Source organism: Tachyglossus aculeatus, chromosome 4, assembly GCF_015852505.1.
Source record: "Tachyglossus aculeatus isolate mTacAcu1 chromosome 4, mTacAcu1.pri, whole genome shotgun sequence".
NCBI classification, from domain to species: domain Eukaryota; kingdom Metazoa; phylum Chordata; class Mammalia; order Monotremata; family Tachyglossidae; genus Tachyglossus; species Tachyglossus aculeatus.
This window is the reverse complement of record NC_052069.1, coordinates 131,523,633-131,595,721: the sequence shown is the minus strand read 5'-3', so window position 1 is coordinate 131,595,721 and position 72,089 is coordinate 131,523,633. Positions and strand designations below refer to the sequence as shown.

Genomic DNA, 72,089 nt, shown 5'->3' with positions numbered 1-72,089 from the left:
AAACCTCAATGGGAATGTCCAGGTCCCCCTCCCTGCTGCGACTCAGCCTGGGAAAAGAAAATACCAAGAGTTGCCGAACAATTATCAGGGGCCGATTGACACTGTCGTTCCCATGTGTCGCTACTGGAGAGATAGAATGGGCCTCGGTGGTGTTGCTCTTTATTTTATGGTATCTGTTAGGTGCTTATTATATGCCGCTCACTGTACTAAGTGCTGGGGTGCATACGAACAAATCGGGTTGGTCGCAGTCCATGGCCCACACAGGACTCACAGTCTGAATCCCCATTCTACAGATGAGGCAACTGAGGCCCAGAGAGGTGAATCGACTTGCCTAAGGTCACACAGCAGATAAGTGGCAGAATCAGTTAGTCAGTCATTCCTATTTATTGAGCTATTAGGGTGTGCAGAGCACTGAATTAAACGCTTGGGAGAGTACGATATAACAGACACATACCCTTCCCACATGATCTTACACTTTAGAGCAGAGCCCATGCCACGAGGCCCAAGCCGCTTCCCTTGGGGTTCAGGACTTCCAAGATCCAGCTTCGTCTCCCTCACGCAACTCTGACTCCCCCACAGGCTAAGCCGGGTTCTCCGAGTAATCCTTTGCTACCTCCTTTGTGCTCTTTCTAAGAGGGGAAACTGAGGTACCAGGGGAGAGGAGTTAGGAGAGATCATCCAAACTCGGATCTGAGGGGCAGAAAACTCCACCCCGATCATCGCTACTTCCCCAATGACACAGGAGCCACAGATGTGAGGAGTGAGGGAGGTGGGTTGTTGAGCCACGCTGTCTGGAGTGAGTAACCAGAGGGACCATCCAGAATAATAGATGGTATAGTTGAGAAGCAGCATGGGCTAATGGAAAGAGCCCTGGACTGGGAGTCAGACAACCTGGGTTCTAATACCGGCTCTACCAGTCATCGTCTCTGGAATTTGATCAAGTCTCTTCCCTTCCCTGTGCTTGAGTTACCTCACCAGCAAAATGGGGATACAATACCTGTTTTCCCTCCTATTTTATTGTATTATGGTATTATATCATATTCTCCCAAGTACTTAGTACGGTGCTCCGCACACAGTGACTGCTCAATAACTATGATTGATTGATACCCAATGTGAGCCTCATGTGAATCCTGATTATCTTACCTCTACCCCAGTGTTTATTACATTGTTCTGCACACAGTAAGTGCTCAATAAATATGATTGAAGAAATACGATTGAATGAATATTACAGTGTTTGACACCTAGAAAGCACTTCACAAAAAACCCAATTATTATTATTATTTCAGCCCACTTGGATGGAGGCCAAGGAAAACAAGGATTGCACTTTTCTCCTAAGGAACTTGCTCCTAGGAGCAGCTTCAGACGTGATGCTCACCTCCGCAATGAACAGAGACTCCTCACCATCAGCTTTAAAGCCCCTCAATTCCCTTGTCCCCTCCTACTTCACCTCGTTACTCTCCTACTCCAACCCAGCCTGCACACTTCACTCCTCAAATGCCAACCTTCTCGCTGTACCTCGATTACATCTTTCTCACTGCCGACCACTCACCCACATCCTGCCTCTGGCTTTGAACGCCTTCCCTCTTCGTATCTTATAGATAATGACTCTCCCCACTTCATGGCCTTCTCTGACTAAGCCTGCATTCCCTGAGTAGGAGCGTGGCTTAGTGGAAAGAGCATGGGCTTGGGATTCAGAGGATGTGGGTTCTAATCCAGGCTCCACAACTTCTTTGCTGTGTGACCTTGGGCAAGCTATTTCTCTTCTCTGTGCCTCAGTTACCTCAACTGTAAAATGGGTAGCATGTAGTGGCCCCGTGGTGGAATGGTTAGCACTCTGGAATCTGAATCCAGCGATCTGAGTTCAAATCTCGGTGGGACCTACATTTTCCCTTCTGGACTGTGGGCCCGTTGTTGGATAAGGATTGTTTCTATCTTTTGCCGAATTGTACTTTCCAAGTACTTATTATAGTGCTCTGCATACAGTAAGCACTCGATAAATGCAGCCTACATGGGACCAGTCTGCAACCAGGACGTGGGTGAGTGCTCTCTGGGTGCCAACCCTTGTGAGCATGATGGCAAATGTATCAACACCCAGGGCTCGTTCCAGTGTCAGTGTCTGCAAGGTAACTCTGGCCCCCGCTGCGAGATCGACGTCAATGAGTGCCTCTCCAATCCCTGCCAGAATGACGCGACCTGCCTAGACCACATCGGAGAGTTTCAGTGCATATGCATGCCAGCCCAGCCCGCACCCTCCACTCCTCTGCCGCCGCTAATCTCCTCACCGTGCCTCGTTCTCACCTGTCCCGCCGTCGATCCCTGGCCCACGTCATCCCCCTGGCCTGGAATGCCCTCCCTCCCCACATCCGCCAAGCTAGCTCTCTTCCTCCATTCAAGGCCCTGCTGAGAGCTCACCTCCCCCAGGAGGCCTTCCCAGACTGAGCCCCCTCCTTCCTCTCCCCCTCCTCCCCCTCTCCACCCCCCCGCCTTACCTCCTTCCCTTCCCCACAGCACCTGTATATATATATATATATATATATATGTATATATATATATATATATATATACATATATATATATATGTTTGTACATATTTATTACTCTATTTTAATTGTACATATCTATTCTATTTATTTTATTTTGTTAATATGTTTGGTTTTGTTCCCTGTTTCCCCCTTCTAGACTGTGAGCCCACTGTTGAGTAGCGACCATCTCTATATGTTTCCAACTTGTACTTCCCAAGCGCTTAGTACAGTGCTCTGCACACAGTAACTGCTCAATAAATATGATTGATTGATAAATACTATTGAACGAATAAATACGATTGAACGAATTGATTGAATGAATGAATGGTGACGAAGCCATTGGAGAGCAAACCGTTGAAGGTGGCTGTAGGGAGGGAAGAAGTGAGGGGGCAAGTGTTTTGATAAGGTGCGAAGGAATGGGGTTGGATACACAGGTTAAGGGGGTAGATTTTGAAAGAAGAGAGGAGATCTCCTCCTGAGACACTACTAGGAAAGATGGGAGAGTTGAAGAAGTGGCAGCAGGGGGCATAATTGAAGGGAATTGGAAGGCTGCCCAGGAGCTTCAGAGAAAAGCCCAAGTGTTCCAACTTCATCTTAGTGGATGCTCCATAATGCTGCCCCTTCCATCACCATGCCATGGTTTCCTTCGACAATGCTCCAAATTGAGTAGCCGATCTGGGCAGGTTGAAGGAGGTGGGGCAAAGGAAGCAGAATGGCTTAGTGGATAGAGTATGAGCCTGGGTGGCAGGAGTAGCTGGGTTCTAATCCCAGCTCTGCCAATTTTCTTCTGCATGACCTTGGGAAATGAATTACTTTATCTTTGCCCCAGTTATCTCATCTGTAAAATGGGGATTAAAATTGTGAGCATCATGTGGGTTATGGACTTTGTCCATCCTGATTAGCTGGTATCTACCCTAGCAGTTAGTATAGTGCCTGGCACATCGTAAGCACTAGACCACAAAAAAAGTGTGCAGAAATGAGGTGAAGAACGGTGGAGATTTGCAGAGGTATTCCGAGCCCAGGGAAGCCTAGGGGCCTCCCTGCCCCAAAGAGACTGAGTGGGAGGGGGTGGCAGAATTTCTTGCCAACCAGGGAGGCCTTCTCTGTCCCAGGCCATGCCAGCCTCTTCCTGAAAACCCTACAGGATATTAGAGAAGCAGCATATCTTAGTGGGTATAATATGGTCCTGAGAGTAGAAGGTTCTGGGTTCTAATCCCAATCCTGCCACTTTTCTACTATGTGACCACGGGCAAGTCACTTCATTCCTCTGTGCCTCAACTTTCTCATCTGCAAAATGGGGATTGAGACTGGGAACCCTATGTGGGACATGGACTGTGTCTCACCCGATTATCTTGTATCTACTCCAGTGCTTAGTGCAGTGCCTGGCGCATAGTAAGCTCTTAACAAATACCACAATATTTATTATTATTATTATTAGCTACTTTAATTCGGGACCTGGCTTTATCAGAAATGTGCCCAACATTCATTCATTCAATCATATTTATTGAGCACTCACTGTATTAAGCGCTTGGAAAGTGCAATTCAGCAACAGAGTCTGAGAATGAGGTAAATATCAAGATCTAAAAGTATCCAAATCAAGACGTGTTTGAGAACACTTCCTCCACAGAAAATACAGCAATTAATCAACCAATGGTATTTATTGAGGACTTATGATGTGCAGAATACACATTAAGTACTTAGGAGCATATGTTACAACAGAATATACGAAGAGCCAGAGGTTTTTATTGATTTTTTCCTTTTATTCGGACTGAAACCGCGGAAAAGTTTTGGTCTTACCCCTTAGTATCAACCACTGGGAGATTTCACATATGTGATTTCTTACATCAAGAGATGTTGAGAAAGATTTATAAAACAGTTCCCAGCAGTTCTAGATGATGAGTCTGGAGCTTCCAATTTAAGTGAATATTGTTGGGAGAGTCCCTCACACTTCAGCTTTTGGTAAGTGGACTAGAGGCAACCTTCTTAAATCCTATCTCTGCCCCCACTGACATTTGGAGGTCACTACTTTTCAAATTTGCCCAGGATGGTTTAATTCTAACTGCACATTGCTCTTGATTTTCCATCCTGCCACCCTATCATCACTCTCACCCTATGTCTGGAACTCCTTCTCCATGAAATGATAATAGTAATAATAATTGTGGAATTTGTTTAGTAGCACTGTACTAAATGCTGGGGTAGATACAAGCTTCAGTATGCTGGACCACAGCTCTCTTTATTTTCCAAGCCCTCCTAAAACCCCACCTCTTCCAGGACACCTACCCAGATCAATTCTTCATTCGACAAGTCATTGCATCAGCCCAACTGCTACCCTTAGCACTTAGGTGTGTATAGCCAACATTAATATCTACATATTAATGTTATTATCTGTTATAGCTTTTTCTTCTTTTTTGATTGTAGAAAATATGTGCCTGATTGTCATGGGGTCACAAACTCCTTGAATGGAAGAACTCTATGTTTTGTTTCTGGCATATTCTTCCAAGCACTTAGTAAAGTGCTCTGCACTCAGTAGACACTCACTAAATGCCGTTAGCTGATTTTGCAGTAAAACGAACTAAAAATGTAGGATCCAAGAATGTCTCTGTTGGTCCTCTATGGGTCCGTTGGGATGTCACATGCCCGTTTTGAAATGATGCAGTCAGGACAGGACAGGTTTGGGTTTGGCTGAAAAGAAGGGTGATATTTATGCCGTGAGGTAACTTTGATATTCTGGTTTTACGTGGTTTCACCGTAGTCATTAATTAATTAATTCATCATTCATTCATTTATTCCTGTCTTGCTCAATTAATAAATGAGGGTGCTCAATGTATTCAGCTGCCTCAAGCATTTGGGAGAGTTTTCATTCATTCATTCACTCATATTTATTGAGCGCTTACTGTGTGCGCAGCACTGTAATAAGCGCTTGGAAATAAAGCAATAAAGAGAGACAATCCTTGCCAACACCGGGCTCACAGTCTAGGCAGGAGGAGACAGACATCAAAACAAGTAAAGAGGCATCAATATAAATAGAATTATGGATAGACACACATCAAAACTATAAACAGAATTTTAGATATGCACACATCAAATCAAATAAACAGGCATCAATATAAGTAATTAGAATTATAGATACGTACATTTATGCACAATACCGTGGGATAGCGGGGGGGGGGGGAATAGAGCAAAGGAAGCAAGTCAGGGTGACGTGGGGGGGAGGTGGAGCTGAGGAAAAGGGGGACTTAGACTGGGAAGACCTCTTGGAGGAAGTGAGCCTTCAGTAGGGCTTTGAAGGGGGGAAGTGTGATTGGCGGATTTGAGAGTGCGTTCCAGGCCAGTGGTAGGACGAGGGCAAGGAGTCGACAGTGGGACAGGTGATAACGAGGCATGTGAGACGATTAACACCAGAGGAGTGGAGTATGTGGTCTGGGATGTAGAAGGAGAAAAGGGAGGTGAGGTAAGAGAGAGCAAGGTGATGGAGATCTTTGAAGCCAATGATAAGGAGTTCACCTTACTACATCAGGGTTTATTTACAAACACTGCACTCTCCAAGTCACTACCCATCTTGGGAATCAACTCACATCTCCTGGAGATGGGAACAACATCAGAACTGATCTGGGATGGGCACACTACTGTATCGCTGCCCGGGGAGTCCCACTAAGTGACCCTGGCATCTTGGGCATTGCTCCGGATCAGTCCATGGACTGTCTGATGGGCTGGATCATGATGAACCCTCCCCAGAGAGCAGCGGTCTTATAACTGGTAATAAGCAATGATGGCTGCCAATTGGTCGCTGTCCTCCAATCCAATCCCATTCAACTATGGCCAGGTTGCAGCAGGTGTTGGTTCTGCACATCCCCTCCTCTGGTTAAGCACGCTATTCTAACCTGTGAACTAGCTGGCTAACAGACGAAGGACTGTGGACATGGCATATACAGACACTCGAGCGTTTCCCCGACTTTGCCGTACATCGAGCTTCTTCCACATTTTCCCGGACTTGACCTGAAATAGTGGTGCAGCTAAACTGGAATCACTTGAGCTCCGTGTGCTCGTGTGACAATGACTGTTTCTAGACATTCAGGCTGAAAAATCCACTGGTCTACAGGTTACCTAAAATAGGCCTAGAACCTCTTGCTAGCACACTAGAAAGATGCTTGTACCTGGTCGGAAACAAATTTGGGTATCACTTTACCTTGGGGAAGAAAACAGAGTTGAAATTGCTCATCATCTGAGAAAAGGTCTTTACGGTTCATTGATTACATGAGAAACAATTAATAAACCAAGGGATTTATTGAGCAGTTACTGTGTGCAGAACCCTGCACTATGTCCTTGTGAAAGTATGATGCAATTGTGTTGGTAGATGCAATCCCTTCCCACAAGACGTTTACAGTCTAAGTACACCAATATGGGGCTAAAACCATTTGAAAGCAATAATAATGATTGCGACATTTGTTAAGTGCTTATTTTGTGCCTAAGCACTGGGGCTGATACAACATAATCCCCTCAGACATAGTCCCTTTTCCTAGATGGAACTCACAATTTAAGTAAAAGAGAGAACAGATATTTAATTCCCATTTTACAGATGAGGAAACTGAGGCACAATCAATCAATCAATCAATGCGAAGCAGCATGGCCTAGTGGATACAGCACATGCCTGGTAGGCAGAAGGACCTGGGCTAGAATCCTGGCTCTGCTACGTGTCTGCTGTGTGACTTTAAGTGACATCACTTTACTGCTATGTGCTTCAGTTACCTCATCTATAAAATGGGGATTAAGTTTGTCACCACCATGTGAGACAGAGACTGTGTCCAACCAGATTACCTGGTATCCACTCTAATACCATTATTAGAGTAATGGTAAGCACATAGTAAGTGCTTACCAAATTCCATTAAAATGTGTGTATTTTAAATCAATCACATTTATTGAGCACTTACTATGTACAAAACATGTACTAAGCACTCGGGAAAGTACGACATAACAAGTTCGTAGACACATTCTCTGTCCACAGGGAGCTAAGAGTTGCAGAGCCATGAAGTGACTTACTTGCCCAAGGTCATACTGCAAGCCACTGGAAGATCTGGGATTAGAACTCAAGTCCTTTTACTCCTAGGCTCATGCTCTTTTCACAGTTTAAAAGATGGGGACCCAAGAAATTTTGGTATTTTAAATAAACAGGTTCAAGTTGTACGTTTTAAGTAGGGCATGACAGGACTGGTCCAGAGAAATACAACTTAGATGATTGGGAGACTGGTAAACTTTTAAAATGAGGAAAGTCTGAAAAGATTAAAACTCTTTAGTCTGGAAATGTGAAGGTTGAGAGAGGATATGATTGGAATTTACATATTTGTCAAGTGTGGAGTCAGTGTGGCTCTAGATTTTTTCCCCACAACACCACAATGCCACAACACTCTTTGAAGCTTGAATGTGGAGGGTTCAAAACAAATAAGAAGAAAGAGGCCCATGATAGGTAATAAGGAGGTAATTAATTAATACCACTAGAGAAAAAGTTAGAGATATTGAGCAAGAACAAGAAGCTCAGGGAGAAGCCAGAGCAGTTGGATGATAATGGAGGTCCAGGTCTGGGCCATCCGTAAAATGGGGATTAAATCCTCCTCTGATTTAGGCAGTGAGCTTCATGTGGGACAGGAACTATGCTCAAAGAGATTATTTCGTGTCTATCCAAACACAAAGAAAAGTACTGGACATATAGAAAGCAGTTAACAAATATAATAATAATAATAGTAATAATAATTCCATCACAGTTCCTCCAAGCATCCTGTTGCTATTTTGCAGGTATAATTTGGGGTTGGATAAGACATAGTTTAGGATTTTTTTAAGTAAAAAAATAGGAGTTTAGCTGTTTTCACAGTGACATGAGAAAACATGGCGGGGGGGGGAGGAATCAAGCTTTCTACTCAGACGAAATAGATTATATGCCAAAATGTCAGCGAATATAAGGCATATACAATCTATTACCTTAGATTTCCTCACATAGATCGTGTCTTTTGCAATTGAAGATAATGATGCTGAAAGTGTTCCATCAAGGGTGCCATAGAGGCTTATGGGTTATAGGTGGATAGGCAGATCACTGGCAAGTAGAGATGCTGTTATCATTTGACAGCAACATAGAGAAAGCGTTGAAAAATCGTTGTAGCCACGTGAGACAAAACCGATAGCTAGGTCAGTTGGAGATCTGCTTCCAGCACTCTTCAGCCTCTGGAACCTTTCTTCGGGTTCAAATCCAGACCTGTTGAAGAGGGGTTGGGAGGAAAGACGTCCTGGGAATTTTGCTTCCGCCAGTAAGCCTTGGACAGTACCATTTTTCAGAGAATTGGGAATGAGCCACTAACCACGTCTGACTCACCATGGATGGACGGGAGGGAGGGAATGGCCCACGCTTGATAAGAATTCCATTTTCTATGGCTATCACGATAAAGGACCAGAAGTAGGAATGTATCTCTCTTTTTGATGCATCCTATTCTCTTATAAGGAAAATTCAACTCTTTCATCTCTGGTTAAATGTATCATAAACTCAATCCAACTTTAAAATGTCCAGCTGAGCATTGGCTACTAATTAAGTAACCATATTGTAAACTGGCTTCAAATAAAGCAACAAGTAAAATATGCGTACCTAATAAGGACTTGATAGGTAGTTTTAGATACCATTTAAGTCATTTACATTGTACTGCCTCAAATGCGTTCTTAGGCTACAGCCTAGTTTCCAAAGTTCCAGGAAGCTATTAATATGGATTAAAAAAAACATTTCAGGTGCTCAGAACTCAGAGCTACAAGATAGCTTATTTAAGTGGATGATAATTCTCCTTAATGAAGCACTGGACCCACTGAAGCTTAAAAGTGGTATGTTCCAAACCATTTTCTAGCAGGTCTGTTGTCAGAAGGTCTGGCATAGCAAATCCTGATGAATTTCAAAGAGGACAGCCAACTCGCAGTCCCTTCATTTGCTTAGAAGTGTTGTCAGTGGCCAGTACCCTGTAGTTAGACTGCCACTTCTATGGGAATTTTTATAAGTCTCTATAATGAAAAAACTCAGGGATTTCAGACAAGCAGCAATCAGCGCACAGCCAGGTTTTAAATGAATCTACTGGGGTGATTTTTATGTTTTTCTAGCTACACCTCAGCTAGCATAACATAAGGCTTATGAAGAAATCTGCTGGCGACCCACGAAGAATTCGGCCCCTTAGATTAATGAGTCTATAAAGGTTAGAAAGAAACTGCCTTCCCCCCTCCCAGTTCCTGGAGGCAAAGCACCCATCCTCTTAGATCTAAAAAGGAAAAATGTGCTCTTTTTACCTCCCCTTATATTCTCCACTTGGCTCAGAAACACAATGGGAGTAAACATATGTGCACCCAATAACTGTGTGCATAACCATCTGGTACAACGAGTCGTATGTAGCAAGAACAAAGACTGTAAGATAATAATAATGTCACTTTTGTTCCTTATTAAGCATGTACTATGTGCCAAATACTGTTCTAAGCACTGGAGTAGATATGAGATAATTTGATAGGACAAAGTACCTGTCCCACAGGGGCTTGCAGTCTTAGTCCCTATTTTACAGATGAGGGAACTGAGGCCCTGAGAAGCTAAGTGACTTCCCCAAGGTTACACAACTGGGGATTGTAGATCAAAAAAACACTTGAAATATCAGATAATATTTAATTCTTATTGTCCAGACTTTTGTACCTTTCAGACCAAACTCAGTGCATATTTCTTATAATTTTCTAAAAGGTAAAAGGCATAAATGTGTTTTCAAGCCAGATTATTCTTTGGAGCATTAGGTTTTTCATAAATGAAGAATCCTCGACACGTAAATCAATTTAAGGCTTTTTTAAATCTCTTTAAAACCCCAGGACTGATGCTAAGTTTGAAAATGTTTTGACTAATTGTTTCCATCAGTCATTTATGCTATCTAGCTCCTTTCTGATCTAGTTTTCTGGTAAAAACTCTTCTCTATTTTCCCAATGTACTTTTTTCAAAGGAAAATAAACAACATATTGATGTAATGACTGCAATAATCTTTTTCTTGATAAAAAATGGTATGTGAAATATTATATGCTTTTAATTTGAGAAAATTAATTTAAAAACTTGTCAAAAATATTTATATTCAAAGTATTCCAGAAATGGACCCATTATGAAACTTTTTATGCATTTTCATAATATTGGAGGATGCAGAATTCATGTGAATCAATGGTAAAATATGGAAAGACGGCCCTATCTAGGTAAATTAAAATGGAAATGAACAGTGTAGCATGTAAAACAGATTTCTGTTATATTTCATAGCAGGATCAAAAGCACTGCAGCAAATATTTCTCTAATTTAACTGGTCTAGTGAAGTATATTTGAAAGAAAAGTGTTTCATATAGATTATAAACAGGATATTTTCATGAGAATATGCTGGAATTTCATTCTACTAACCCAATCAATGTTAACAATAGCTCTCTGGCAAAACTCCTGCCCATTATACTAAACATGTTCATTACCAATAAAAGCATAGTGAAGCATGTTCCCATCTCCTTAACAGTGTAGAATATTCATGGAGAAAGGGACTTGTCTAATGCCATCGAGTCGTCTTTGACCCATAGCGACACCACAGACATATTTCTCCCAGAACGCTCCACCCTCACCTGCAGTCGTTCTGGTAGTGTATCCATAGAGTTTTCTTCGTAAAAATACAGAAGTGGTTTACCATTCCCTCCTTCCGCACAGGAGACAGGGTAGTTTAGAAATAAAACAAACCAATTTGGAGGGAAATCCATACTCCCTAAGAAATGAGGAAATTTTATTGTATAGGCTGCAAAGAAGTGAACTCATTCCGGGACCTTGAAAATTCTAAACCGAAGGAGCATCTAATCCTGCCCCAAGTTGTGGACGAGAGAGATGCTTGCTTAACCTTGGTAAAATGCAGAGATGAGATACATAGAGGGAGAACTGGAGGGAAAGAGGAGTAAGGAGTTTAGGGAAAAAATCCCTCCTAGTCCCTCTGCATTGCCACACATTCCCCACCCCTCGCACCCTTCCCCCTCCCTTCCCTCCCTCCACAGCTGCTGCCAAGTGTGGCCTTTGGAGCCCCCGCTTCATTATAGGTATGGTCTCTTTCATCCTGGACCTATTCCTTTCCAGCTCTCTACTCCTCCTCGCCCTAACTGAAACATGGCTGTCTCCGGACGACACGGTCTCTTCTGCAGCTCTCTCCAGTGGAGGCCTCTTCTTCTCCCACCCCCCATACTCACCGGAAAAGGAGGAGGTGTCGGTTTCCTTTTCGCTCTCCAATGTCGCTTTCGCACTATCCTTCCTCCCCCTTCCCTTTCCTTCCCCTCCTTTGAAGCCCACATTATTCGCCTCTACCACCGCCTCCAGATTCTTCTAGCCATCATCCTACGCCCCCCAGGCCCCAACTCCAACTTCTGTAACGATTTTGACCCCTTTCTCAACTTCCTTCTCTCCTTTTCCATGCCCACTCTGATCCTCGGAGACTTCAACATCCCTGGTGACTCCTCTGCTGACCGCCTTCTATATCTTCTTGACGCTGCCAGCCTCCTGTACCACCCCACCTCGCCCACTCACCAACCTGGTCATACCCTCGACCTCATCATCTCCTACCGCTGCACTATCTCCACCCTCACCAACTCTGAAATCCCTCTCTCTGATCATAATCTTCTCACCTGTCTCCTCACTCACGCTCGTTTCCCCTTTAAATCTATATTATTACCTCACAGAGACCTCCGCTCTCTCGGTCCCATCCATCTTTCTGAGCGTCTCACACCACACCTTACCTCCCTTTCCTCTCTACCCAATATTGATGATCAGATTACTGCTCTCAGCTCTACCCTCTCTTCTCAACTCACCTCTCTCGCTCCCCTTTCCCTTCGCCGCTCTCGTACCACTAACTCACAGCCCTAGATCAGTGAGACTGTCCGCCCCTTTAGCTCGTATGCTCGAGCTGCTGAGCGCTGCTAGTGAAAGTCTAAACACCAGGCCAAACTCGTTCACTTCAAGTTTATCCTTTCCTGCCTTAAATCCGCCCTCTCCTCTTCCAGACAAAACTATTTCTCCTACCTTATTGAAACCCATGCCCATCATCCCCGTCAGCTCTTCCATACATTTAACTCAATCCTCAGGACCCGTGTTCCTCCCCCTCCTCCATCCCTCACCCCCCAACGATCTGGCCTCCTACTTCATTAGTAAAATTAACTCCATCAGGTCTGAGCTCCCCCTTCTCAAAGCCCCTGCACTCAACCCTCTCCACTACTCTCCCATCCTTCCCAGCAGTATCATCAGATTAGGTCTCCTCCCTCCTCTCAAGTGCTCCTCCAGCCACCTGTGCTTCTGATTCCCTCTCATCTTATCGAATCTCTCGCCCCTTCCCTCCTCTCCTCCTTAGTTTCCATCTTCAACTGCTCACTCTCCACTGGTTCCTTCCCCTCTGCCTTCAAACATGCCCACGTCTCCCCCATCCTAAAAAAACCCTCACTTGACACCATCTCCCCTTCTAGTTATCGCCCTATCTCCCTCCTACCATTTCTTTCCAAACTCCTTGAATGAGGCTTCTACACCCGCTGCCTCGAATTCTTCAAGGGCAACTTTCTCCTAGATCCCCTCCAATCTGGCTTCCATCCCCTACATTCCACCGAAACTGCCCTCTCAAAGGTCACCAATGACCTCCTACTTGCCAAATCCAACGGCTCCTACTCTATCCCAATCCTCCTCGACCTCTCAGCTGCCTTCTACACTGTGGACCACCCCCTTCTCCTCAACACGGTATCCAACCTTGGCTTCACAGACTCTGTCCTCTCCTGGTTCTCCTTTATCTTTCCGGCCATCCATTCTCAGTCTTCTTTGCGGGCTCCTCCTCCCCCTCCCATCCCCTTACTGTAGGGGTTCCTCAACGATCAGGTCTTGGTCCCCTTCTGTTCTCTATCTACACTCACTCCCTTTGTGAACTCATTCACTCCCACGGCTTCAAATATCATCTCTACGCTGATGACAACCAAATCTACATCTCTGCCCCTGCTCTCTCTCCCTCCCTTCAGGCTCGAGTCTCCTCCTGCCTTCAGTACATCTCCATCTGGGTGTCTGCCCGCTATTTAAAACTCAATATGTCCAAGACTGAATCCTTATCTTCCCTCCCAAATCCTGCCCTCTCCCTGAAGTTCCCGTCACTGTAGATGCCACGACCATTCTTCCCGTTTGACATCCCCCAACCTTGTTGTCCTCCTCGACTTTGCTCTCTAGTTCACCCCTCACATCCAATCCGTCACCAAAACCAGCCGGTCTCACCTCCGCTACATCGCCAAGATCTGCCCTTTCCTTTCCATCCAAACCGCTTCCTTGTTGGTACAGTCTCTTATCCTAGCCTGACTGGTTTACTGCATCAGCCTCCTTTTGGATCTCCCATTCTCCTGTCTCTCCCTGCTTCAGTCTATACTTCTCTCTGCTGCCCAGATTATCTTTGTGCAGAAACGCTCTGGGCATGTTACTCCCCGCCTCAAAAATCTCCAGGGGTTGCCTGTCGACTTATACATAAATAAAAAACTCCTCACTCTCGGCTTCAAGGCTCTCCATCACCTCGCCCCCTCCTATCTCACCTCCCTTATCTCCTTTTACAGCCCAGCCCGCACCTTCTGCTCCTCTGCCACTATCTTCCTCACTGTACCTCTTTCTCGCGTGTCCCGCCGTCAAACCCCGGCCCACGTCCTCCCCCTGACCTAGAATGCCCTCCCTCCGCACATCCACCAAGCTACCTCTCTTCCTGCCTTCAAAGCCCTACTGAGAGCTCACCTCCTCCAGGAGGCCTTCGCAGACAGAGCCCCCTTTTTTCTCTCCCTCCACATATCCCCCCCGCCCTACCTCCTTCTCCTCTCCACAGCACCTGCATATATGTTGGTACAGATTTATTACTCTATTTATTTAACTTGTACATATTTACTATTATATTTATTAGGTTAATGATGTGCATCTAGCTTTATGTCTGTTTATTCTGATGACTTGACACCTGTCCACATGTTTTGTTTTGTTGTCTGTCTCCCCTTTCTAGACTGTGAGCCCGTTGTTGGGTAGGGACCATCTCTATATGTTGCCAACTTGTACACCCCAAGCGCTTAGTACAGTGCTCTGCACACAGTAAGCACTCAATAAATGCGATTGAATGAATGAATGAATGAATGAATTCAGCTATGTCATCTTACTGAAAAGCTGGTAAGACAATGTTATGGTGTCTAGGTAAAATGGCACATAGGCAAAATATTCACCACTTTAGAGAACCCAGTGAGGCAGTAAAGAAGTGAATGAGGGATGGATTCATAACATAACTTGGATTTTTGTTTCTCGGAAGCAGTAGTAGTAGTACTCATTATTCCGCTAGACAGTATGTCCACTGTAGGCAGAGAAATGACTACAAACTCTATTATGTTGTACTCTCCCGAGTGCTTAGTATGGTACTCTGCACACAGTAAGCATTCCAAAAACATGGTTGATTTATCAAGCGGTAGTAGTACAAGTAGTAGTAGTAGTAATAGTAGTGGAGGTCATTCATTGGGTGGTGGGCTCCTCTCCCTTTGTCACTCGAACCTTCCTGGAGTCCCATCACCCATGGGAAGATCCTGAGTGTGACCCATGAGCGCAGCTCCTGCCCCTCTCCCACCCCCATGACCTCATTTCCAGGCCGTGACTTCACAGAACCCTGACAATCGCACAAACCCTCCAACAAACAACCCCCAGAGGTACTACTCATTTCTCTGGGAGAAATCAGAGAAAGCATTTAACAGGAACAGCTCTCTGTTCAGGTTCACACTGAAGGAATCCTCCTGTTCTAAGCACATCCATCTGGCAGGTAAGGTCTCTCTAGAGGGTGGTGGGATTCGTATATCTAAATAGCTGTTCCACACCTGGCTAGTTATATTTTCCTGTCAGAAGGATGTGTTCCTGTGAGTTCCATACCACCTGGCGAAGCAGGAAATGTCCCTGTCGCTGAGGAGTCCAAGGGCCGGCCACGGAGAGGTAATCTGGCACACACTTCCACCCAGTCCTGGTCCCTCACTCGCTGCTCAGCTCAAGTCCACCCACGGTGTTTTGGAGCTGCAAATACACACTTATACACACTCATAACTCCCTCGGTCTTATGCAGCTGGTCAATGAGCTAGGACTCCTTAGGGCAACTTCTGCTTGGGGTGGATCTAGGGCATTCAGTGGGCTCAGTGTCCAGCTGACTTGGGGTGGGTGTGCCTGCTTCTGTTTTCAACGCAGGGCCTCAAGCTCTCCACCGCGGGCAATAGCAGTTATGGCCCCAGCAAGGACGGGAGCCAGGATTACACTGGCACAGGGAGACATCTTAATTGGGGCTTATCGTTACTTCAGAAATCCTCTACTGGCCCAGGCTTCCCAGGTTGGGGCACTGCTAACAGCCCATCCCGCAACTAGGAAGCTTCCCCATGGCAGGGTGAAGGTAGAGAAAGGGGAGGAGGATGGACCTCCTAAAAAAAGGTTTGAGGCCCACAAATTGGTGGTTCGAGCTGGAGAGAGTGACCATACTTAGACACAGGGCCTCCTTTGTGACCCGGGTCATCAGAGACTACCAATGTGACAGGCCCTTCGCAGGTGGTCCGGTGTCCCCAAGCCATAGCATTGCCAGTGCTAGTGTCGGTACCAACTGCCCCTACCCAGCTCAGGAAGCAGCTACACAACATGGTGACCAACAGGGAGAGGGAGGAAAATGGGCCGACACACAGAAAGATCTAGGGCCCCAAAAAGTTGCAGCTGCTCGAGCTGGCAAAGATGACCACAGTAAGTCACAGGACCTCCTTTGTGACTTGAGTCCTCAGGAGCTACCACTGTTATAGGGCCTCAGAGGTGGTCCAACACACCCAGGTCGTGGCAAACCCTGCGTCGGTGCCAGTGCCTGTGCTACCGGCCTAGGAAGTGGTCCCATAATGTGGTGGCTCCTAAGAAGTGGGAGGAGGATGGGCCGCATCATGGAGGGTCCTGCCCATTATCACATCAAGACAGCAGGAGTGGCAGCCCATGGCGGGGGTGGATCCCTCGTCACCAGCAGCCAGAGCCCCGCTGTCCCACAGAGATATGGCCATCCTTTCTCTGAACCATCTTACCAGACCAATCCGAGACAAGAAGGAAAGCCTGTCCCTGGATCTGGCGACTATCCCGCTCACTGATCCCCATGGAGGAATGTCGGGAAGAGACAGCGCTGGTCAGCCCAACACCATCACCAGCCCGCCGGCACCATCATTGTGCCGTTCTCCCTGATGCCTCCCCTGGGCAGCCGGCACCATCACCGTGCCACCCTTCCTTGAGTCTTCCTCTGGGCTCCTGGCATTGTCACCCTGCCACTCTCCATGACTAATCCTCCTAACAAATGTCACAGTCACTGTGTAACCCTCTCCAACCCCTCCTCTAGTCCACCCTGAGAGTCACTGAACCAGCCTCCTCGACACTTCCACTGGGATATGGGCTCCACCTCAACACCGCCACAGGGCCACCACCACCAACCACACCAACACCTCTGCTGGGCCACTGGCACCACCCGTCCCTACACCTCCACTTAACCACCAACACTAGACAACCTGGGCCACCGGTCCATCTGTCCAGACAACTCAGTGGCGCTACCACCACCGCCTGTCCCGACACCTCTGCTACAACACTTATGCCACCTACCCAGACACTTCTGTTGGGCAACCGGACCAGCTGCCCAGACACCTCAGATGGCTCACTGCCGCCACTCACCCTGAAACCAGTTAGGCCGGAGGTGCCACCTGCCACCACACCTCAGCCAAGCCACCACACCAGCCGCCCCAACACCTCCATTGGACTACTCCTAACCCATACGGACACCTCAGCTGGGCCACCGTTTCCACCCACTCCGAAAGCTGTACCAGGCCACCAACAACACCAACTGCCCCGACACTTCTGCAGGGCCACCATCCAGCTGCCCCGATACCTCAGCCGGGTCACCACCTCCACCAACCTCGACATCTCCACTGGGCCATCAGAGCCACGAACCCTGATACCTCTGCTAGGCCACGACACCAGCTGCCCACACAGTCAGTCATGCTACCCTGCTACACCAGCTACCCTGACACCTCCTCCAGGCCAGCAACACCAGCTGCCTCAACACCTCCATTAGGTCATCACACCAGCTGCCCCAGTTACTCAGCTGATCCACTGCCACCACCCGACCTGATACCTCAGCTGTGCCACAGCACCAGCTGCCATGACACCTCTGTAGGGCCACTGCACCACCCGCCTTAATAACTGAGCTAGACCGCCACACCTGCTTCCCGGACACCTTAGCCAGGCCACCACTGCTACCTGCCATGAAAACTCAGCTAGGCCACCACACCAGCTGGGCCGCTTTGCCTGTCGCCAAGACACCTCAACTGCACCACCTCACCAGCTGCTGTGACACCTCCACAGGGCCACTGTACCACCCTCCATGACATCTCCACTGGGCGTCCAACACCAGTCCAACACCAGCTGCCCCAGAGTCTCCGCTGGACCACCACACTAGCTGCCCTGATGTCATTGCCCCTGGGCCATTGCGCCACCCGTCCCAACTCCTCAACACTACACCAGCCACCCCAAATTCTCCACTGGGCCACAGACCCAACCGCCCCGACACCGTCACTGGGCTACAACACCAGCCACCCCGGGACCTTAATCAGGTCACCGCCTCTGTCACTCTGACACCTCTGCTGACTGTTTCCAACCTGTGTGCAACCTCAACAATTCTAAAAGAAAACTACTATCTTCCCACCCAAACCCTGTCCTCCCCCTCACCTTCCCAACCCGGTAGAGTTAACCACTATCCTTCCTGTCCCATATATCAGTAACTCTGGTGTTATCATTGACTCCTCTCTCTCATTTAACCCACATATTCAACCCATCCCTAAATCCTGTCGTTCCACCTTCACAACATCCCTAATATCTGCCCTTTCCTCTCCATCCAAACTCCTACCACGTTAATACAATCACTCATGACCTTATCTCGCCTGGATGGCCTTCCAGCCTCCTCTCTCTCCCTACTCCAGTCCATACTTGACTCTGCTGCGTGGATCACTTTTTTCTACAAAAACATTTGGATCATGTTTCGTTTCTCCTCAAGAACCTCCAGGGGTTGCCCATCAACCTCCACATCAAACTGAAACTCCTCACTATTGGCGTTAAAGCACTCAATCCCCTTGGCCCTCCTGCCTCACATCGCTACCCTTCCTAATACGACCCTTTCATTCATTCAATCGAATTTATTGAGCACGTACTCTGTGCAAAGCACTATACTAAGAGCTTGGGAAATATAAATCGGCAACATATAGAGACGGTCCCTGCCCAACAACGGGCCCACAGTCTAGAAGGGGAGACCGACAACAAAAACAAGTAGACAGTTGTCAACACCATCAGAATAAATAGAATTATAGCTATAGACATTTGAATAAAATAGAGTAATCCATACGTACAAATGTACAAAGGTGCTGTGCGGAGGGGAAGGGGGTAGAACAGAAGGAGGGAGGGGGACAATGGGGAGGGGAGGAGGAGGAGAGGAAAAGGGTGGGGCTCAGTCTGGGAAGGCGTCCGGGAGGAGAGGAGCGCTCAGTAGGGCCTTGAAGGGAGGAAGAGAGCTAGTATGGTGGATGTATGGAAGGAGGGCATTCCAGGCCTTAGGTAGAACGTGGGCCAGGGATCGACGGCGGGAAAGGCAAGAATGGAGCACAGTGAGGAGATTAGCAACAGAGGAGCGGAGTGTGCGATCTGCACTGTAGAAGGAGGGAAGGGAGGTGACGTGGGAGGGGGTGAGGTGATGGAGAGCTTTGAAGCCGAGTGTGAGGAAAACACTGGAGATTTTTGAGGAGGGGAGCGACATGCACAGAGCGTTTCTGTAGAAAGATAATCCGGGCAGCAGAGTGAGGTATAGTTTGAGGCGGGGAAAGACAAGAGGATGGGATATCAGAAAGGAGACTGATGCAGTAATCCAGTCGGGATAGGATGAGAGATTGAACCAGAAAGGTAGTGGTTTGGATGGAGAGAAAAGGGCAGATCTCGGCGATGCTGTGGAGGTGACACCGGTAGTTTCTAGTGATGGATTAGATGTGTGGGGCGAATGAGAGAGCGGAGTCAAGGATGACACCAAGATTGAGGGCTGTGAGATGGAAAGGCTGGTAGTGCTGTCTACAGTGACAGGAAAGTAAGGGAGAGGCCAGGGTTTGGTAGGGAAGATAAGGAGCTCAGTCTTGGACATACTGAGTTTTAGATGGCGGGCAGACATCCAGATGGAGATACCCTGAAGGCAGGAGGAGTTACAAGCCTGGGATATTTCTGAATGCTATCAATGGATGGCGACGTAGCCAGGTTCCTCTCCTGTGGAATGGCAGGCCCGGACAATACTGCAGCTCTTGGTAAGGGTCTGTGTAATTAGAGCCGTGCCTGCAGCACAGCTGGCCCTCTGTAAAGTCGATTTTGCATTCTGGGAGCCGTGCTGACTTCCTGTGCTCTGTAAGGGGATGGAGTCGACACCGACGGAAGATGGGGCTGTGCTCGTGGGATAGGTACCTGTGAGTACTGGTTGCAGAGTGTCTTTCTGGCTCTGCCTGAGACTCCTCATAGGGGGCTTCTGATAGACTCTGTCTACTTCACTCCTCTAATGCCAACGTTCTCACTGTACTTCTGTCTCATCCATCTCACTGCCAAACTCTCAGCCATGTCCTGTCTCTGGCCTAGAACCCCCTCCCTGCTCATATCTGACAGACAATGACACTTCCCACCTTCGAAACCTGATTGAAGGCATTTCTCTTTGAAGAGGCCTTCCCTGACTAAGCCCTTCTTTCCTCTTCTCCCACTCCTTTGTATAGCACCCTGACTCAATCCCTTCATTCATCTTTCTTCCTACCCCCAAGGCACTTATGTCCATACCTGTAATTTATTTATTGTTTATATTAATGCCTGTCTGCCCCTCTGAACTGTAAGCTTGCTTTTGTCAGGAGATCATCATCATCATCATCAATCGTATTTATTGAGCGCTTACTATGTGCAGAGCACTGTACCAAGCGCTTGGGAAGTACAAATTGGCAACATATAGAGACAGTCCCTACAAAACAGTGGGCTCACAGTCTAAAAGGGGGAGACAGAGAACAAAACCAAACATACTAACAAAATAAAATAAATAGAATAGATATGTACAAATAAAATGAATAAATAAATAAATAGAGTAAAAAATATGTACAAACATTTATACATATATACAGGTGCTGTGGGGAAGGGAAGGAGGTAAGATGGGGGGATGGAGAGGGGGACGAGGGGGAGAGGAAGGAAGGGGCTCAGTCTGGGAAGGCCTCCTGGAGGAGGTGAGCTCTCAGCAGGGCCTTGAAGGGAGGAAGAGAGCTAGCTTGGCGGATGGGCAGAAGGAGGGCATTCCAGGCCCGGGGGATGACGTGGGCCGGGGGTCGATGGCGGGACAGGCGAGCGCGAGGTACGGTGAGGAGATCAGCGGTGGAGGAGCGGACGGTGTGGACTGGACTGTAGAAGGAGAGAAGGGAGGTGAGGTAGGAGGGGGCGAGGTGATGGAGAGCCTTGAAGCCCAGGGTGAGGAGTTTCTGCCTGATGCGCAGATTGATTGGTAGCCACTGGAGATTTTTGAGGAGGGGAGTGATATGCCCAGAGCGTTTCTGGACAAAGATAATCCGGGCAGCAGCATGAAGTATGGATTGAAGTGGAGAGAGACACGAGGATGGGAGATCAGAGAGAAGGCTGATGCAGTAGTCCAGACGGGATAGGATGAGAGCTTGAATGAGCAGGGTAGCGGTTGGGATGGAGAGGAAAGGGCGGATCTTGACAATGTTGTGGAGCTGAGACCGGCAGGTTTTGGTGACGGCTTGGATGTGAGGGGTGAATGAGAGAGCGGAGTCGAGGATGACACCAAGGTTGCGGTCTTGTGAGACGGGAAGGATGGTAGTGCCGTCAACAGAGATGGGAAAGTCAGGGAGAGGGCAAGGCTCGGGAGGGAAGACAAGGAGTTCAGTCTTCGACATGTTGAGCTTTAGGTGGCTGGCAGACATCCAAATGGAGATGTCCAAATGGAAGGCAGGAGGAGATGCGAGCCTGGAGACAGGGGGAGAGAGCAGGGGCAGAGATGTAGATCTGGGTGTCATCAGCGTAGAGATGATAGTTGAAGCCGTGGGAGTGAATGAGGTCACCAAGGGAGTGCGTGTAGATCGAGAACAGAAGGGGACCAAGCACTGAACCTTGGGGAACCCCCACAGTGAGAGAATGGGAGGGGGAGGAGGAGCCTGCAAAAGAGACTGAGAAAGAACGACCGGAGAGGTAAGAGGAGAACCAGGGGAGGACGGAGTCTGTGAAGCCAAGGTCAGAGAGCGTGTTGAGAAGAATGGGGTGGTCCACAGTGTCAAAGGCAGCTGAGAGGTCGAGGAGGATTAGGACAGTGTAGGAGCCGTTGGATTTGGCAAGTAGGAGGTCATTGGTGACCTTTGAGAGGGCAGTTTCCGTGGAATGTAGGGGACTGAAGCCAGACTGGAGGGGGTCGAGGAGAGAGTTGTTGTTGAGGAATTCTAGGCAGCGAGTGCAGACAACTCGTTCAAGGAGTTTGGAAAGGAATGGTAGGAGGGATATGGGACGATAACTAGAAGGTGAGGTTTTGTCAAGAGAGGGGTTTTTTAGGATGGGAGAGACATGGGCATGTTTGAAGGCAGAGGGGAAGGAACCAGTGGAGAGTGAGCGGTTGAAGATGGAAGTTAAGGAGGGGAGAGGGGATGGAGCGAGAGATTTCATGAGATGAGAGGGAATGGGGTCGGAAGCACAGGTGGCCGGAGTAGCACTTGAGAGGAGGGAGGAGAGCTCCTCTGAGGACACTGCTGGGAAGGATGGGAGAGTAGCAGAGACTGTTGAGAGCCGGGCGGATGGAGAAAGAGGGGAAGAGACTTTGGGGAGGTCGGACCTGATGGATTTAATTTTGTTAATGAAGTAGGAGGCCAGATCGTTGGGGGTGAGGGAAGGAGGAGGGGGAGGAACCGGGGGCCTGAGAAGGGAGTTGAGTGTACGGAAGAGCTGGCGGGGGTGATGGTCATGGGTGTCAATAAGGGAGGAGAAATAGTTTTGTCTGGCAGAAGAGAGGGCTGAGTTAAGGCAGGAAAGGATAAACTTGAAGTGAACGAGGTTGGCATGGTGTTTAGACTTTCGCCAGCAGCGTTCGGCAGCTCGAGCATAAGAGCGAAAGAGGCGGACAGTGGTAGTGATCCAGGGCTGTGGGTTAGTGGTGCGAGAGCGGCGAAGGGAAAGGGGAGCGAGTGAGTCTAGCTGAGTAGAAAGGGTAGAGTTGAGAGCAGTAATCTGATCATCAAGACTGGGTAGAGAGGAGAGGGCGGCGAGGTGGGGTGTGAGGCGCTCCGAAAGATGGGTGGGGTCCAGAGAGCGGAGATCTCTGTGAGGGAGTAATACGGATTTACAGGGGAAAGCAGTGTGAATGAGGAGGCAGGTGAGAATATTATGATCAGAGAGAGGGATTTCAGAGTTGGTGAGGGTGGACACAGTGCAGCAGTAGGAGATGATGAGGTCGAGAGTATGACCAAGTTGGTGAGTGGGCGAGGTGGGGTGGAGGAAGAGGTTGGCAGCGTCAAGGAGAGGTAGAAGGCGGGCGGCAGAGGAGTCGTTAGGGATATCCATGTGGATATTGAAGTCTCCGAGGATCAGAGTGGGCATGGAGAAGGAGAGAAGGAAGGTGAGGAAGGGGTCAAAGTCGTTAAAGAAGTTGGAAGTGGGGCCGGGAGGGCGGTAGATGACGGCTACAAGAATCTGGAGGGGGTGGTAGAGGCGAATAATGTGGGCTTCAAAGGAAGGGAAGGAAAGGGAAGGGGGAGGAGGGATAGTGCGAAAGCGACATTGGGGGGCGAGAAGGAAACCGACAACTACTCCTTTTCCGGTGAGTCTGGGGGAGTGGGAGAAGAAGAGGCCTGCACTGCAGAGAGCAGCAGAAGAGACCGTGTCGTCCGGAGACAACCAAGTTTCAGTTAGGGCGAGGAGGAGTAGAGAGCTGGAAAGGAATAGGTCCAGGATGAAAGGGATCTTACTCAAAACGGAGCGGGGGTTCCAGAGGCCACACTTGGTAGCAGCTGTCGAGGGAGGGGAGGGAGGGGGAAGGGTGCGAGGGGTGTGGAGGGTTTGGATTGGGATGAGTTTGCGGGGGCCTGGCGGGGAGAGTCGGAAGGGGGGTGGCGATGGGAGAGGAGAACTGGGATGGGGTGGGGGCGGAGAGAAGGGGAGGGAGGGGGCCGGGAGGGAGGAGCGGAGGGCTGGCGCTGGTACAGAGGAATCCTTGGTAGGGGGTGAGGTGGAGTGGTCTTGGTGGGGGAGAGGGAGGGAAAAAGCTGGGTGGGAGAGGGGAAGGGGAAGGTGATGAATGGGAATGGCAGTTGGGAGCTAGGGAATTGAAAGTTCATGGTGAGGTCAGCAGGGCGAGTGACAGTACGGTGGGAGGTTAACAATTGAGATGCAGAAGCAATAAAACAGTAGCAATGATATAAGTAGGCGATGGCATCACAAGGTGTAGTTAAACAATCAATATGCTATGGCAATAATAAAATTGGCAGATAATGATATCACAGAGAGCAGATACAAACTATTATGTGCTGGAGTAGGCTGGACCTGTTAAGGGGGTCAGGGAGCAGAGATACCTGGGGAGAGGAGCGGACAGTCAACTAGCATGGGAGGGCTGAGTAGGTGCGAATGAGGTTGTCGTTAATGTAACATGGTGCTAACGAGCGCTTTTGACCTGGGGGCGGGGGGAGAGTCAGTCAGGACCGGACCGGGAAGGGGGGGATGAGGGGCACTTTAAGGAAGGTCGCCTAAGTTGGGGGGGGGTGGAAGCAGGGGGGGGCGTCCCTGGGGGAGCTGCGATGGCGGGCGGGCTGGCGGGCCACTCGGGAACGGAGTCCCGGGCGTCAATGGTGGCGCTCTGAGGAGAGGATCCTTCCGGGAGCAGCAAGGCCGCGTGGTGTGATGGCGGGCGGGCCTCTCGGGAACGGAGTCCCGAGATGTGATTTTGGGTGTCCCCCCACGGAAAGAGCCCAGCCCCGGCCTCCTCACCTAAGCCCCAATGAGGTCGTTGGGAAAAACCGTTTCACTCTGGCAATTCTGGGTTTTCTCTTTGGAAATTCCCACCGTGCGGCCTGGGGGTCTTGAGGAGGGGGGAGGGGACTTCCTCCTCGGCTCCCTGTGCCCCTTTCTCCTGCCCCCACGCCGGGACCCCGACCGTCCTATCCGAGCAGGAGCTGCTTCTCCTCCCGGGCCGCGCCCCCCCATCCTCCAGCAGGGGGCGCTCCAGCATTCGGCTCCCACCCCCCGCCTCCTCCGCCCGGAGCGCACTGCCCACCCCGGCCCCCGCGGGAACACGCCCCTGGGCTCCCAAACCCACGGGGGGCTCGGGCCCGAGGGCGGCAAGAACCGGGGGGTCCGGGACTCGGAACGGCCGGGCTTCGCCCCGAAATCCCTGGGACGTTGGAGAACACGGCGGCGGCGGTAGCGGCAGCGGCAGCAGCAGGGGGAATAAGAACAGGAGGCGCCGCGGCGGCCGCTGTGGACGCGGCTCTGGCTGCACCTCCAACTTCCGCCGCCAGGGGTCGCATCTAGCCATGCCCACCCTCCGACACGCCCGAAGCACGCGCGCCCTTCGCTTTCTCCGTGGCCCCTGGCGCATGCTACACTCCTCGCCCTCGCCCCGCCCGAGGCGCGCACGCGCCCTCACCTCGCTGTTGCCTTGGCCGATGCGCGCCCGTTTCGCTGCTCGTCCTCCTCCACTCGAGGCGCGCACCCATCCGGCTCCTTGTGACCGCGCTTCCCGTGCCTTGCCACGTGCCGCTGGCCTCGCGCGGGAAGGAGCGTTGGAGGCTCTGGAGGGGAGGGGTTGCGGAGCGGGGGAGGGCAGCAGTGCACCAGCGGTTATTAAAATTATTATTATTCCTGTTTATAGCAATAATGATAGTAATAGGAATAGTACTTGTTAAGCTCTATTTTTATACCGATCACTGTTCTAGGCGCTGGAGTGGATAGAAGCTAATTAGTTTGGACACAATCCCAGTCCCACATGGGGTTTATACTCTTATTCCCATTTTACAGATGAGGTAACTGAGGCACGGATAAATGAAGTGACTTATCCAAGATCACACAGCACACAAGTGGCAGAAGAGTTTATTCTTCCGAAAGGGGGATGAGAGGATGGGAAAGCGGGGTAAGTTGGAGAGAAGAAGGAGGAGAGGGCAGGTTAGGGGCAAGAGGGGGCGGTCAACTTGCTGGAGGAGCTGGGAAGCTGCGTGGTTGGCGGGGATGTGAGGAGACTTAGAGGCCTGGAGATAGGCGGGCCTGGCGGGAACCCCACAGGAGATGACCGAAGTCCTAGCACTACACTGGCCCTATTTCTGACAAGATCCGTCCCCAATTAACAAGTAGCTAATAATAATGCTACTAATAATAAAAAATGTGATATTTGTTAAGGGTTTACTATGTGCCAGGCACTATACTAAACGCTGGGATAGATACAAGATAATCGGGTCAGACACAGTCCATGTCTCACATAAGGTTCCCAGTCTCATTCTCCATTTTGCAGCTGCGAGAACTGAGTCACAGAGAAATAAAGTGAATTGCCCGAGGTGACACAGCAGAAAAGGGGCAGAGGCGAGATTACACCCCAGAAACCTGTACTCCCAGGCCCATATTCTATCCACTAAAATATGCTGCGTGGCTTAATGGAAATATCAAGGGCTCGGGAGCCAGAGGACGTGGGTTCCAATCCCGCCTCCGCCACTTGTCTGCTATGTGACCTTGGGCAAGTCACTTAACTTCTCTGTGCCTCAGTTCCCTCATTTGTAAAGTGAGAATTAAGACTGTGAGGTCCACCTAGGACAATCTGATTACCCTGTATCTACATCAGCGCTTCGAACAGTGCTTGGCACACAGTAAGTATTTAACACATTCCATAATAATAGTAATAATGGTAATAACATTTACCATTTCGGGAAGAGGCTGGCATGGCCTGAGACAGAGAAAACCCCCGTGGCGGTATAAAACTCTGCTCCCCCTCTCAATCAGTGTCTCCGGGGCAGGGATGTTCCTAGGCATCCCTGGTCTCGGGGAACCACTGCAAAACTCCATCCTCTTCAGCTCTGGTCGGCACATTTTTTGTATATGTATGTGTGGTATTTGTTAAGTGCTTACTATTTGCCGGGCACTGTACTAAGCGCTGGCATAAATACAAACTAATCAGGGTGGACACAGTCCCTGTCCGACATGACGCTCACAATCTTAATCTCCATTTGGCAGATGAGATAACTGGGGTAACAAGAAGTTAAGTTACGTACCCAAGGTCACACAGCAGAAAAATGGTAGAGCTGGGATTAGAACCCAGAGCCTTCTAATAATAATAATGGTATTTGTTAAGTGCTTACTATGTGCCAAGCACTGTTCTAAGTGCTGGGGTAAATACAAGGTAATCAGGTTGCCCCACGTGGGTCTCACAGTCCTCATCCCTATTTTCCAGAGGAAGTAATTGAGGCACAGAGTAGTTAAGGGATTTGACCAAAGTCACACAGCAGACAAGTGGCGGAGGCAGAGTTAGAACTCAAGCCTTCTGACACACAAACCCGTGTTCTTTCCACTAAACCACGCTTCTTCCTTTGTTCCACCCGCTTCAGCCTCCCCAGCCCAGCTCCTCAGTTTGGAGCACTGCGGTAGGAAACCGTATGGAGGTCGAAGGGGCAGTAATATGGAGCGTCCTCTGAAATGAAGTTGGAACAACTGGGGCTTTCTCTGTTGCACCTGAGCAGCCTTCCAACTGCCTTCAATTATGCCCCCTTCTTCCCCTTCTTCAACTCTCCCAACTTTTCTAGTAGCATCTCTGGAGGAGATATCCTGCCTTCTCTCAAAATCTACCCCCTTCACCTGCGCAACCAACCCTGTTCCTTCGCACCTTTTCAAAACACTTGTCCCCTTACTTCTTCCTTCCGTAACAACCATCTTCAATAGTTTGCTCTCCGATGGCTTCTTCATCACTGCTTTCAAACATGCCCATGTCTCCCCTACCCTACAAATACTCTCCCTTGACCCCCCAGCTCTCTCCAGGTATTGCTCTAGCTCCCACCTACCATTCTTTCTTAACACCTTGAGAGAGTGGCCGACACTCGCTGTCTCAAATTCCTCTCCTCCAATTCTGTCCTTGACCCCCTCCAATCTGGCTTCTGTCCCCTTCACTCCAAAGAACCTGCCCTCTTAAAGATCCTCAATGATTCAAGCACTTATTACAGTGTTCTGCACACTACATGCGTACGATTGAATGAATGAATCTCCTTCGTGGCAAATCCATCCTATTCCTTCTTGACCTCATAGATGCCTTTGACACTGTCGACCACCCCCTTCTCCTAGAGACTTTATCCAACTTCTGCTTCACTGACACTGTCCTCTCTTGGTTCTCCTGTGATCTCTCTGGCTGCTCATTCTCGGCCTCTTTCACAGGCTCCTCCTCTGCCTCCCATCCACTAACTGTAGGTGTCCCTCACGGTTCAATTCTGGGCCCTCTTCAATTTTCCATCTACACCTACTCACTTGGAGAAGTCATCCGCGCTCATGGCTTCAACTACCACCTCTATGTGGATGACACCCAAATCTACATCTCTTAATCGGATCTCTCTCCCGCTTTGCAGTCTCACATCTCCTCCAGCTTTCAAGACATCTCTACTTGGATGTCCTTCCGTTACCTCAAGCTTAGCATGTCCAAAGCAGAACTCCATATCTTCACACCCAAATCATGCTGACCCACTCACTTTCCCATCATTGTAAACGACCCCATCAGTCTTCCTGTATCATAAGCCCGTAACACTGGCATTATCCTTGACTCCTCTCTCTCATTCAACTCATCACTAAATCCTGCTGGTTCAGCCTTCATGACATCGCTAAAATCTGTCTTTTCCTCTCCATCCAAACTGTTACCACGTTAATCCAATCACTTATCCTCTCCGGCCTGGATTACTGTATCAGTCTCCCTGATGACCTCCCAGCCTCTTTCCTCTCCCCACTCCAGTCCATAAATCCCTAGACTGCACAGATCATTTTCCTACACAAAAGCTTGGGCCATATTTTTCCACTCTTTAAGAAACTCCAGGGGTTGCCCATCCACGTCCACATCAAACAGCAACTCCTCACCTTTGGCTTTAGAGAACTCAATCACCTTGCCCCCTCCTAACTCACCTCGATGCTCTCATTAGTTCATTCATTCATTCAATCAATCAGTCATATTTATTGAGTGTTTACTGGGCGCAGAGCACTGTACTAAGTGCTTGGAAGGTACCATTGTGCAGCAAATAGAGACAATCCCTACCCAACAACGGGCTCACAGCTTAGAAAGGGGGAGACAGACAATAAAACAAAACAAAAAAAATAGACAGGCATCAATAGTCTCGCTCTTTATTTGCCAAACTTCTCACTGTACCTTGATCTCATCCATGTAACTGCCGATCTCTTGCCCATGTCCTGTCTGTAGCGTGGAATGTCCTTCTGCCTCACATCCCGTAGACAATTACTCTGCCCATCCCACTCCTTCAAAGCCTTATTGAAGGCATATTTCCTCCAAGATGTCTTCCCTGACTAAACCCTCCTTTCCTCTTCTCCCACTTCCTTCTGGGTTGCTCTGACTTGCTCCCTTTACTCATCCTCCCTTCCAGCCCCACAGCATTTACATACTTATATGGCATTTTGATGTCTTTCTCTCCTTCTAGGCTATACGCTAGCTGTGGGAAGGGAATGCGTTTATTGATTCATTCATTCAATTGTGTTTATTGAGCGCTTACTGTGTGCAGAGCACTGTCCTAAGCGCTTGAAAAGTACAAGTTGGCAACATACAGAGAAAGTCCCTACACGACAACGGGCTCACAGTCTAGAAGGGGGAGACAAGCAACAAAACAAAACAAGTAGACAGCTGTCAATACCATCAGAATAAATAGAATTACAGCTATATACACATCATTAATAAAATTAATAGAATAGTAAATATGTACAAGTAAAATAAATAGAGCAAGAAATCTGTACAAACATATATACAGGTGCTGTGGGGAGGGGAAGGAGGTAGGGCGGGGGGGATGGGGAGGAGGAGAGGAAAAAGGGGGTTTTCACTGTTGCATTGTATTCTCCCAAGCACTTAGTATAATGTTCTGCATGCGGTAAGTGCTCAATAAATACAACTTAGTGACTGAATGACTGATTATCTTGTATCTACCCCAAGCACTTATAACAGTGCCCTAAACATAGTAAGTGCTTAGCAAATGTCATACAAAATATGCTTCATATGTATATGGTGTTCAGTTTTTTTTTTCATTCATTCAATCGTATTTACTTAGCACTTACTTGGAGTTAAACGATCAGGGGTTTGTTATCTGAGATCAAATTTGCATCTAAACGCCCAGGTTATCTAAAGATTCCCCCAGTGACTGAACTGGCCAACCCTCCAAAAAAGATCTTTATCATGATCCATCATTTGTCATGGAACGTGTCCACCAACTCTATTATCTGGTACTTTCCCAAACCCTTAATATGGTGCTCTACAGACAGTATGTACTCCATAAATAAGACTGATTGATCGAGTGATTAATAGAAGTAGTCGTAGTAGTAATAGTAGTAGTAGTAGTTGTGAAGGTCAGTCATTGTTTGCTGGGCTCCTCCCACACTGTCACTTGATGATGATGATGATGATGATGATGGTATTTGTTAAGTACTTACTATGTGCAAATCACTGTTGTCCCACGGGGGGCTCACAGTTTTCATCCCCATTTTACAGATGAGGTAACTGAGGCCCAGAGAAATTAAGTGACTTGCCCAAAGTCACATAGCTGTCAATTGGTGGAGCCGGAATTTGACCCCCTGACCACTGACTCCAAAGCCCGTGCTCTTTCCACTGAGCCATGCTGCTTCTCTACTTGAAACCTCCTGGTGTTCCAATACCTGTGCGAAGGTACTGAGCCTGCCCTGTGAGCTCAGGTCCCTGCCCTTTCCCCGCCCCCCACGATCTCAAGTCCATCCCACGACCTCACAGAACTCTGACCACCTCACAAACCTTCCAACGGACAACCCCCAGAGTTACAGCTCATTTCTGTGGGGGTGGGATATATACATATCATTAATAAAATGAATAGAGTATTAAATATGTACAAATGATGATGACAATAGTATTTATAAGAGCTTACTATGTGCCAGTATGCTGTCCCAGGCACTTGTAGAGTTCTCTGCACACCATAAGTGTTCAATCAGTGCGATAGATTGATTGGTTAGATGAGAGAGGTGGGAAGAGGGCAGAGCTGGGAAGAACAGGATCAGAGACCCAGAGTGCGGAATGGTTCAGGTTTGATGTATCCCATCCGATTCAGCTAGTACCCTCCCAGAGACCCAGACTGGACTTGAAAGGATCGGCCTCTTTCTCCCTCAGCCTGTGTGAGGTGCTGTCTGCCCTCGGCCTCCTTCTGGGGACGAAGATTTACGCTCCATTCCCCCGAGCTCAGGCCCACAGGACACAAGCAGTGTGGCTTAGTGGAAAGAGCACGGGCTTGGGAGACAGAGATCGTAGGTTCTAATTCCAGCTCTGACACTCATCAGCTGTGTGACTTTGGTCAAGTCCTTTAACTTCTCTGTGCCTCAATTACCTCATATGTAAAATGGGGATTAAGACATTGAGGCCCACATGGGTCAACCTGATTACCTTGCATCTACCCAAGAGCTTAGCACAGTGCTTGGTTCATAGTAAGCTCTTAACAAATACCATCATCATCATCATCAAAGGGAAGGAAAGAATGGAGAGGATTTTGGAGCCAAAGTGGAAAATCACCTCAGGTGAAACAGAGTCTTCTAGGGGTCATCCGTGAAGTTGCGTGTCGGTGTGGAGCTACTGCATTTGAGCCCTCACATTTGAGGGCCCCGGGGTATCTTTCCTGATGGTGTCCAGTTCAAGGATTCCCCTTCCGCCCCAGGAGCCGCCCTCTAGTGTTCCTGTTTGGCCTCAGCAGGGTCACATAGACCTTGGGCCCGAAGATGCATCCGATAAGCCCGATGCCGGAGGCCATGATAGAGAAGACCTCCACGGCCACCATGGCCTTGACCCTGGTGCTCAGGTAGGTGGGCAGGAAGGAGACCCAGACGCTGCAGAACACCAGCATGCTGAATGTGATGAGCGTGGCCTCGCTGAAGCTGTCCGGCAGCTTCAGGGCCAGGAAGGCCACCGTGAGGCTGACCAGGGCCAGCAGTCTCATGTAGCCCAGGACGCAGTAGTAGGCGACAGCCTTCAATCGTCCTCGTCCGCCAAGCTAGCTCTCTTCCTCCCTTCAAGGCCCAACTGAGAGCTCACCTCCTCCAGGAGGCCTTCCCAGACTGAGCCCCTTCCTTCCTCTCCCCCTCGTCCCCCTCTCCATCCCCAACATCTTACCTCCTTCCCTTCCCCACAGCACCTGCTTATATGTATATATGTTTGTACATATTTATTACTCTAGTTGTTTATTTATTTAATTTACTTGTACATATCTATTCTATTTATTTTATTTTGTTAATATGTTTGGTTTTGTTCTCTGTCTCCCCCTTTTAGACTGTGAGCCCACTGTTGGGTAGGGAATGTCTCTATATGTTGCCAACTTGTACTTACCAAGCGCTTAGTACAGTGCTCTGCACACAGTAAGCGCTCAATAAATGCGATTGATTGATTGATTGATTGATTGATTGATTACCCCGGCTTCGAATGCCAAGTCCACATCAGGAAATGGTGGCGCGGGGGTAGGTCCTCAGACAGACCATGCAGATGACTACTTGGCCCAGGGAGCAGATGCAGACGATGGAGGAAGGCACTGTAGGCCCCAGCCATATCCTGATTCTGCTCTCCGGCCCTGTGGCCCTGAAGGCTAGGACCACGGTGACCGTCTTGGCTAACACAGTGGAAATGACCACTGATAAGGTGATTCCGAAGGCTATCTGATGCCGGAGGCAGGTGGTCGGGCCAGGGCGGTCGAGAAAGGTCAAGGAGGACAGGAAGCAGAGTAGGAGGGCCGTGAGGAGGGTGTAACTGAAACCACGGTTGTTAGCTTTCACTAATGGGGTGTCTCGGTGGTGGATAAAGACCCCCAAACCCAGAGCGGTAAGGAGAGAGAAACAGAGAGCTAGAGATACCACAGCCACTCTCAAAGGCTCCTTGAGACCACTGCTTTCGGGACACACTCATTTCTTTGAGGATTTGGAAATTCATCTTTAGAGCATTTGATGCATTGATCCACATCTGAAAGAAATAAATGAAATTTTACATGTCCTTTGGGTTTAGGCATGCCATTCTGGTCCCTGGGAGAGGGAAGTCTATGATTCAGGTGTACGGAATGCAGAGAAGAGCAACCCGAAGAATCAGATGGATGGAGGACTTGCATCTGTCTAGTGACTCCACTGTATAGTATTCTCCCAAGTGCTCGGAACAGCGCTCTGCACAGAGTAAGAACTCAATAAATACCACTGATTGATTGAAATGATGGGTTTAGTTCAGTCTGCGCAGTGCCCTTACATTTGGATTTGTCTCATGTGTTGACCCATACCTCGGTCAACTCCACAGCCCTCCTGTCTGTATCCTTAATTTATTATAATGTCCGTCTCCCCTTCTAGACGCTAAGCTCCCTTTTGGCAGAGTATGTTCCTACCAATGGCTATATCTTAATCTCCCAAGCACTCAATACAGTTCTCTGTACCAGGTAAGCACTCCAGTAACATCGTTGATCGATTGATTTTGGGTAGGTAACGTGTCTACCAATTCTGTTATATTGTAATCTCCCAAGCATTTAGTATAGTGCTCTGCACACAGTTGCACAGTTAATAGCATTGATTGATTGATTTACAGGGACATGAAGAAAGACTCCCAAGTTGCACAGGCTGTGGACCAGAGTCCAACCCAGGAAATGTGTCTGTTTATTGCTGTATTGTACTCTCCCAAGCGCTTAGTACAGTGCTTTGAACCCAGTAAGTGCTCAATAAATATGATGGAGTGAGTGGTTGAATGATCAAATGAATGAACCCCTACTAGGCAATTAGGCGTGGAGAATGCTTAGGGGTCCAAATGCCCCAGGGCCCTCACCTCCAACCTGGCCTAGTGGACAAAGCTGGAGCCTAAGGATCTGGGTTCTAATCCCACTTTACCACTTTTCTCTGGGCGAATTTGGGCAAGTCACTACACTTCTTTCTGCCTTTTTTACCTCATCTGTAAAATGGGGATTCAGATTCGGAGCCCAATTTATGGCGGGGACTATGTCCACTCTGCTTATCTTGTATCTAAGCTAACAGTTAATACAGTCTATGGTACATAGTAGACATTTAACAGAAACTACAATAATAATAATAATAATAATAATAATAATAATAATAATAAGCCTCCAGACATCTTGTGGCGTCTATCAGAAACTGAGGCTCAGATCATAATTATTGTGATATTTGTTCATACGAAATGTTACTATGTGCCAAGAAGTGTACTAAGTGCTGGAGTAGATACAAGATCATAAGGTCCCAAATGGGGCTTGCAGCTTAAGTAGAAGGGAGAAAATCAATCAATCGCATTTATTGAGCGCTTACTGTGTGCAGAGCACTGTACTAAGCGCTTGGGAAGTACAAGTTGGCAACATATAGAAACAGTCCCTACCCAACAGTGGGCTCACAGTCTAAAATGGAGAGACAAAGAACAAAACCAAACATACTAACAAAATAAAATAAATAGAATAGATATGTACAAGTAAAATAAATAAATAAAAAGTGTAATAAATATGTACAAACATATATACATATATACAGGTGCTGTGGGGAAGGGAAGGAGGTAAGATGAGGGGAATGGAGAGGGGGACGAGGGGGAGAGGAAGGAAGGGGCTCAGTCTGGGAAGGCCTCCTGGAGGAGGTGAGTTCTCAGTAGGGCCTTGAAGGGAGGAAGAAAGATAGCTTGGCGGATGGGCAGAAGGAGGGCATTCCAGGCCCGGGGGATGACGTGGGCCGGGGGTCGATGGCGGGACAGGCGAGAACGAGGCACGGTGAGGAGATTAGTGGAAGAGGAGCGGAGGGTGCGGGGTGGGCTGTAGAAGGAGAGAAAGGAGGTGAGGTAGGAGGGGGCGAGGTGATGGAGAGCCTTGAAGCCGAGGGTGAGGAGTTTTGCCTTATGCGCAGATTGACTGGTAGCCACTGGAGATTTTAGAGGAGGGGAGTAACATGCCCAGAGCGTTTCTGGACAAAAACAATCCGGGCAGCAGCATGAAGTATGGATTGAAGTGGGGAGAGGCAGGAGGATGGGAGATCAGACAGAAGGCTGATACAGTAGTCCAGACGGGATAGGATAAGAGCTTCAACGAGCAGGGTAGCGGTTTGGATGGAGAGGAAAGGGCGGATCTTGGCAATGTTGAGGACCTGAGACCGGCAGGCTTTGGTGACGGCTTGGATGTGAGGGATGAATGAGAGAGCGGAGTCGAGGATGAAACCAAGGTTGCGGGCTTCTGAGACGGGAAGGTTGGTAGTGCCGTCAACAGAGATGGGAAAGTCAGGGAGAGGGCAGGGTTTGGGAGGGAAGACAAGGAGTTCAGTCTTGGACATGTTGAGTTTTAGGTGGCGGGCAGACATCCAGATGGGGACGTCCTGAAGGCAGGAGGAGATGTGAGGCTGGAGAGAGGGGGAGAGAGCAGGGGCAGAGATGTAGATCTGGGTGTCATCAGCATAGAGATGGTAGTTGAAGCCATGGGAGCGAATGAGGTCACCAAGGGAGTGCGTGTAAATCGAGAACAGAAGGGGACCAAGAACTGAACCTTGGGGAACCCGCACAGTAAGGGGATGGGAGGGGGAGGAGGAGCCTGCAAAAGAGACTAAGAATGAGCGACCGGAGAGATAAGAGGAGAACCAGGAGAGGAAGCAGTCTGTGAAGCCAAGGTCGGATAGCATGTTGAGGAGAAGGGGGTGGTCCACAGTGTCGAAGGCAGCTGAGAGGTCGAGGAGGATTAGGATAGAGTAGGAGCCGTTGGATTTGGCAAGCAGGAGGTCATTGGTGACCTTTGAGAGGGCAGTTTCCGTTGAATGTAGGGGACGGAAGCCAGACTGGAGGGGGTCGTGGAGAGAGTAGGTGTTGAGGAATTCGAAGCAGCGCGTGTAGACAACTCCTTCAAGGAGTTTGGAAAGGAATGGTAGGAGGGATATGGGGCGATAACTAGAAGGTGAGGTGGGGTCAAGAGAGGGTTTTTTCAGGATGGGAGAGACATGGGCATGTTTGAAGGCAGAGGGGAAGGAACCAGCGGAGAGTGAGCGGTTGAAGATGGAGGTTAAGGAGGGGAGAATGGATTGAGCGAGAGATTTCATGAGATGAGAGGGAATGGGGTCAGAAGCACAGGTGGCCGGAGTAGCACTTGAGAGGAGGGAGGAGAGCTCCTCTGAGGATACTGCTGGGAAGGATGGGAGAGTAGCAGAGAGTGTTGAGAGCCGGGGGGTTGGAGAGGGGGTGAGTGACTTTGGGGAGGTCGTACCTGATGGATTTAATTTTGTTAATGAAGTAGGAGGCCAGATTGTTGGGGGTGAGGGAAGGAGGAGGGGGAGGAACCGGGGGCCTGAGAAGGGAGTTTAATTTGCGGAAGAGCTGGCGGGGATGATGGGCATGGGTGTCAATAAAGGAGGAAAAATAGTTTTGTCTGGCAGAGGAGAGGGCTACGTTAAGGCAGGAAAGGATAAACTTGAAGTGAATGAGGTTGGCATGGTGTTTAGACTTTCGCCAGCAGCGTTCGGCAGCACGAGAATAAGAACGAAGGAGGCGGACAGTGGCAATGATCCAGGGCTGTGGGTTAGTGGTACGAGAGCGGCGAAGGGAAAGGGGAGCGAGTAAGTCTAGCTGAGTAGAAAGCGTAGAGTTGAGAGCAGTAATCTGATCGTCAAGACTGGGCAGAGAGGAGAGGGAGGCGAAGTGGGGTGTGAGGCGCTCAGAAAGATGGATGGGGTCAAGAGACCAGAGATCTCCGTGAGGGAGTAATATGGATTTACAGGGGAAAGGAGTGTGAGTGAGGAGGCAGGTGAGAAGACTGTGATCAGAGAGAGGGATTTCAGAGTTGGTTAGGGTGGACACAGTGCAGCGATAGGAGATGATGAGCTCGAGAGTATGACCAGGTTGGGGAGTGGGTGAGGTGGGGTGGAGGAAGAGGTTGGCAGCGTCAAGGAGAGATAGAATGTGGGCGGCAGAGGAGTCGTCAGGGACATCCATTTGGATGTTGAAGTCTCCGAGGATCAGAGTGGGAATGGAAAATGAGAGACGGAAGGTGAGGAAGGGGTCAAAATCGTTAAAGATGTTGGAGGTGGGGCCGTGGGGGCGGTAGGTGACGGCTACAAGAATGTGGAGGGGGTAGTAGAGGCGAATAATGTGGGCTTCAAAGGAAGGGAAGGAAAGGGAAGGGGGAGGAGGGATAGTGCGAAAGCGACATTGGGGGGCGAGAAGGAAACCGACACCTCCTCCTTTTCCGGTGAGTCTGGGGGAATGGGAGAAGAAGAGGCCTGCACTGCAGAGAGCAGCAGAAGAGACCGTGTCGTCCGGAGACAGCCAAGTTTCAGTTAGGGCGAGGAGGAGTTGAGAGCTGGAAAGGAATAGGTCCAGGATGAAAGGGATCTTACTCAAAACGGAGCGGGGGTTCCAGAGGCCACACTTGGTAGCAGCTGTCGAGGGAGGGGAGGGAGGGGGAAGGGTGCGAGGGGTGTGGAGGGTTTGGATTGGGATGAGTTTGCGGGGGCCTGGCGGGGAGAGTCGGAAGGGGGGTGGCGATGGGTGAGGAGAACTGGGATGGGGTGGGGGCGGGGAGAAGGGGAGGGAGGGGGCCGGGAGGGAGGAGCGGAGGGCTGGCGCTGGTACAGAGGAATCCTTGGTAGGGGGTGAGGGGGAGCGGTCTTGGTGGGGGAGAGGGAGGGAAAAAGCTGGGTGGGAGAGGGGAAGGGGAAGGTGATGAATGGGAATGGCAGTTGGGAGCTAGGGAATTGAAAGTTCATGGTGAGGTCAGCAGGGCGAGTGACAGTACGGTGGGAGGTTAACAATTGAGATGCAGAAGCAATAAAACAGTAGCAATGATATAAGTAGGCGATGGCATCACAAGGTGTAGTTAAACAATCAATATGCTATGGCAATAATAAAATTGGCAGATAATGATATCACAGAGAGCAGATACAAACTATTATGTGCTGGAGTAGGGTGGACCTGTTAAGGGGGTCAGGGAGCAGAGATACCTGGGGAGAGGAGCGGACAGTCAACTAGCATGGGAGGGCTGAGTAGGTGCGAATGAGGTTGTCGTTAATGTAACATGGTGCTAACGAGCGCTTTTTACCTGGGGGCGGGGGAAGAGTCAGTCAGGACTGGACCGGGAAGTGGGGGCTGGGGGGCACTTTAAAGAAGGTCGCTTAAATGGGGGGGGTGGAAGCAGGGGGCGTCTATGGGGGCGCTCTGAGGAGAGGAGCCTTACGGAAGCAGCGGGGGGCACGCGGTGTGATGGCGGGCGGGGGGGCGGGCCTCTCGGGAATGGAGTCCCGGGCGTCTATGGCGGGCCTCTCTGGCGCTCTGAGGAGAGGATCCTTCCGGGAGCAGCAAGGCCGCGCGGTGTGATGGCGGGCGGTCCTCTCAGGAACAGAGTCCCGGGCGTCTCTGGCGGCGCTCAAACAAGTCAGACAAGAGACAAGAGACAAAAAAAGGGATTCAATCCCCATTTTGCAGGTGAAGGAACTGAGGCACAGAGAAATGAAATTACTTATCCCAAGTCAGTCAATAGACAAATGGAAGAGCCAGGATTTGAACTTGGGTCCTCTGACTCTCAGGCTCATGTCTCCATATTCCAGGCCTCAGTGGTTGCTACGGGTTTATTACATTGTGGTATGGAGGACAAACTACACTCCTGCAAATCAGAGGACCTGGGTTGAAGTTCCTGCTCTGCAACCTGCCTGCTTTATTATCTGAGGCAAGTCACTTCACTTCCCTGGGGCTCAGGTTCCTTAACTGTTAATTGGGGATTGAATTCCCGTTCTCCCTCCTACTTAGACTGTGAGTTCCACGTGGGGCAGAGACTGCCTTCAACATGCCTACCCCAGCACTTAGAACAAGTTTCGCTTTTTTTTCTTCTTCTGTCTGGTATTTGTTAAGTGCTTAATATGTGCCAGGCACTGAACTAAGCACCGGGGTAAATACAAGTTAATCGAGTGGGACACAGACCTTGTCCCACTTGGGCTTCACAGTCTTAATCCCCATTTTACAGTTGAGGGACTGGAGTCTCCCAAAGAAGCGTAGGAACCTACCCAAAGTCATACAGCATACAAGTGGAGGAGCCAGGAGTGAAACTCAAGTCCTTCGGACTTCCAGATCTTAGTTCTATCCACTATGTCACACCGCTTCTCCAGACACCTAATAAATACTTAACAAATATAACGATCATTACTGTTATTATTTCACACTCTCAGAAAGCTCTCCTGGGTTGTCCTGCCCAGCCCCCCACTGTTTGAGTAAGAAGCATGGATCTCGGCAGACACCCACCAGTCTGATTGCTGATCTCTCCCTCTGCACAAGGCATGCAGTTGTAGCAGCAGGTGGCTTTCACTTCCCAAGCTGTCTTCCTGAAACCCGGTTGGCAGGTCTCGCTATACACGGATTAGGGGGTCTGCACAAGGAGGAGAAGAGGGAAAAGGGCAGTGCTCCCAAGATTCATCCCCACTCCCAGCCCCACAGCAGTCATTTACACTTCTGCAATTCATTTATTTATAGTAATGCCTGTGTCCCCCTCTAGGCTGCAAACTCGTCGTGTCTGTTATATTGTACTCTCCCAAGCACTTGGTACAGTGCTCTGCAGACAGTAAATGCTCAGAAAATAGGACTGATTGGCTGATCGATGACATTTATTGAGCACTTTCTCTGTGAAGAGTATTGCATTAAGGGCATTCATTCAGTCATTCATTCATATTTATTGAGCAATTTCTGTGTGCAAAGCAGTGTACTACACGCTTGGGAGAATGTAGCATAACAGCAAATAGATACATCCCCTGTCCACAGTACGCTTGAGAGTAATAATTGTGGTACTTGTTATGTGCTTACTGGGTGCCAAGCACTGTTCTAAGCGCTGGACTATTCTAATCGGTGGTAGAATGCAGCAGAATTGGTGGACACATTCCTGGCACACGACGAGTTTAGAGTCTAGAGGAGGAGACAGGCATTTCGTATGAAATACATAGCTATGTATATATGTGCTTGTGGATGAATATCAAATGTCCACAAGGTACAGATCAATCAATCAATCAATCAATCGTATTTATTGAGCGCTTACTATGTGCAGAGCACTGTACTAAGCGCTTGGGAAGTACAAATTGGCATCACATAGAGACAGTCCCTACCCAACAGTGGGCTCACAGTCTAAAAGGGGGAGACAGAGAACAGAACCAAACATACCAACTAAATAAAATAAGTAGGATAGAAATGTACAAGTAAAATAAATAAATAAATAGATAAATAGAGTAATAAATATGTACAACCATATATACATATATACAGGTGCTGTGGGGAAGGGAAGGAGGTAAGACGGGAGGATGGAGAGGGGGACGAGGGGGAGAGGAAAGAAGGGGCTCAGTCTGGGAAGGCCTCCTGGAGGAGGTGAGCTCTCAGCAGGGCCTTGAAGGGAGGAAGAGAGCTAGCTTGGCGGATGGGCAGAGGGAGGGCATTCCAGGCCCGGGGGATGACGTGGGCCGGGGGTCGATGGCGGGACAGGTGAGAGCGAGGTACAGTGAGGAGATTAGTGGTGGAGGAGCGGAGGGTGCGGGCTGGGCAGTAGAAGGAGAGAAGGGAGGTGAGGTAGGAGGGGGCGAGGTGATGGAGAGCCTTGAAGCCCAGGGTGAGGAGTTTCTGCTTGATGCGCAGATTGATCGGTAGCCATTGGAGGTTTTTGAGGAGGGGAGTAATATGTCCAGAGCGTTTCTGGACAAAGATAATCCGGGCAGCAGCATGAAGTATGGATTGAAGTGGAGAGAGACACGAGGATGGGAGATCAGAGAGAAGGCTAGTGCAGTAGTCCAGACGGGATAGGATGAGAGCTTGAATTAGCAGGGTAGCGGTTTGGTTGGAGAGAAAAGGGCGGATCTTGGCAATGTTGCGGAGCTGAGACCGGCAGGTTTTGGTGACGGCTTGGATGTGAGGGGTGAATGAGAGAGCGGAGTCGAGGATGACACCAAGGTTGCGGGCTTGTGAGACGGGAAGGATGGTAGTGCCGTCAACAGAGATGGGAAAGTCAGGGAGAGGACAAGGTTTGGGAGGGAAGACAAGGAGCTCAGTCTTCGACATGTTGAGCTTTAGGTGGCGGGCGGACATCCAGATGGAGATGTCCTGAAGGCAGGAGGAGATGCGAGCCTGGAGGGAGGGGGAGAGAGCAGGGGCAGAGATGTAGATCTGGGTGTCATCAGCGTAGAGATGATAGTTGAAGCCGTGGGAGCGAATGAGGTCACCAAGGGAGTGAGTGTATATTGAGAACAGAAGGGGACCAAGCACTGAACCTTGGGGAACCCCCACAGTAAGAGGATGGGAGGGGGAGGAGGAGCCTGCAAAAGAGACTGAGAAAGAACGACCGGAGAGATAAGAGGAGAACCAGGAGAGGACTGAGTCTGTGAAGCCAAGGTCAGATAACGTGTTGAGGAGAAGGGGGTGGTCCACAGTGTCAAAGGCAGCTGAGAGGTCGAGGAGGATTAGGACCGAGTATGAGCCGTTGGATTTGGCAAGCAGGAGGTCATTGGTGACCTTTGAGAGGGCAGTTTCCGTGGAATGAAGGGGACGGAAGCCAGACTGGAGGGGGTCGAGGAGAGAGTTGTTGTTGAGGAATTCTAGGCAGCGCGTGTAGACAACTCGTTCAAGGAGTTTGGAAAGGAATGGTAGGAGGGATATGGGACGATAACTAGAAGGTGAGGTGGGGTCAAGAGAGGGTTTTTTTAGGATGGGAGAGACATGGGCATGTTTGAAGGCAGAGGGGAAGGAACCAGTGGAGAGTGAGCGGTTGAAGATGGAAGTTAAGGAGGGGAGAAGGGATGGAGCGAGAGATTTCATAAGATGTGAGGGAATGGGGTCAGAAGCACAGGTGGCCGGAGTAGCACTTGAGAGGAGGGAGGAGAGTTCCTCTGAAGATACCGCTGGGAAGGATGGGAGAGTAGCAGAGAGTGTTGAGAGCCGGGGGGTTGGAGAAAGGGGGGGAAGAGACTTTGGGGAGGTCGGACCTGATGGATTTAATTTTGTTAATGAAGTAGGAGGCCAGATCGTTGGGGGTGAGGGAAGGAGGAGGGGGAGGAACCGGGGGCCTGAGAAGGGAGTTGAATGTACGGAAGAGCTGGCGGGGGTGATGGGCATGGGGTGTCAATAAGGGAGGAGAAATAGTTTTGTCTGGCAGAAGAGAGGGCTGAGTTAAGGCAGGAAAGGATAAACTTGAAGTGAACGAGGTTGGCATGGTGTTTAGACTTTCGCCAGCAGCGTTCGGCAGCTCGAGCATAAGAGCGAAGGAGGCGGACAGTGGCAGTGATCCAGGGCTGTGGGTTAGTGGTGCGAGAGCGGCGAAGGGAAAGGGGAGCGAGAGAGTCTAGCTGAGTAGAAAGGGTAGAGTTGAGAGCAGTAATCTGATCATCAAGACTGGGTAGAGAGGAGAGGGCGGCGAGGTGGGGTGTGAGGCGCTCCGAAAGATGGGTGGGGTCCAGAGAGCGGAAATCTCTGTGAGGGAGTAATACGGATTTACAGGGGAAAGGAGTGTGAGTGAGGAGGCAGGTGAGAAGATTATGATCAGAGAGAGGGAAGGAAGAGGGTACTGGCAAAGGAGGGCTTCATCAGGGAAGGCCTCTTGGAAGAAATGTCACCTCAAAAAGCCCTTGAAAGTGTTGAGAGTGGTTGTCTGGTGAATATGGAAGGGGCCAGAAGGCGAGAGGGAGGAGGTAGGATAGGGTTAGGTTGTGCAAAAGATAAGATAGAGGCATGGTGAGTAAAATGATACTACAGAAGCAGATGGGCTGGCTGGATTGCAGTAGGAGATCAGTGAGGTAAAGGAGGAGGTGATGAGCTGAGTGAGTGCTTTCAAGCCAGTGATAAGAAATTTCCTCATTTCATTTCATTTCATCCATTTCTACAGTAATACTGGCTTCTGGTCCAAAATGACAATCTCAGATCTCTACCAGTACCTTCTACTCTGTAAACTGATTAACCTGTGGTATTTATTGAGCACTTATTGTGTGCAGACCACTGTACTAAAGACTTGGGAGAGTACAACAGAATGGAGTTGGAAGACACGCCCCCTGCTGAAAAGAAGTCTCCGGGGCAAAGGAGGAGGCAGACATTGAAATAAATTATGGCTTTGGACAACAGGGCTGTGGGACTCAGAGTGGGATGAACACCAGCGTGAACTGGCCTCCTTGAGGCTGTCTGGCAAGTTCTGGACCAGGAAGACCACCATGAGATTGAACAAGGCCAGGAGCCCCATATAGCCCAGGATGCAGTAGAAGGTGATGGCAGAGCCCTCTTTGCACTGAAAGAAAATGACCCTGGCCTAGAACATCACGCCCACATCGAGGAATTGGGGGAGGTTCCCAGTCAGACCTTGCAGATGCCAACATGGGCCAGGGATCGGACAAAGACAATGGAGGAAGGAGCCATGGGCCCCAGCCACGTCGTCATTCTGCTCCCCTGTCCGGTGGCCCTGAGTACCAGGGCCATGGTAACCGTCTTGGCCAACACGGTAGCGTGGCTTAGTAGCAAGAGCACAGCTTGGGAGTCAAGGGTCACGGTTTCTAATCCCGGCTCTGTCACTTGTCAGCTGTGTGACTTTGGACAAATCACTTAAATTATCTGAGCCTCAGTTACTTCAACTGTAAAATGGGGAATAAGCCAGTGAGCCCCATGTTGGACAATTTGATTACTTTGTAGCTACCCCAGCCCTTAGAAGAGGGATTGATACAGAGTTAAGTGCTTAGCAAATGCTATTATTATTATTATTATTATTACTATTACTTTATGGACCCAGAAAAAATACTTTACAAGCCATTTGTTGCAGGATTCAGGCCATCTCACCCTCCTTCTGCTGCTCCTCCTTGCCCTTCTTTCCTCCTTACCTCAGAAAGCACCCTGTCCCACGTTATCCTCTCCTCACTGAGGGTCAAATCATGGCCAGCTGGGGCCTGGGGCACGAACTCTCCCTCTTTGACGTAGACTTTGGTGCCATTCTATAAAATCTGGTAGTTCAGGATGTCGAACCTACTAGTCACTCAGTCAGGATCATCCAAATGGATCTGCTCACCGGTGCCAGTGTGTTACCGAGTGTTCTTCATGGATGAGAGAAGCTGGAGGCAGAGGGGGACACCGGTGATAAAAGTTACCAAAAAGCAGTGGATAATCACAAGGACGTGATTTCTCATCTTGTTTCTGCCACTCCTCTGCTGGATGAGCTCAAGTAAGTCACTTTATTTCGCTGGGTCTCAGTTCCCTCATCTTTCCATGGGAGATTAAGACTGGGAGCCCTATGTGGGTTGTTGACTGGATCCTACCTGGGTAGTTGTGTGTTCCTCAGCACGTAGAACTGTGCTTGGAACACAGTAAGGGCTTAACTAAAATCATTTAAGACAAAAGTGTGTATGTTCCTCTGACCACAAGATGACCATACCTGGCTCAACCCATGAAGAAGATACCCAGGAACTCGAATAATTGGACACTGATTGCCAGGAGCCACAGGTAAACAAGAGCTTCCTTAGACTGGGCTTCAGCGAGAGAGGTAGGGGAGAAGTATCTGCCTTGGACGAGGATCTCGACTTGGACCATGTCCCAAAATCTCCTTGTCTTTAGCATCTCAGGTCTCTTGATGGAGGGCGTGAGATATGACATACACAGCACTGTACACGCTGTAACTCTGGGCAGACAGGTTCATGTCCCAGATGTCCAAGGGTCTTCTTTCCAAGGTATTGTTCATTCATTCATTCAGTCGTATTTATTGAGCGCTTACTGTGTGCAGAGCACACACATTCCCAGGGAATCATCATTTTCCAGAAACCTACAGTCAAAGGCCCTCTCACAGAACAACCATAGTAACACGTCCTCTGGATATTTGTTAGGGTTCAGGGTCCGTTCGAAATCCCTGAAACCCGGAATGTCCCTCCTGTGGACTGAAAATGACAAGGAGCCTTGGAAAAAAGTCTTATCTCATAACCAACTTTGTTGAAAAATCCCAATTTGATGTGGTGACCAGACTTTCCCAAAAATGGGGCTGTCCTCCATACACAATACAACTGCCAGGAAAGAAAATGTATCCCCATAGGCAGCGACCTAATCATAATTTCTCTGTGGTTATGCACAGAAGTGAGTACAGGTTTGTTAATGTATTCATTGACCTTTTCAACATAAGCCACACAGATGCCATTCTTGGCCATCTCCTCTGTTAGGACTATAGCAAACAGCTCCCCTCCAATGTCATCAGTGATCAAGAGGCTGATCCAGACCCAGTGAAAATGTTTCATTAGACATATCATTGCTGAAGACAGACCTGGGACACTCGCAGAGATCTGATAGACAGAAGGGAACTGCGCCTTATCTGTGAGAGTGGGGTCCTTTGGGCTGTAGCAGATCTACATGGGAGGCAGAGTGGGGAGAAGAGGGACTCTGAAATGGTCATACGGGCAGGTATAAATCATCACTCCGATTATCCAAATAGATCAATCAATTCATGGGATTTAGTAAGTGTTTACTAGTTGTAGAAACCTGTAATACATGCTTGCAGGAGTATGATAGAGCTGGGAGACAAGCTCCATGCCTACCAGGAGCTTAGAGTCTTTAGGGGGTCTGTCTATACCTTTCTGGGTAAAGACACTAGTTTCTTTCTTTGACTTTCGTTGGCTCATTTGAAGCATTCCCTGCCTGGGAACATCCCAGGGGAGACCAGAAAATCGATCCTTGATGAGCTCTGCTTCCCTCTGTGTGTTGATTCATTCATTCATTCAATCATATTTACTGAGCTCTTGCAGTGTGCAGAGCATTGTAGTAAGCTCTTGAAAAGTACAATTCAGCAGTAAAGAGAGACAGTCCCTGCCCACACTGGGCTTACACTCTAGAAGACAGCATTGAAATATGCACTAGAGAATTATAAAACGCCCCTCAGGAGCCTAGTAGCAGTTTGGTCTAGTGGAAAGAATACAGGCCTAAAAGCCCAAGAACTTGGATTCTAATCCCAACTATGCCGTTTGCCTGCTCAGAGATCATGGGCAATCATTTTACTTCCTCATTCGAAAAATGGGTATCCAATAACTGTTCTCCCTACTTTTTCGACTAGTAGCCTGATGAGGGACAAGGACGGTGTCTCACCTGATCGTCTTGTATCTTCCCCCGTGCTTGAACAGCAGTAAGTACTGAACAAGTTCCATAATTATTAAGAAAGGAAAACATTCCCTGATTTCACACCAAAACAAGGAAAGTGAACTTAAAATAAGTACAAGTCAGATGGCCCGAATAAATGATTATGTGCATCCATGAGTTGGAGCAGCATGTCGTAGAGGATACAGCCCAGGACTGGGAGTCAGGAGGCCTTGGATTCTACTCTCAGTTTTGGCACTTACCTGTTGTGGGACTTTGGGCAAGTTATTTAACTTTTCTATGCCTCAGGTACCTCATCTGTAAAGTGGAGATTAATAACGTGAGTCACATGCAGGACAGTGACTGTATCCAACCGAATTATCTTGTATCTACCCCAGCTCTTAGAACAGTGTCTGGCACTTAGTATGTGCTTAACAAATACCACAGTTACTAATTATTCAATAGATTCATGAGTGCTGCGGTTGGCTAAAATGGATGATAATGCTCAGGGAGCTGGTAAATCAACCGGGGAAGGCTTCTTGGATGGGGTGGGATTTTAGAAGAGATTTGAATGTGAGATGAGCTGTATCTGTATGTGGGGAGTAAGGAGTTCGCAACTGAAGGAAACAGCAGGGCCTAGTAGAAAGCACATAGACCTGGGAGTCAGAGGCCTTGGGCTCTGATCCCGGCTCCATCACTTTTCTGCTGTTTGAGCTTGGGCAAATCACTTCAATTCCCTGTGCCTCCATTCTGTCACCTGTCATATTGGAATCGAGACAGTGAGCACCAAGTGGGACATGGACTGTGTACATACAACCTAATTAGTTTGTATCTTGGCAACTGTATGTATAATTTGTATCTGGAAGAGTATGGCAAAACTGATAGACTTAACACGTCCAAAATAGACTTCCTTATCTTCCCACCCAAGCCCTGTCTTCTCTTGGACTTTTCCATTCATTCATTCATCCATTCATCCATTCATTCATCCATCCATACATTCATTCATTCATTCATTCATTCATTCATTCAATCGCAATTATTAAGCGCTTACTGTATGCAGACCACTGTATTCTGCACCTGGGAAAGTACAGTGCAGCAATAAAGCATCGTGGCTCAGTGCAAAGAGAATGGGCTTTGGTGTCAGAGGTCATGGGTTCAAATCCCAGCTCCGCCAATTGTCAGCTATGTGACTTTGGGCAAGTTACTTAACTACTCTGTACCTCAGTTAACTCATCTGTAAAATGGGGATTAATACTGTGAGCCCCCGTGGGACAACCTGATCACTTTGTAACCATCCCATTTCTTAGAACAGTGCTTTGCACATAGTCAATGCTTAATAAATGCCATTAATATTATTATTATTATTACTATTGTTAAAGAATGACAAACCCTGCTCACAACGAGCTCACAGTCTGGGGGGTGGTGAGGGGAGACAGACCTCAATACAAATAAACAGGCTTCAATATAAATAATTAAAATTACAGATATATACATAAGTGCAGTGGGGCAGGGAGAAGGGGGAAGAGCAAGGGGAGTAAGTCAGGGCGATGTAGAAGGTAGTCGGAAATGAGGAAAAGTGGGGCTTAGTCTGAGAATGCCTGTTGAAGGAGATATGCCGTCAGAGAGGCTTTCCTCTCCTCAGAACGCCGCCATAGACGCCCGGGACTCCGTTCACGAGAGGCCCACCCGCCCGCCCGCCATCATACCGCGTGGCCCCCGCTGATCCCGGAAGGATCCTTCCCTCAGAGCGCGCCGCCATAGACGTCCGGGACTCCGTTCCCGAGAGGTCTGCCCGCCCGCCCTCACACCGCGTGGCCCCCGGTGCTCCCGGAAGGCTCCCCTCTTCAGAGCTCCCCCATAGACGCGCCCTGCTTCCACACCTCCCCACTTAAGCGACCTTCCTTACAGTGCCCCCCATCAACCCCTTCCCGGTCCGATCCTGACTGACTCTCTCCCCTCCGCCCCCCACCCCGGGAAAAAAGCCCTTGTTAGCACCATGTTACATTAACGACAACCTCATTCGCACCTACTCAGCTCTCCCATGCTAGTTGACTGTCCACTCCTCTTTCCAGGTATCTCTGCTCCCTGACCCCCCTTAACAGGCCCAGCCTACTCCAGTTCATAATAGTTCGTATCTGCTCTCTGTGACATCATAATCTGCCAATTTTATTATTGCCATAGCATATTGATTGTTTAACTACACCCTGTGATGCCATCACCTGCTTATATCATTGCTACTGTTTTATTGCTTCTGCATCTCAATTGTTAACCTCCCACCGTACTGTCACTCGCCCTGCTGACCTCACCATGAACTTTTAATTCCCTTGCTCCCAACTGCTATTCCCATTCCTCACCTTCCCCTTCCCCTCTCCCACCCAGCTTTTTCCCTCCCTCTCCCCTAACAAGACCACTCCCCCTCACCCCCTACCAAGGATCCCTCTGTACCAGCGCCAGTCCTCCACTCCTCCCTCCCGGCCCCCTCCCTCCCCCTCTCCCCGCCCCCACCCCATCCCAGTTCTCCTTTCCCATCGCCACCCCTCTTCCCACTCTCCCCGCCCAGGCCCCCGCCAACTCATCCCAATCCAAACCCTCCCCACCACTCGCACCCTTCCCCCCTCCCTCCCCTCCCTCGACAGCTGCTGCCAAGTGTGACCTCTGGAACCCCCTGCTCCGTTTTAAGTAAGATCCCTTTCATCCAGGACCTATTCCTTTCCAGCTCTCTACTCCTCCTCGTCCTAACTGAAACATGGCTGTCTCCGAACGACACGGTCTCTTCTGCTGCTCTCTCCAGTGCAGGCCTCTTCTTATCCCACTCCCCGAGACTCACCGGAAAAGGAGGAGGTGTCGGTTTCCTTCTCGCTCCCCAATGTCTCTTTCGCACTATCCCTCCTCCCCCTTCCCTTTCCTTCCCTTCATTTGAAGCCCACATTATTCGCCTCTACCACCCCCTCCAGATTCTTGTAGCCGTTACCTCCCGCCCTCCCGGCCTCACTTCCAACTTCTTTAACGACTTTGACCCCTTCCTCACCTTCCTTCTCTCCTTCTCCATGCTCAATCTGATCCTCGGAGACTTCAACATCCACATGGATATCCCTGACGACTCCTCTGCCGCTCGCCTTCTATCTCTCCTTGACGCTGCCAACCTCTTCCTCCACTCCACCTCACCCATTCACCAACTTGGTCATACCCTCGACCTCATCATCTCCTACCGCTGCACTATCTCCACCCTTACCAACTCTGAAATCCCTCTCTCTGATCATAATCTTCTCACCTGCCTCCTCACTCACACTCCTTTCCCCTGTAAATCCATATTACTCCCGCACAGAGATCTCCGCTCTCTGGACCCCACCCATCTTTCTGAGCGCCTCACACCCCACTTCGCCTCCCTCTCCTCTCTGCCCAGTCTTGACGATCAGATTACTGCTCTCAACTCTACCCTTTCTACTCAGCTAGACTTACTCGCTCCCCTTTCCCTTCGCCGCTCTCGTACCACTGACCCACAGCTCTGGATCACTGCCACTGTCCGCATCCTTCGCTCCTATGCTCGAGCTGCCGAACGCTGCTGGCGAAAGTCTAAACACCATGCCAACCTCGTTCACTTCAAGTTTATCCTTTCCTGCGTTAACTCAACCCTCTCTTCTGCCAGACAAAACTATTTCTCCTCCCTTATTGACACCCATGCCCCTCACCCTCGCCAGCTCTTCCGTACATTCATTTCCCTTCTCAGGCCCCCGGTTCCTCCCCCTCCTCTTTCCCCCACCCCCAACGATCTGGCCTCCTACTTCATTAACAAAATTAAATCCATCAGGTCCGACCTCCCCAAAATCACTTCCCCCCCTTCTCCAACCTCCCGGCTCTCAACACTCTCTGCTACTCTCCCATCCTTCTCAGCAGTATCCTTAGAGGAGCTCTCCTCCCTCCTCTCAAGTGCTACTCCGGCAACCTGTGCTTCTGACCCCATTCCTTCTCATCTTATGAAATCTCTCGCTCCATCCCTTCTCCCCTCCTTATCTTCCATCTTCAACCGCTCACTCTCCACTGGTTCCTTCCGTCTGCCTTCAAACATGCCCATGGCTCTCCCATCCTAAAAAAACCCTCTCTTGACCCCACCTCACCTTCTAGTTATCGCCCCATATTCTTCCTACCATTCCTTTCCAAACTCCTTGAACGAGTTGTCTACACGCGCTGCCTAGAATTCCTCAACAACAACTCTCTCCTTGATCCCCTCCAATCTGGTTTCCGTTCCCTACATTCCACGGAAACTGCCCTCTCAAAGGTCACCAATGACCTCCTGCTTGCCAAATCCAACGGCTCATACTCTGTCCTAATCCTCCTCGACCTCTCAGCTGCCTTCGACACTGTGGACCACCCCCTTCTCCTCAACATGCTATCTGACCTTGGCTTCACAGACTCCGTCCTCTCCTGGTTCTCCTCTTATCTCTCCGGTCGTTCATTCTCAGTCTCTTTTGCAGGCTCCTCCTCCCCCTCCCATTCTCTCACTGTGGGGGTTCCCCAAGATCCCGTGCTTGGTCCCCTTCTGTTCTCGATCTACACGCACTCCCTTGGTGGCATCATTCGCTCCCACGGCTTCAACTATCATCTCTACGCTGATGACACCCAGATCTACATCTCTGCCCCTGCTCTCTCCCCCTCTCTCCAGGCTCGCATCTCCTCCTGCCTTCAGGACATCTCCATCTGGATGTCTGTCCGCCACCTAAAACTCAACATGTCCAAGACTGAACTCCTTGTCTTCCCTCCCAAACCCTGCCCTTTCCCTGACTTTCCCATCTCTGTTGACGGCACTACTATCCTTCCCGTCTCACAAGCCCGCAACCTTGGTTTCATCCTCGACTCCGCTCTCTCATTCACCCCTCACATCCAAGCCGTCACCAAAACCTGCCGGTTTCATCTCCGCAACATTTCCAAGAACCGCACTTTCCTCTCCATCCATACCGCTACCCTGGTCTTTCAAGCTCTCATCCTATCCCGTCTGGACTACTGCATCAGCCTTCTCTCTGATCTCCCATCCTCATGTCTCTCCCCACTTCAATCCATACTTCATGCTGCTGCCCGGATTATCTTTGTCCAGAAACGCTCTGGGCATATTACTCCCCTCCTCAAAAATCTCCAGTGGCTACCAATCAATCTGCGCATCAGGCAGAAACTCCTCACCTTGAGCTTCAAGGCTCTCCATGACCTCGCCCCCTCCTACCTCACCTCCCTTCTCTCCTTCTACAGCCCACCCCGCACCCTCCGCTCCTCTGTTGCTAATCTCACCGTACCTCGTTCTCGCCTGTCCCGCCATCGACCCCCGGCCCACGTCATCCCCCGGGCCTGGAATGTCCTCCCTCGGCCCATCCGCCAAGCTAGCTCTCTTCCTCCCTTCAAGGCCCTACTGAGAGCTCACCTCCTCCAGGAGGCCTTCCCAGACTGAGCCCCTTCCTTTCTCTCCCCCTCGTCCCCCTCTCCATCCCCCCATCTTACCTCTTTCCCTTCCCCACAGCACCTGCATATATACATATATGCTTGTATATATTTATTACTCTATTTATTTATTTATTTATTCATTCATTCATTTATTTTACTTGTACATATCTATTCTATTTATTTCATTTTGTTAGTATGCTTGGCTTTGTTCTCTGTCTCCCCCTTTTAGACTGTGAGCCCACTGTTGGGTAGGGACTGTCTCTATATGTTGCCAACTTGTACTTCCCAAGCGCTTAGTACAGTGCTCTGCACACTGTAAGCGCTTAATAAATACGATTGATGGTCAATGTGAGGAAAGTAATTTTTTTGGCAGATTTGAGAATGGAGGGCATTCCAGGCCTGGGGGCAGGACGTGGGCCAGTGGTCTTTGGTGAGACAGGCGATGTAGAGGCACATTGAGAAGGTTTGCATCAGAGGAGCGAAGTGTGAGGAGTGGATTGTAGAAGGAGAGAAGCGAGGTGAGGTAGGAGAGGTGAGAACAAGGTAATGAAGAGCTTTGTAGCCAACGGATAGAAGTTTTTGTTAGATCCAGGGGTGGATAGGCAATGACGGGAGATTTTTGAGGATGGGGAGTGACAAGTCTCTAACGTTTCTGTAGAAAGATGATCCGGGCAGTGTAATGAAGTATGGCCTGGAGTGGGGAGGAGCAGGTTGGGAGGTTATCAAGGAGGCTAACGCAGTAAGGAACTCATGGTAGGAGGAGTCATTGGATTAACGTGGTAGCTGTTTGGGTAGAGAGGAAAGGTCAGACCGACTGGATTTGGTGGATTTGGTGACGGATTGAATATGTGAGTTGATTGAGACAGCAGAGTTAAAAATAACCCCAAGGTTATGGACTTGTGAGATGGGAAGAATGATGATTCCGCATCCCTCAAGGTTCAGTTCTTGGTCCTCTTCTTTCTCCATGTACTCATTCTCTTAGAGAACTCATTCACACACACACCCCCAGGCTTCAACTATTATCTCTGTGCAGATGATACCCAAATCTACATCTCTTCCCCTGGCTCATTCTCTTCAGGCTCGCTTCTCCTCCTGCCTTCCAAACATCTCTACTTGGATGTCCTTCCATCAGCTCAAACCTAGCATGTCCAAAACAGAGCTCCTTATCTTCCCACCCGATCCCTCCCCTCTCCCAGATTTTTCTGACACTGCAGACAGCACCACCATCCTTCCCATCTCACAAGCCCATAACCCTGTTGTTAACCTTGATTCCGCTCTCTCATTCAACCCACATACGCATTCCATCACCACACCTGTCGGTCTCACCTTCAAAACATCGCTAAAATCCTCCCTTTCTTCTCCACCCAAACCGCTACCACATTAAAACCATCACTCACTGCATCCCGCTACCACGTAAATACAATCGCTCACTGGATCAGCCTCATTGTTGACCTCCAAATCTCCTGTTTCTCCCCACTCAAGTCCATGCTTCATTCTGCTACCCGGATCATCTTTCTACAGGAACGTTTGGGAAATATCACCCCTCTCCTCAAAAATCTTCAGTGGTTGTCGATTCACCCCCGGAACAAAAAAAAATCTCCTCAACACTGACTTTAAAGCATTCCGTCATTCTCCCCCACCACCCTCCTTTACCTCACCTCTCTTCTCTCCTACAACCCAGCCCGCACACTTCGCTCCTCTGGTGCTAATCTTTTCACTGTGCCTCTTGCCAATCTCGCCCCCAGCCCGTATCCCTTGTGGTACCTCTGGCTTGGAATGCCCTCCTTCGTCAAATCTACCAGACATTTATTCACTCCCCCGTTCCCTTCAAAGACTTACTGAAGGCACATCTCCTTCAAGGGACCTTCCCAGATTAAGCCGCATTTTCCCTCATCTCCCACCCTCTTCTGTGCCGTTCTGACTTTCTCACCTTACTCTCTCCCTCTCCCCCCGCCCCATAGCACTTATGTATATATCTATAAATTTATGTATTCATATTGATGTCTATTTATTTGTACTGATGCCTATCTGATCACCCCCACCCCCACCCCCAACCTCTCCCAGACTGTGAACTTGTTGTAGGTAGGAGATTGACACTTTTTATTACTGTATTGTACTGTCTCAAATTCTAAGTACTGTGGTCTGCACACAGTAAGCACTTAATAAATGCCATTGAATGAATGAATAGTAATAGACAGCCTCTCTGCCCACAGGTGTCTTACAGTCTACAGAGGGTCCTGCCTTTTGGCTTCCGGGCAAAGATGTAAATCGATTTCATTGACTTTGCATCCTTCGAGCTATTTCCCTGCCTGGATATATCCATTGGGCAGCACTCATTGCAATGGCTCACACAACGTTAGGGCTTAAAAACTACCATAAAATGACAACAACAACAACAACAAGAACAACAACCGAACGCTGGTCTGCCCCTAGCCAACAGGACACCTTACCTGGGGGAGCTTATGGAGTTCCAGCAGCCAGGAGTCGTTCGTGGACGCTGCTGATGACATCCCTCCTATGACAGCCAGTAGTTTGTCCCACCCGTCCGTTCACAGCTGTAGTTGGAAATCATCCCGTCTGTCCCTGAGATCAGAGCCATGGAACTTCTGGTCGCGATCAGCCCCTGGAAGTGGACATTGAAGAGGTGGTAGCCCAGAGAAATATTGGATAACAGGATTGGGTCCTTGTTGATCTCCTTCACAGAAAACACCAGGGCCATGATATGTTGGTGGTGTTTGTTGAAGTATCTGTAAAGGGAAGCATGGGAAATGACACTGAAGTGTCTGGGTGTAGTGGAAGGAGCTCGGGCATAGGAGTCAGAGGACTCAGGTTCTGATCTGGAATCTACCACCTGCCTGTTATGTGACCCTGGGTGAGTCACCTGGATTCCCTGGGCCTCAGGTCCCTCCATTACCTCAACTGTAAAATGGGGATGAAGACAGTCCACTCCATCCAGGGACTGTGTCCAACCTGATTAGTTTGTGCTTTTTTCAGTGCCTGGCACCCAGGAAGCCCTTAACAAATACCATAGGAAAGAAAGTGTGTTGAATTTTCACAGGGCAATGGGACGAGGGCACAAAGGAGAAAAACCCCAGGCACTATGACGGAAGTGGGAAGTGAGTCCAAACCTTCCTTGTAGCTCTTCTACGGAAAGCTGCAAGGAAAATAGGAAATCATCTATGTGGGTCAGTCGATCAATCAATGATTTTGATTGAACACTTTCTGCATGCAGAGCTGTACTAAGAGCTTGGGAGAGGACAAAATAACAGTCCTGTTGGAAAAGCCTTTGGGTGTGGTCTGGTGTCTGCTGATGGCAAAATGAAATTGTGAGGCAATGCCGTCAGGGAAAGAAACAGAAGAAAGTTTCGGAGACTGCATAACGGCAATAAAAGTGACAATTAGTACTTATGGTATTTAATAAAAGCATACAATATGGCAGGCACCTTACTAAGCGCAGGGGTAGATACAAGGAAATTGGGTTGGACACAGTCCCTGTTCCACCTGGGGCTAACAGTCTCCATCTCCATTTTACAGATAGGTAACTGAGACCGGGAGACGTGAAGCGAGTTGCCCAAGATCACACAGCAGACAAGTAGTGGAACCGGGGTTAGAAGAAGGAGTCATCTACACACGCTTCCTCGAATTCGTCAAAGCCAACTCTCTCCTCGACCCCCTCCAATCGGGCTTCCGTCCCCTATATTCCATGGAAACTGCCCTCTCAAAGGTCACCAATGACCTCGTGCTTGCCAAATACAACGGCCCCTACTCTAACCTAATCCTCCTCGACTTCTCAGCTGCCTTTGACACTGTGGACCACCCCCATTCTCCTCAACACGCTATCCAACCTTGGCTTAACAGACTCTGTCCTCTCCTGGTTCTTCTCTTATCTCTCCGGCCATTCATTCTCAGTCTCTTTTGCAGGCTCCTCCTCCCCCTCACATCCACTTACTGTAGGGGTTCCTCATGGGTCAGATCTCGGTCCCCTTCTGTTCTCTATCTACATTCACTCCCTTGGTGAACCCATTCGCTCCCACGGCTTCAACTATCATCTCTACGCTGATGATACCCAAATCTACATCTCTGCCCCTGTTCTCTTTCCCTCCCTCCAGGCTCGTATCTCTTCCTGCCTTCAGGATATCTCCATCTGGATGACTGCCCGCCATCTAAAACTCAATATGTCCAAGACTGAACTCCTTATCTTCCCTCCCAAACCCTGCCCTCTCCCTGACTTTCCCATCACTGTTGATGGCACTACCATCCTTCCCGTCTCACAAGCCCGAAACCTTGGTGTCATCCCCACTGTTGGGTAGGGACTGTCTCTATATGTTGCCAATTTGTACTTCCCAAGCGCTTACTACAGTGCTCTGCACATAGTAAGCGCTCAATAAATACGATTGATGATGATGATGATGATCCTCGACTCCGCTCTCTCGTTCACCCCTCACATCCAATCCGTCACTAAATCCGGCCGGTCTAACCTCCGCAACATCGCCAACTCCGCCCTTTCCTCTCCATCCAAACTGCTACCATGATTGTTCAATCTCTCATCCTATCCCGACTGGATTACTGCATCAGCCTCCTCTCCGATCTCCCTCCTCCTGTCTCTCCCCACTTCAATCTATACTTCACGCCGCTGCCCGGATTGCCTTTGTCCAGAAACGCTCTGGCCATGTTACTACCCTCTTCAGAAATCTCCAGTGGCTACCAATCAATCTGCGCATCAGGCAGAAACTCCTCACCCTCGGCTTCAAGGCTCTCCATCACCTCGCCCCCTCCTACCTCACCTCCCTTCTCTCCTTCTACAGCCCAGCCCGCACCCTCCGCTACTCTGCCGCTCATCTCCTCACCGTGCCTCGTTCTCGCCTGTCCCGCCGTCGACACCCGACCCACGTCCTCCCCCTGGCCTGGAATGCCCTCCCTCCGCACATCCGCCAAGTTAGCTCTCTTCCTCCCTTCAACGCCCAACTGAGAGCTCATCTCCTCTAGGAGGCTTTCCCAGACTGAGTCCCCTCTTTCCTCTCCCCTTCCTCCCCCTCCCCATCTCCCCCGCCTTACCCCCTTCCCCTCCCCACAGCACCTGTATATATGTATATATGTTTGTGCATATTTATTACTCTATTCATTTATGCATTTTACTTGTAAATATTTATTCTATTTATTTTATTTGGTTTATATGTTTTGTTTTATTGTCTGTCTCCCCCTTCTAGACTGTGAGCCCACTGTTGGGTAGGGACGGTATCTATATGTTGCAAACTTGAACTTCCAAGCGCTTAGTACAGTGCTCTGAACGCAGTAAGCGCTCAATAAACACGACTGAATTAATGAATGAATGAAACCATGATTTTCTGACTCCCGGAGCTGTGCCTTAGGCATTAAGCCACTCTGTTTCTCTAATAACTACTGACTTACAGATCAGTCAATCAGAGGTATTCATTGAGCACATACTGTGTGCCGAGCACTGCACTAAGCGCTTGGGAGAATTCAATGCAACAAAAATTGTCGGCATGTTCCCTGCCCACAGTGAGATTGCAGTCTAGAGGAGTAAAAAGTTATAGTTTTAAAATCTCTTTCTGACTTTTAGAATCCCCTAGACTATAATGTCTTTTTGGGCAGAGAATGTATCTCCAAACTCTGTTATATTCTCTTACCCCAAGTACTTAGTTCAGTGCTCTGCACAGAGTAATCAATCAGTCAATGGTATTTTTTGAGCATTTATTGTGTGCAGACCACTGAACTAAGTGCTTGGAACTAAGTTCTTATGGGCAGATAACATGTTTGCTACCTCTGTTGAATTGCACTCTTCCAAGCGCTTAGTACAGTGCTCTGCTCAATAAACACTACTGATTGATTGATTTGAGTTTCCTGAACAGCTACATCCAGGCTCTTCTCCTTTACCCCCGGCTGTAGACGTTAATGCCATCCGAGTCCCAGCACTCGTGCCGGTAGTACTTCTGTTCTTCCCCATATAAATGTGCCACCCCCCACTCTACTCCGGCCCACATCTACATCCCATCACTTACTCTAAGGGATAGGAAAATTCAAGCGGCATTTTTGTGAAGTTCGCAAAGTCACCTAAATTAGTCAAAAGCACATCCAGAGAGAAGAGTCCTCCAATCACCGTATCTCCATCCTGGTAGTAGCCCCTAGAATAATTTCTCTCCAAGATGCAGGGACAGTCACCATCACGCACTGGACACCAGGCAGCTGGGAGAATGGGATGGTCCACTGAAGACTATGCTTCATGGTCACAGCCCTAAAACACAAACAGAAAACTACTCACTGAGTGCCAGGCTAATCCAGAGGCTGACCGGTAGAGATGAGAGAGCTGTTCAGTGTTTCCGGGTCCCCTAAGGATTCATTCCACACACTGGTGAGCACCTGGATGGAGAGGGTCCTCACTCCAGGGCGGTGGTTGGAGGGGACGAGGAAGGCTATTTATAGGGATGCTTTGGCCTGATGCAAGAGTTACTGTGTTTCCACCTGATGATCTTTGTTTTCAGTGGTGTATGTGACCTGAAACCTGTCTTCCTTTTGTCTGTCGTAGCCTCTACCTCGCTCCCAGAGAGGCCGTGATTACAGTCACTGAGGAATAATGGCCTTGTAAGATGCACCTGTGCACTTACGATCACTGGTGTGTTGTACTATCCCGAGTGCTTAGGATAGTGTTCTGCATCTAGTAAGCATTCAATAAATACCATTGTTTGAATAATTCCTTTATTGTTCCTCTGATGGACTAACTCTGCCACTTACCTGCTGTGTGATCATGGGCACATCATTTCACTTCTTTGGACTCAGTTTACTCATCAGTAAAATGGGGATGAAGTATTTGTTCTCCTTCTCCCTCAGATTGGGACACGGGCTGTGTCTGTCCTGATTTTCTGTGTCCATTCCAGAAGTTTTCCTCAGGGAGTAAAATCCAGTAGTATTGGTAGTATTAGCATTATTAGTATTTGTTAAACACTCTCTATGTGCTAGGCACTGTACCTTGTGCTTGGGTAGATACAAGCAAGTCAGTTTGGACACAGCCACTACCCCTCAGGGGGCTCAATCAAAGTCTTAATCCCCATTTAACGGACAGGGTAACTGAGGCCCAGGTAAGTTAAGTGAGTTCCTCAAGGTCTCACAGAAGACAAGTGGTGGAGCCAGGTTTTGAACCCTGGTCTTCTGACGCCTAGACTCTTGCTCTATGTACTATGTCATACCGCTTCTTTGTTCTTCTTATCAGTAAGGTTATCTCTCTCCATTTTCGCCTGCAATGCCAGCACACTAAAATCTAACTAGGAAGCTCCTGCTTTCTGAACTCATTGCTCTCCTCGACTTTCCTCAGCACGCCTTATCTATGGATACATTTTTTCTGTTCCCATACCATTCCCTCCGCTCCCTCTTGATCTGAGAGTTTTGCATTCCCAGCGCGACTTTAGAAAAATATATTTGTTAAGTGCTTCCTATGCACCAGGCTGTTTACTAAGCACTGGGGCAGATGCAATCTTATCAGGGTGGACCCAGCACATATCCCACAAGGAGTTCACAGTCTTAGAAGGAGGGAGAAAGGAGGGTCAGTCAGTCAATCAGTATATCGTATTTATGAGGGGTATTTATTGAGGGCTTACTGTGGGCAGAGAAGTATACTACAGGCTTGGGAGAGTACAATAGAACAACACAACAGACACATTCCCTGACCGCAACGTGCTTATAGTCTAGTTGGGAAGACAGACATTAATGTCAATAAAGGAATTAAAGATACGTACATACATGATGTGGGGCTGGATGGTAGCAGATGAATAAAGGGATCAAGTCAGAATGAACAGAAGGGACTAGAAGAAAAAGAAAAGAGGACTTAGGGAAGACCTCGTGGAAGAGATGTGCTTTCATGAAGGCTTTGAAGAGAGGGAAAGTAATTGTCGGTCGGTTATGTAGATGGGGAGTGTTCCAGGACAGAAGTGGGGTATGGGCAAGAGGTTGGTGGCGAGAGAGGAGATTGAGGTACAGTGAGAAATAAGGGTAGTATTAGAGGCGTGGAGTGTGAGGGCTGGGCTGCAGTAGGAGAGTTGTAAATTCAGGGAAAAGGAGACAAGGTGATTGAGGGCTTAAAAGCTTGTGGTCAAGAGGTTCTGTGGATGTGGAGGTGGAAAGGCAACCACTGGAGGTTTTTGAGGATTGGGGAAACATGGTCCGACTGGTTTTGTAAAAGAATGATCAGGGCAGCAGAGTGAAGTACAGACCGGAGTGGGAGAGAGAGGAGACAGGGAATTCTACAAGGAGGCTGATCCAGTAATCAAGGAGGGACAGACTGTGTGTTTGGATTAACGAGGTAGCAGTTTGGACTGAAAGGAAAAGGTGGATTTTAACAGTGTTGTGAATGTAGAACTGACAGGATTGAGTGATGGATTGAATATGTGTGATTAATGAGAAAGAGGAGTCAAGGAGGGTGATCAGTAATCAAGGTGGGATAGGGATAGTGCACATACTAAGCCCTTAACAAATACCTTAAAAAAACCAACTGTCCGTGGAGTCTTTTTAGAATATGGAACACAATATATATACCTTTATGACTATATGTATCTACATGTATGTATGCATAAATATTCCATATATGTGTATGTGTATGCATATACATCTATGTATAGCGATAAAATGATTAGTGTATCTATCTAAATATATCTCTTATTGTCTTCCATATTCAAACAAGACTTCACTGACACTGCCAGTGGGTTTTTTAAGGTATTTGTTAGGTGCTTAATATATAATGATGATGATAATAATAATGGCATTTGTTAAGCGCTTACTATGTGCAAAGAACTGTTCTAAGCGCTGGGGAGGTTACAAGGTGATCAGGGTGTCCCAAGTGGGGCTCACAGTCTTAAGCCCCATTTTACAGGTGAGGTAACCGAGGCTCAGAGAAGTTAAGTGACTTGCCCAAGGTCACACAGCAGATATGTGGTGGAGCCGGGATTCGAACCCTTGACCTCTGACTCCAAAGCCCGTGCTCTTTCCACTAAGCCACTCTGCATATACCAGGCATTGTACTAAGCGCTGGAATCAGTACAAGCAAATCAGGTTGAAACCATCCTTTGTCCCATATTAGGCTCACAGTCTTAATCCTCATTTGACTGATGAGGTAACTGAGGCACAGATAAGTGAAGTGTTTTGCCCAAGATAACTCAATGAAATATTTTTATATACCACTGCCTTGTTTTAGGTGCCCGGTAGATACAGGTTAATCAGGTCAGGCACAGCCCCTGTCCCATATGGGGCTCACATTCTACCTAGGAGGAAGAGCAGGTATTCAATCATCACTTTACAGATGATGAAACTGAGACACAGAGAAGTGAAGTGACTTGTCCAAAGTCACACTGCAGGCAAGTGGTGGAGCAGGGATTAGTACCCAAAACCTCAGACTCTCCAGCTCGGGCTTTTGCCACTAGACCACACTGCTTCTCGGTGTCACAGTTTGGCAAAGGTCCAGCTGTGTTTGGTACCGTTGATGATGTCCGCTGAGGGAAATGTTTTCCATTTCCAATGATGGCCCTCGAGGCTACAGTTTCTATGTTTCATTGACAACTGCATTAATTTATTCTGTGGGATTTCGTGTCTTTGCCTGACGGATGGCAGAGAGAGGTCTGGGTTCAGCTATTAGAAGGCATAATTAAAAGTTGACCGAGTGCTGATGCAAGAATCCCTGGCTTTGACAGTGATGTTCCCCCTTGTCACGGGCCATTTGGGCGCCCCTGGATTCTGACCGCTCCTCTCCCTCCCTCCCTCAGCCACAGCTCCTTCCCCTGAGCAGAGCGAGCTAGGAGAATCGCTGCCCTTATTATATGCACCTGCCTCCATCCAGCTAAGACTTTTTTTTATTCCCTGCCTCATCCCATCTGAGGATTCGGGGTAAGGTTTAGGACAAGGACTTCGCTGGGGTTGCAGGGGCGGGGTGCTGGGGAGAAAATCCATCTCTGACAAGTTCAGCACCAGAAGAATGCTCCAAAATTATTTCCCTTGGCAACAAGCCTGATCGGTCCTATGACTCCGTAGAGAAGTAGCATGGCCTAGTGGAAAGAACCCGGACCTGAGAGTCAGAAATGTGGTTTCTTACCGTGGCTTCACCACTTGTTCTCCTGTGGGACCACGGGCAAGTCATTGAACTGTGAGCCCCATGTGAAATATGGATTGTGTCGAACCTGATGAGCTTGTAACTACCCCAGCGTTTAGTACATTTCCTGTTATATAGTAAACACTTCAGAAATACCATAATAAAACCCAGTGGTTCCTATTTCAATATGGAAGACAAAGTTAAATATCTATCTATATACCTGTTTATAGATATATCACTGATCATATGCATCACTATATATATAGAAACCACAAAAATGGGAGAGGTCTGCTGTTTTAATGGCTGCTAGTGGTCAAGGAGGATTAGGATGAAGTACAGCCTGTTGGATTAGGTAAGGAGGAAGTCATCGATGACCTGGGAGAGAACGGGTTATTCCAGTGGAGGGAGAGGGCAGACACCAGATTGTGGAGAGTGGAGGAGGGAAATGGAAGAAAGGAAATATAGGCAGCGAAATTAAACAATAGTTTGGACAGAAATCACGAGGCAGAGAAGGTGACTGTTGAAGGATGCAGTGGGGTTTAAAGGGGCTTTTAGGATAAGAGACTTAATTGAAAGCAATAAATACCACTGATAAATTGTGGGCAGGGAACATGTCTACCTACTCAGTTGTACTGGACTCTCACAAGTACTTAGAAGAGTACACTACACCTCGTAACTGCTTAATAAATACCATTTACTGAATGATGTGTAGAACATCCAGAAGGAGTCTAGGACACTGGAATCTCAGTGGAAGTAGGTTTCTAGAATAAATAAACAAACAAACAAATAAATAATGATTGTATTTGTTAAGGGCTCACTATATGCCAAGCATTATTCTAAGCAATGGGTAAGACACTTCTTCAAACACAAAACCAAGAAGTGTCCTCAACCTGTATGTCCCTTGACCAACAAGCCCTTGTGGTCTCTGGAGAATCTCCAGTTGTGGGGACAGAGCAATGTGGCCTAGTGGAAAGAGTACAAGCCTCTGTGTCAGGGAACCTAAGAAAAATGATTGTGGTGGCATTTGTTATGTACTTACCAGGTGCCAGACGCTGTACTAAGCAATGGGGTAGATACGAATTAATCAGACTGGGCACAGTCCCTGTCCCTCATGGGTTTCACAGTCTAAGAATGGAGGAGAACAGGAACTGAATCCCAATTTTTTTAGTTGATGGAACCGAGGCCCAGAGAAGTGAAATAACCTGCCCAAGGTGACACAGCAGCTTCATGGTGGGGCCGCGTTTGGAACCCAGAGTCCTCTGACTCCCAGGCACGTGCTGTCTCCAGACAGCCACACAGCTTCTCCTCACGTTCTAATCCCAATTCTGTTACTTGCGTGGTGTGCAGCCAGTACGTTGGCTATAGCTATTCAGGATGAACAGTGGAAATGAGTTCACTGAATGGGAATTCCTAAGGGAATGAACTGCCCAGGTATATATATGGATTATAATCCATAAAATTATTTTTATTATCCTTATCATCATTATCAGTGATATATGTTAGGTGCTCACTATGTGCAATGCACTGCATTATAAATGCTCGTGTACATGCACGTTCATCAGGTTAGACGCAGTCCTTTACCACATAAGCTTCACAGTCTTAATCCCCATTGTAGGGATGAGGTAACTGAGGCACAGATAAGTTAAGTGACCTGCCTAAGGTCCCCTAGAAGACAAGCGGCAGAGCTGGGTTTAGAACTTGGGTCCTTCTCACTCGAGGCCTCTGCTCTTTCGATTAGACCACGTTGCTTCTCGCTGCCATAGCTTGGCAAGGATACGTCTGAAAATTGACACTGGTGATGATGTCTGCTAAGGGTGATGTTTTCCATTTCCAGTGATTGGCCAGTTTCTCTGTTTCATAGACAATGACATTAATTCTGTGCTGGGGGTTTTCGTGGCTCCTCCTGATTGGAAGAGGAGAGAGGTCTGGGTTCACCTACTAGAAAGCATAATTAAAAGTTGGCCAAGCCCTTTAGCAAGAATCCCTGGTTCTTCCAGTGGGGGTCCCCCTTGTTACTGGCCATGTGGGTGCTTACGATTGTTGACTACTCGTCTCGCTCCCTCCCTCAGCCCCCACTCCTTCCCCTGAAGAGGGCGAACTCCCAGTCCTAGAAGAATCACTGCCCTAAGGATATGCACCTGCGTCCACCTGGCTCAGACATTTTTCATTGCCTGTCTCATCCCTTCTGGAAATTCTGGGTCAACGAAGTTAGGAGCAGGGTTTTGCTTGAGGTTGTGGGGTTGGAGTGCGTGGCGACACGTTCAGCACCAGAGGAATGTTCCAAAATTATTTCCCTTGGCCACAAGCCTGATCAGTCTCATGATTCCATGGAGAAGCAGTGTGGCTTAGCGGATAGAGCCCAGGCAAGAGAGTCAGAGGACCTGGGTTCTAATCCCTGCTCCACCAATCAATCAATCAATCAATCAATCGTATTTATTGAGCGCGTACTGTGTGCAGAGCACCGTACTAAGCGCTTGGGAAGTATAAGTTGGCAACATATAGAGACAGTCCCTACCCAACAGGGGACTCACCACTTTTCTTCTGTATGACCTAAGCACTAAGCTTTTGGGAGAGTACAATATAATGGGAGGGAGAAGAGGTATTGTATCCCCACTTTGCAAGTGAGATAACTCAAGCACTGGGAAGTGAAGAGATTTGACCAAATTCCCAGAGCAGACAAGTGGCAGAGTCGGGATTAGAACCCAGGTTGCCTGACCCCCAGTCCCGGGCTCTTTCCGTTCGCCTACACTTCTTTTCATCTCTAATATCTAGCATTCTGGACGGTCTCTATGGTTACCCCCTCCAGACATCGTGGCTCAACAACCTGCCTCCCTCATACCTCAGGGTTGGGGTTCCTGTCTCATTGTGGACGTAGCGATGATCAGGGTGAAGTTTCCTGCCCCTCAGATCTGAGTTCGAATTATCTCTCCTAACTCCTCTCCCTTGGCACCACCGTTCCCCCACTTAGAAGGAGCACACAGGAGCTAGCAAAGGATTCCTCTGAGAACCCAGCTTAACCTGTGAGGCAGTCAGAGGAGTGTGAGGGAGACAAATCTGGATCCTGGGAGACCAGAATCCCAAGAGAAGCTGCATGGTCTAGTGGAATGAGCATGGGCTGCGCTTTAGATTATAAATTCAATGTGGGCACGGAATGTGTCTGTTATATTTTTATATTGTGCTTTCCCAAGTGCTCAGTAGAATGCTCTGCACACCGTAAGAGCTCAATAAATTCACTCATTCATTCATTCATTCGTATTTATTGAGCACTCCCTGTGAGCAGAGCACTATACTAAGCGTTTGAAAAGTACAATACAGCAATAAAGACAATCCCTTTTGACACCAGGTTTACATTCTAGAAGGGGGGGAGACAGATATCGAAACAAATAAACAAGCATCAATACAAATAAATAGAATTATAGATATAAACATATCAAAACAAGTAAATGCAACATCAATATAAATAGAATTATATATATACATATATGTATATATATATACATATATGTGTGTATGTGTGTGCTGTGGGATGGGGAAGAGCAAAGGGAGGGAGTCCACGTGATGAGAAAGGGAGGGGAGTTGAGGAAAAGGGGGCTTAGCTTGGGAAGGCATCTCGGAAGAGGTGAGCCTTCAGGAGAGCTTTGAAGTAGGGAACAGTGATTGGCGGATTTGAGGAGGGAGGGCGTTCATGGAGAACCTTGAAGACAATAGTGAGGAGTTTTTGTTTGATAAGGAGTTTGATACGCAGCCATTGGAGATTAATGATAAGGGGGGTGACATGCCGAGAACATTTCTGTAGAAAGATAATCCGGGAAGCAGAGTGTATGAATCCCTGATTACTGACCCTGCCACTTTGTCTGCTGTGTGACCTTGGGCTAGTCGCTTCACTTATCTAGGTCTTAGGTCCCTCATATGTATAATTGGAATTGAGACTGCGAGCCCATTTGGCCCATGGACTGTGTCCAAGCCGATTTCCTTATATGCACCCCGGCACTTAGTACAGTTCGCGGCACATAGTAAGCACTTTCCAAATACCATAAAATAAAGATCAATGGCACTTGAAGCCCATTCTCTGTCCAGAAACGACATATGGGGGCGAAAGCAGCAAATGACCTCCGATAATTGTTCGGAAACTCTTGTTATTTCCTTGCTCTAAGCTAAGTCGCAGCAGGAAAAGAAACCTGTACATTCCCACAGAGATTTCCCTCTGGGAGTAATCAGACCATATTAATGTTCAGTGATGCTCTCATTTGTAAGCTTGTTAATCGCCCCCAAGGGAGAGCAGAAACGAGGCTCAAGGCTGATAAATCCTTGCCCAACCCTGCTCCACCATTCAGAAGTTGCCCCCGAAATGCTCACCCAACCGGAAAAAGAGATGATGTTAGGTGAGCAGGACAGAACCACTTCTCTCTTGGCCATAGAGTTTCAGAGGATTCAGGGGGGGATACGACCCAGGGGGCCGAGATCAACGATGGTTGGGGTTTTACCAGCATTTAGATCAGGAGAATCGAAGGGTGAAACGTGTCAGAGCCTTTTGGTTCTGAGGTGCTTAGGCGATGGTGTATTTGGTGTAGGAAAGCCCAAAGGTTCTGGGCCGGGGGGAGGAGGAGAGGGGTCTAGGGGTAGCTTGGCCTAGTGGTTACTGCCAGGACCTGGGAGTCAGAGAGGACCTGGATTCTAACCTCAGCTCTGTCACTTGTTGGCTGTGTGACTTTAGGCATGTCGCTTCACTTCTCTGTCCTCAGTTACCTCGTTTATAAAATGGGGATTAAGACTGTGAGCCCCATGTGGGGCATGGATTGTGCCCAGCGTGATTAGATTGTATCTACCCCAGAGCTTAGTTCAGGGCCTGATACATGGTAATCACTTAAAAAATACCATAAAATACAGTTGCCTCTGGGTGTCCGGCTAATTCACTAAGTGGAAAAGCAGATGTTGTGTGAGGGAGAGAGTGCTGGTTCTGACTGCAGTGAGGCTCTGCAGGGGGCTCTGCTAGTTTGGGCAGGAAAGGGCCTCTGTGTTCCGAGAAGGGGACAGGGATCAAAGGCTTCAAACTTGACGGTCTCATCATTCTTATTTCTAGCAACTGCCAAGTGCTTTGCACAGTGCTCCACACATAGCAAGCACTCACTAAATACCCTCTAGTGACAGAATCTCTTCCTGCCACTCTTCCAGCCTACCCCAGTACCTCCCATCCACTGACTCCAACATGGAAATATGCATTCCTGAGGGCACAGCCAGGATGCCTGCCATAGGGGCCAACCTGTCCTTTTAAGTATGAGAGCAGTTGGGGTGAGCACACCATGACTTAGTGGCTAGAGCACAGGCCTGGGATTCAGAGGTCTTGGGTTCTAATGCCAGCTCCGCCATTGTCAGATGTGTGGCCTTGGACAAGTCTCTTCACTTCTCTCTGCCTCAGTTACCACATCTGTAAAATGGGGGTGAATACTGTGAGCCCCACGGGGACAACCTGATTACCTTTTATCTACCCCAGCACTTAGAAGAGCTATTGGCACATACTAAATGCTTAACAAATATCATCGTCATCATCATCATCATCATTGCTGGCTCTGTCTTAGACAAGTCACTCCCTTTCCCTGTGCCTCAGTTACCTCATCTGCAAAATGGAGAATAAGAGTGAGAACCTCATGTGGGACAGGGACTATGTCCAACCTGATTAATTCGAATCTACCACAGTACTTAGAACAATACTTGGCACATAGTAAGTGCTTAAGAAGTATGATAATTATTATGATTATTATACTTTGCAGGAGCACAAGAACCCACAAGAGAGAAATCTAGAGGCCTCCTAGTCTCCAAGTCAGCAACTTTGTCACTATCTTTGTTTCCTCACTCTCATTCAACTTCTCCGATCCAGACTGTTGTTCATTATTTCCAGGTTTTCCTCTATAACATTTCGTGGATCTGTCCAAGTGGCCAGGCATTAAATAATACTTTAATCATGGTATTTGTTAAGTGCTTACTCTTTGCCAAGCACTGTTCTAAACACTGGGGTAATAATAATAATGATAATGATTATAACAATAATAATAGTAATAAAAATTATGTTAAGCGCTTACTATGTGTCAAGCACTGTTCTACGCTCTGGGGTAGATGCAAGGCATTCAGGTTGTCCCACTTTGGGCTTACAGTCTTAATCCCCATATTGTATGAGAGGTAATGGAGGCACAGAAAAGTCAAGTGACTTGTCCAAAGTCACACAGCTGACAATGGTGGAGCCAGGATTAAAATACATGACCTCTGACTCCCAAAACTGTGCTCTTTCCACACCATGCTGCTTCTCACTCATCACATCCCGCCTCAACCACTGTATAAGTCTCCTTGTCTGTATTTCTGCTTCCCAAATACCTTCTCTCCAGTCTATACTTCTTTTTGCTGCTCAGAAATGCCGCCTAAAATATTCTGTGTGAATCTCTTCACATCTTAAAAACCTCCCAACTTCATCTTCATATCCAACAGAAACCGCTGAACAATGGCTTTTAAGGTTCTCTGCCAGCTCTCTCCCTCTCTTTCAGTGGTACCCCAGGGTGTAGAACAATGCTTGACACATAGTAAATGCCCAACGAACGCCATAATTATTGATTGATTATGTAGCTCTTCATTTTATGTCTTCTTATTCTCTCTTCCTTTAGCAGATTGCTTTAATTCAGGCTCTTTCCTGTTTTGCTTTGCAGTTAGATTATAATAATTGTGGTACCTGTCAGGCAGTGTTCCAAGCACTGGTGTAGGTATAAGATAGCCATGTCCCACACTGGGCTCACAGTCTAATTAGGAAGGAGAACAGGTATCAAATCCTGATTTTGCCAACGAGGAAACCCGGACACAGAGGAGTTAAGAGACTTGCTCAAGGTCACACAGCAGGTAAATGCCAGAGTTGGGATTAGAACCCAGGGCCTCTGACTCCCAGGTTCATATTTCATCTATTATGCCAAGCTGCTCTGGAGATATAGGAACAGCCTCATATTCAGGCCCTTAGCTTCCACATTTTGCCATAGATTTCCATTACAGAGTAAAATATTTGAATACAGCTTTCACCTAATCATTATAATTCACAAGGCAATTTTTAGATGTAATTGTTAGGGTTAAAATAACCAGTGGTTTCCCATCCATCACCTCATCAGACAGAGGCTATAAGGCATTCTGTCAGCTCTCCCTATCGTAAAAACCTCTCTACTCTCCCATTACCACCCAGCCTGCACACCTTGGTCCACTGAGGCCAACCTGATCACTACACTTTGATCTCGTCTATTTCACCTCCGATCTCATGCTCACATAATCATAGCAATAATGATGATGATGATGATGGTATTCGTTAATCAGTCACATGTATAAATCTCCTTACCTGTCTACCTTCTTCCTGAATCTCTTCTCTCTAATCTATACTTCTCTCGGCTACTCGGATAATCCCTCTAAAATGTTCTGTGCGAATCTCTTCACATCTCAAAACTCTCCGGTGTTCACATACAACAGAAACTTCTGACCATTGGCTTTAAGGCTCTTCACCTGCTCTTTCTCTCCCTCTCTCTCTCCCTCTCCTTGCCTCTCTTTCTCTCTCCCTCTCCTTCTCTCTCTCTGTCTCTCTCTGTCTCTCTCTCTCTCTCTCTCTCTCTCTCTCTCATCCCAGGGTGTAGAACAGTGCATGACACATAGTAAGTGCCCAACAAATACCATAATTATTCATTATTACTGTAACTCTCTAGACCATGATCTCGATGTGGGTAGGGAACGTGTCTGATGTTATATTGCTCTCTCGCAAGCACTAGTACAGTGCTTTGAACACAATCAATACTAATTAGTTAGGATTATTATTAATAATAATAATAATGATAGTGCCAGTCAAACACTGTTCTAAGCACTAGGGTAGATATGATCAATTCAGGATGGACACAGTCCCTGTCTGACATGCGTTCAAACTCTTAATCCCCATTTTACGGATGAGGTAACTGAAGCACAGAGAAGTGATATGACTTGCCCAAAGACAAACGATAGACAAACAGTAGAGCTAGGATTAGACCTCAGGTCCTTCGGACTCCCAGGCCCATGCTTTCGTCACTAGACCATGCTGCTTCCTCACATCTTCCCTCGAGTTTGGAACTCCATCTGTTTTCATATTTATACTATACTTCACTCTGCTCCCTGGATTACCTTTGTACAGAAACGCTCTGAGCATGTCACTCCCTTCCTCAAACATCTCCAGTGGTTGCCCGTCAACCTACAAATCAAGCAAAAACTCCTCGCTCTCGGCTTCAAGGCTCTCCATCACCTAGCTCCCTCCTACCTCACCTCCCTTCTCTCCTTCTACAGCCCAGCCCGCATCCCCCTCTCCTTTGCCACAGCTAACCTCCTCAATGTGCCTCATTCTCCCCTGTTCCACCGTCGACCCCTGGCCCACGTCCTTCCCGTGGCTTGGAATGCCCTCCCTCCACACATTCGCTAAACTAGCTCTATTCCTTCCTTCAAAGCCCTACTGAGAGCTCACCTACACCAGGAGACCTTCTCAGACTGAGCCCCCTTTTTCCTCTCCTCCTCCCCAACCTTTCCTCTGCCTTTCCCCCTCCCCCTCCCCATAACATTTGTATATATTTGTACAGATTTATTATGGCTCAGGGGAAAGAGCAAGGACTTGGGAGTCAGAGGTCATGGGTTCTAATCCTGGCTCTGCCACTTGGCAGCTGTTTGACTTCGGGCAAGTCACTTACTTTCTCTGTTGCTCAGTTCCCTCATATGTAAAATGGGGATTAAGACTGGAGGCTCACGTGGGACAACCTTGATTACCTTGTAACACCCCAGCACTTACAACAGTGCTTGGCACACAGTAAGTGCTTAACAAATACCAACATTATCATTATTATTATTATTATTATTATTTATTTTACTTGAGCATATTTACTACGCTCTTTTATAATGATATGCATATAGCTGTAATTCTATTTATTGCGACGGTTTTTACACCTATCTACATGTTTTACTTTGTTGCCTCTCTCCCCCTTATAGACTGTGAGCCCGCTGTTGGGTAGGGACTGTGTATGTTGCCGACCTGTACTTCCCAAACGCTTAGTACAGTGTTCTGCACACAGTAAACGCTCAATAAATACGATTGAATGAATGAATATTCAGACAGACCACCATTCCACCCATTATCAAAGCTCTATTAAAATAATCTCTTTTCTTAGAACTCTTCCCTTATTCATCTCTCATTTTCCCACCCTTTGTGCCCTCCGTTTTGCATTGCTTAAGCACTTGGGCTTATGCCCCTAAAGCACTTTTATACTCCACCTAGTCCCCACCTCCTTATGGATATATCCTGATATTCTGCTACTTCTCTTATTCATTTATTCATTCATTCATTCAAACGCATTCACTGTGCTCTTACTGTGGGCAGAGCACCATAATAAGTGCTTGGAGAATACATTTCAGCAATGAAGAGAGACAATCCCTGCCCACACGGGGCTAAAAGTTTGAAAGGCAAGAAACAGACAAAACAAGTGAAAAGTATATATATATATATATATATATATATATATATATATATATATATATATATATATATATATATATAAGTGCTGTAGGGTAGGGAAGGGTTTAGTCTGGGAAGGCGTCTTAGAGAAGGTGAGCCTTCAGTAGTGCTTTGAAGGGGGAAGAGTGATTATTGGGCAGATTTGAGGAGGGAGAGCATTCCAGGCCAGAGCACCATGGCTTAGTGGAAAGAGCACTGGATTTAGAGTCAGAGATCATGGGTTCAAATCCCGTCACCACCAATTGTCAGCTGTGTGACTTTGGGCAAGTCACTTAACTTCTCTGTGCCTCAGTTATCTCATCTGTAAAATAGGGATTCATTCATTCATTCAATCAATCGCATTTATTGAGTGCTTACTGTGTGCAGAGTGCTGTACTAAGCGCTTGGGAAGTACAAGTTGGCAACATATAGAGACGGTCCCTACCCAACAGTGGGCTTGCAGTCCAGAAGGGATTAAGACTGTGAGCCCCCTGTAGGACAACCTGATCACCTTGTAACCTCCCCAGCGCTTAGAACAGTGCTTTGCAAATAGTAAACGCTTATTAAAATGCTATTATTATTATTATTATTATTATTATTATTATTATTATCATTATTATTATTATTATTATTATGTGGGCCAGGGGTCGATGGCGGGACATATGAGAATGAGGCACAGTGAGGAGGTTAGCAGCAGAGGAGTGGAGTGGGCTGGGCTATAGAAGGAGAGAAGGGAGGTGAGGTTGGAGGGGGCAGTGTGATGGAGACTTCTGAAGCCAATAGTGAGGAGTTTGATACGGAGGTTAATAGGCAAGCATTTTAGATTTTTGAGGAGGGAGGTGACATGTCCAGAACGTTTCTGTAGAAATATAATCCGGGCAGCAGAGTGAAGTATGGACTGAAGTGGAGAGAGACAGACGGTTGGGAGATCAGAAAGAAGGCTAATGCAGTAATCCAGTTGGGTTAGGATGAGTAATTGTACTAACGTGGAAGCAGTATTCATAATTTATTTTCAAGTCTGTCTCCACAACGAGATTGCAAGCTCCTTTTAAGGGCTTTCTATAGGTCAAGCACTGAAGTAGATACAGGGAAATAAGCTGATCACACCCCCTGCCCCACATAGTACTCAGGAGGAGGAGGATTCAAACCCAATTTCA

The 72,089-nt window shown here is 48.3% G+C and overlaps 1 protein-coding gene across 1 annotated transcript; it reads right to left on the bottom strand.

Moving 5' to 3' along the window:
• Positions 1-32,313: 32,313 nt before the first annotated feature.
• LOC119927165 (vomeronasal type-2 receptor 26-like) lies at positions 32,314-58,575 on the bottom strand. Its single transcript, XM_038745699.1, is given in 9 exon segments — positions 32,314-32,529; positions 42,981-43,118; positions 43,681-43,791; positions 44,950-45,183; positions 53,782-53,879; positions 53,882-54,078; positions 57,352-57,535; positions 57,640-57,709; positions 58,534-58,575. Coding segments are annotated over 9 exon segments (1,290 nt in total).
• Positions 58,576-72,089: the final 13,514 nt, after the last annotated feature.